The following is a 72,089-nucleotide window of genomic DNA, read 5'->3' as shown; positions in this document are numbered from 1 at the left end:
GTCTTCTCTTTGCTTGATATGCCCCCTTTGGATCACTTTGTCCTTGTAGAAATCATCCTCTTGAATCTACTTGAGAAATACACCTTCTAATGCCCATGCCTTGGAACTTGATCTTCATTGACTTCTTACTTTGAATTTTGTAGCTTTAGTCTTCTCTTTTGAATAAACTTGATGATTGCATTTGAAGATGATAATAACATATTGAAGAGGATGGGTTATCAAGGGTAACATTATAGATTGTGGGGATGGTAGCTATGTGGATGGGACTGATTTAGATATATGAGAATTGATTTATTGAGGTGATTAAGGTAAGATGTATGTGCATCAAAGGTTTTATATGTGTTAATGTTGATTGTTATGACCTTGATCATAGAGAAATCAGAGGAGGCAAAAGTTAAAGACAAAAGGCGGTGCATATGATGACATGGAAAATAGCATGACGTCAATGTTCACATGGATGTTGAGGTTGATGTGTCAATGATAACCAGTTACGATGCATTGATGCTGATGATGATGGTGAAGTACTGATGGGCCAATGGACAGAGCTCTAGTGTGGCTAGTTGTCGAGGCAGGCGTGGCTTTATGTCTTGATAACAGGGTGGATGATAGATTGTTGTGGCAGATGGGGCAGGTAGGGATTATCGTCATTAGCTGCTGCTAATGCCAACATGAAGGTTAGCGATTGGCTAGGTAATAGGGCATTGGGATGTAGGTGGTTTGTTGATGTAGATGAGTTGACGAGGTTGTCATTCATGGACGACAAGGATGGTTGTGTTGAATATTGGACTGGAAACTCTCAGCAAATCCAACAGCAGAATTGCCAAGTGGTTGACCAGGCCTTGTGGCTTGGACCTTTCTCCTCTCTTCCTCGACCCTCAAAATTGCATACGAGAGAGAGAGAGAGAGAGAGAGAGAGAGCGAGAGAGAGAGAGAGAGAGAGAATGCAAGAAAGAATGGACATGAAGAGAGAATGTAATTGAATTGCCCCCCTCGATTGAACATTATACGTATGTTAATATAGCGATAATGCACCCTTTCGCACAATAATAAGGTGGGTTTACATTGTGGAATGTGGAATGCCCTTTTAGCTCTTAACAACAACCATTGATGGTAATGGTTGCTTTGATTTATCAGAATACACGGATGTGTTTGAGGTTTCACCATCGTTAGGAGAGATGGCAATGGGTTTGGACTCGATGATTTGTTCCTCAGCTCTTTAGCACTCTTGGTCTCAATCTTCTTGGCATCTACAATCACTTGCAACTACCATTGTTTTTGTTGTTTTCTCCTCTTTTTCTTGGGCAATCGAGCTGTATTCTTTAAAGACTCTGGACCTTGAACTAGGTCAGCCCATTGATGTGCTTGGTTGGGCCTCAACATTCTCTTTTTTTGTGTGTCCTCATGGGACATAATCGTGGCCTGTTGAACAGCCTCGCTAGGTTATGAGGCCACAACTGCCTCTCTTTTTGGAGAGTCTAGCTCTTTAGCTAATTCCCCTCTATTTAGCCCCTCATTCGATTGCATTGGCAGTTGCTCCTGGTCACGGGCATTTTCTCTAGACTTTTGTCCTTACCCATTGGAACATGCCTCCATTGCTTCTTATTAGAGCGGGTGTTGTGTTTAGAGCTGTTTTTCTCTTGCTTTGGAGGTTTAGGTCACTCTAGTGTAGAACCAAGAGATGGTTTAGGGTTCCTGTCATGTAGACTTGAACAAAACTAGCTAAAGAAATCAGGGTTGTATTGATGGGAAGCATAGAGATCTAGGATTGCAAGGTCTGGAGTGAGGCAGCAGAAGGCATGCGCTAATATCAAGTACCATGCTCCCTACTCCTAGCCTGCTAACCATGTGCAGATCTTCTTCTAGAAGCAGTTTATTGTACAAGGGATGTTTTTGGATAGTGGCAAAAAGCTGGACCTTATGGACCGTTTCCAACACTCTTAATGAGGTTGGGGCAATGTATGTGGGATCATGTATTGATATCCAAAGGCTTTCCTTTGCTCAAAGGACCGAGTGACATTAGTCAGTGACCGATTTTGGGTACCAAACTTTGGTTGGGTGGAATACCATTTCTGCTCAAAATTACATTGTCCTTTCTCTTTTTGTTTGATTGCTTCGAGCTTTTCCTTGTTTGTTCCACATTGAGCGGTACAAAGAGAGGGTATCGAGCACAATTCTCTAGCTGTGGCTTTTGAGATGTGCTTTATGACTTCTTCAACGTAACTACATAGCAAGAGCAAACATATTGTTGCTCGAAGGGGTTCAGCTATGAGCTTTGTGTGCTATGGTGTTGGTCTTCTAATGCCCACATGGACGTACGTACATGTAATGGCTATCAGCTTGTGATCAAGCTTCATCATGCACTTCATCTCTGGTTCATTGGTCGAATGCGCTATCTCTGTGGCCAAATCTTTGAGAGATTTCTCCTCAAGCCTAGGCTTTAGGTGCTTCGAAAGTACTAGAGGTGTCAAGGATGATGGTTGTGATATCTCTTCCACAGGTGAATTGCTAAGGACACATTCCGCAAGGGGCATCGTTAGGCCAAAGGCTGTGGCTGTTGTGATTCTTGATTAGAAGTAATTCAATGGACTAGCTATTGTTGATAGACTACGATGTCAAGTCCTTAGGAAAATCAGAAGTGGTTGTGTCTTTTGTTGTCCTTTGTGCATTCACTTGTGCAGATCGAGTATCAATTTAGCTAGTCAAGGTGGATTGCATAGGCATATCCTTAAGCTGAGAATTAGGGGTAGTGTCATACCTGCATCTTGGACATTTGGAAGCTCAGATGGAGATAGAGATTGAGAATGAGTAGCTACACTTAATGACTATTGTTGTGCTTCCTATGTCCATTTAGGGAAAGAGAGTGTAGGAGATTTGGGACTCCTAAGTGGACTTGGCACTAGGGCTAGAAGACTTGCTCATGGCTGTTAGACGATTGTGCCATTTGCTTTGTTGAGCAATCAGCCTTATCATGAGCAATGTTGTGCCTGCGGTGCTAATTATCCTCTTGGGAAGTCAAACGCTCCTTGGGCACTAGTGGTCTTCGTGCACACTCGACGGTTACATCTGATATCTACTTGTTAAGCATGCTAGGCTGAGGATCTACCTTTCAAATAGTCATGTTTGGTTTCTTGATTTCAATCGTGAGGGGCTCAGTCACTCCAATGCTTTTGACTCGAGATTTGGATTTTTGTTTATATTTCCTCATGTGCTTCTTCGCTTTTGATACGATATGGCCTTCAGTTGACAAAGGTGGTTTAGCAAGGGGTTTTGGTACCCAAATCCATTAGTTACTTGCGTAATACCCTTGAGCACGTAGCAACATTCTAGATATCCATCACGGCTATGTGCCTCCATTGTGCTGCCTCTCCATCAATACTTTCATCTATAAGGCTTGGGCTTCTTTTGTGGTCTTCTACGATATTTGTAAGTCCAAAGTCTATCCTTGGCATTGTCTCCTAACCTTCTTGTTTCAAGCATGGCCTCGCTCACTAGTTCTCTCTATTTAACATACGCTTATATAAACTCTTTCAGCAAGTCCTTTCTCTTGTTACTAGGCTTGCTTGGTATGTCAAAATATTCTAGGCTGCATTAATGAAGCCAACAGCATATTTTTCCCTCACCTCGGTAGTGTCACGTGTATCATCTGTGCTACATAATCAGCCTCACACTTCGTCGCCCTTTTGAAGGGTCTTCCTAGGAGGGTTTCCTTCCACAAATTGCACTATTTGGAGGAACATGAAATAGGATAGGCAAGCTTTCCATTTCAATAGTTACAAGGATTCTGCATTTCCCTATAAGTGCTTGTGGGTGTCCCCCATAAGGATTAAGAATTGCATTAGTTGGTGTGAGCTCTGGTTGGCCTAGTCAAGTCCATGCTTCATGGGTCAAGATATTAAAATATGCTCCTTCATCGATGAGAGCATTGACACTATGCTCTCTTTTTGTGGTGAGTTTGACCCTAAGATAAGCAAGCGGTACTATGTCTTCGTCTTCTAGGTCTTGGCTTATAAGTTCAAGCCTTTTGACACATACCTTTGAGTCCCCAACGGCACAATTAGATGTGGATTCTCTACTAATGTCTTGGGTCATCTATGCAGTGCCATTCAAGGTGCATCTATCATCAGGACTGTCATGTTTAGTCATCCTCGTAGTTGTAGCTTGATGTTGTTGCATTCCGCTTTGATCAAATGCAGTCCTAATGCAACATATACATGTTTTTGTGGTGTGGCCTTTTTGCCCTTGTTGGGTAGATTGGCCTATTGAGGTTTTAGGTCTCTGTTTGTCCTTGTTCAGGTATGGGCTTTTGTTGATGTTTGCAAGTGAGAATCTATGCTTGTGCAAAGCCATTACTACACTAAGATCTAATTTAAAGGGCCTATCATGGTGTACGTTTTCTCTCTAGCTACTTGGGGGAGGTGCGGAGGGGGCAACCCCCTGCCCTTAACCCATAGGGCCATTATGCTAAATACCATGCATGATTTGAAGGACCTTTGGTAGCCAAGTTTTGAACTACTTGCTTTAGATTTCATCCCAGTGATATATCTATGATGTGCTTTCAGCTCTATATGGTCTCTAGGTCAATTTTAGGGGTTAGATGTGCTAAATTTGTATTTTGTTCACCTCTTCGATTTTGACAGTTTTCTATCTGATTCTAAGGAGTTCGATTATCGAAATCGGGTGTCCAATTTTGAGTTGGTCGGATCAGCCGGTCAGACGGCCGAGTGGTTCAATTTTGGTTGGAGATTTTTGTTGGTTCGATTCTGGTGGTTCAATTTTTGTGCATTCGATTCCAAAGTACTCCGATTTTGAGTGTCCAATTGTCTAAGCATTTGAATCGCATGAGTCCCGTGTGTCTGATTAGACAGGTTTTTAGGATATCCGAGCCCAAAAATTGAACCATCCGATTCGGGGAATCAGATCGTCTGAGCCTGATTCAAGGAATCTGATTCTGAGAGTCCAATTTTGTTCGAGTCTAATTCTGGGAATCAAACTCTGGTAACAATGTTCGATTCTTGTGGAAGGACAAGTTTCCAAGGATGACGAAAATCAACTCAATCTTAATGATTTTGATTATGAGGGGTCACACAAACTTTCAGAATGTAAGAATAGACCCTAATGAAGGATTGTATATACCTGTTGGAATAGCAAATAAACTCCAAAATACAAATTGACAAACAAATCAAACCCTCTTGTCCTATTATGATAGAAAAAACCATAATACTTGTTTTCCTTTTTTTCTTTATTTTTTCCTATCCTAATGCATCCAAATCACAAAGCAAATACCTACACTAATCCAACCTACTTTTCCAAATCCAAAAAACCAAAAACTTACTTGCTAAGAAGATCGAATACCTCTTCAAACTCCCTTGCTTCCTACCTATATACCTCAAGCACCGATTCGGGAAAAACCCTACTTCAATGCTCGATTCAGAGCGCATAAGCACTCAAGGCTTGAATCTCTTAGTCCTGACAACAAAACCAAAATGTAATGGAAGCTCACACTTGAACGCCAAGACCCATGGACCACTTATTGTTTCAAGCATTTCAAGCCGAATGCAATGGCTATCTCTTACCTAGTCGTATGCGCTCTCAATCTACGAGTGTAGTGAGCTTACCTCCATGACCGATTGAGTTGCCTCCTCTCCCAAGCACTCCGGTAGCTCCACGATCCAAGTGCAAGCTTCAAGAAAGCTCGAGATCCTCGGGCTCCACACTCCACGCTCCATTGCCACGAGCAAGACAATAGAAGAGAAAAGAAGAGAAGAAGAGAGAAGAAGATGGAGAGCTTCTCCACCACGGTCCCTCACCCTCACACACTCACTTCCTCATGCTTTCACACTCCCTCTCTCAAGCACAAGCTCAAGAAAGTAAGAAGAAGAGGAGGAGGAGGAGGAGAGCTACTTTTGGCCACACACAAGAATGAGCTTCTTCATTCACTTTTTACCTTTTATACAAAACCCTAACCCTAATCCCCTTTGGGCAATCGTCCCCTTTTTGGTCTAGGCTTGGCCCATTCCTCCAACCCTTCTCCTCCTCTTTCCCTATTGGCATGGTCTCAACCCGTGCCTCTAACCATTTACAATTTATAGCTTGACCCTCTTTTACAAAATAAATCATGGTGCGCCTTGCGTTCTTTTACAAAACTATTGACTTGCACTTTTTCTTATGCGCCTCTCTCCTTGATTTAGGACTTTTTTACACTTCTTGTATTTCCAAATTTTCCTTGGTGTGCCTTCCTTTTCCATTTCACTTTTTCCTTGGCTTTGTCTTCTACTTTAGATTTTTCGGATTTTCCACCTTGTTCTTATGAGGGTTAACACACACTCTCTCAAACAAACCAATCAAACTATTGTCAAGATTGTGGGAGAGAAGGAGTCTCACTTGAAGCTTTCTTGCTTGCACAATGGGAGAATACACACAAGGGTGGAGGCTGAAAACAGTTTTCCTCTTCTTAGTTGTGTAAGCCAAAAGAACTCAAGTACAAAGAAATAGAAGAACCCTATATATGGGTCTCAAACCAAACTCAACTAACTAAGGTGGCATACTAACTGAGCCACGAACTAGAGTAGATAAGGATAGCTATCATGTAGCTATTATTCATGGGCAGTGTACCAACCGCGTCTGCAAAACTTACAAGTTGGTGACATAAATACACAACGGTCACCCTGGCGTATCACGAGTGGAGCTCGATATCTCAACACTTCCCCTCGAGCTCAATCCCAATTCCTACACATCAAGTAGGTCTCTAAACTTGCGCAGCTTCTCTGTGCCCAATGCCTTCGTGAATATGTCAGCTACCTGATCCTCTGTGCTGACATAAACTAGTTCAGTAAGACCTAGTAAAACCCTCTCTCGCACATAGCGATAATGCACCTCAATGTGCTTTGTTCTAGCATGATAGACTGGGTTATTTGCCAAGTGTATACTACTCATGTTGTCACAATAAATGACAACTGGCCCATCTGTAGACTGATGCATATCATAAAGTAGCTTATGCAACCAAGCTACCTCACATGCAGCCATTGCTGCACCCCTGTACTCAGCCTCTCTGCTCGACAAGGCAACTGTAGGATGTTTCTTGCTACTCCAACTGACTGCAGCACTCCCAAAAGAGAACACATATCCACTGGTAGATCGTCTATCATAGATACTACCAGCCCAATCAGCATCAATGTATCCATGCAACTGTATCTGAACCCCAGTCTCATAAAATATTCCATACTGCAATGTGGACTTCACATACCTGAGTATGCGTCTAGCCGCATCCAAATGTGGTTTCCTTGGAGCCTGCATAAACTGACTTACCAATCCAACAGCATAGCTCAAATCTGGCCTGGTAATAGTCATATAAATCAAACTTCCTACTATGTGTCTGTACATAGTAGGGTCTTCTAGAAGCTCACCTGCATCTATGCTCAGCTTCACATTCTGCTCCAAAGGAACTGAAATAGGCTTACAGCCTGTCATCCCATATTTGGACAGCATGTCCAATCCATACTGCCTCTGCAAGAGCTGTATCCCACTTGGTGATCTAATCACCTGAATGCCCAAGAAATAACGCAGCTCTCCCAAATCCTTCATCTCAAACTTCTGCTTCAATAGCATTTTCACATGAAGGATATCTTCATCACTGTCACCTGTCATAATCAAATCATCAACATAAATGACAAGTAGCATAATACATTTCTCTGTTTTTCTCACATAAAGTGAGAAATCTACCTTGGAAATCTGAAAGCCAATAGTGACAAGATACTGTCCTATCTTGTCAGACCATGCTCTAGGTGCTTGCTTCAAGCCATACAAAGCTTTCTTCAACCTGCAAACAAACTCAGGATGAACAGCATGCACATAACCTGGTGGCTGCTCCATATAGATCTCTTCTTGCAAATCACCATGCAAGAAGGCATTCTTTACATCCATCTGATGTAAAGACCATCCCTTTGATGCAGCCATAGCAATGACTGCTCTTACGATTGCCATCCTTGCAACCGGACTGAATGTTTCTTCATAGTCAATGCCATATGTTTGTGCATACCCCTTGACTACTAATCTTGTCTTGTATCTGTTCACAGAACCATCTGCATTGTGCTTCACCTTATAAACCCACTTACAACCAATTGCATTTTTACCTTTAGGCAAAGGTACCAATTCCCATGTAGCATTTGCTTCCAAGGCATTCATTTCTTCATCCATGGCTTTCTCCCATTTTTCTTTTCCCGTGGCTTGCTCAAAAGAAGTGGGTTCTGGTTCCTGTATCACTTTGACCATATATGCATAGTGAATGGCTGTAAATCCATCATATTTCAGCCTATCCACAGGATACCTAGCTCTCGTAGACCTGCGCAAAGTAGATTCACTCCCAGGTGCTCTCAAAACATCCCTGGTCTTCCTTACTCCAGGTGTAACAATAGAAGGAATACCCAACTCATCATCAATGCTCTGTTCTGAGCCACTGGATTCACCATCCACATAAGAGTGACCTGCATTCACATCAAACATGGGCTGATCAACCTTCTCTTTTCCTTTTCGTGATACCTGCATACCACTATCTGCATTACTTTGAGAAGATTCTCCTAATCTCAATCTGCCTGTCCGTGGCGAAGAATGTGAACCACTGCTAGAGGACGCTCCAGGTCCACTAATATTTTGTGACTACTGCTGTGAATTCTGTGCAGCATTACCATTTTGTGCATCTACATCATCAATCACATTTACTGGTTTATACCAGCTACTCATCTCATCAAAAACAACATCTCTGCTCACTGTAAACTTATGAGTAGAAGGGTTATAGCATCTATACCCTTTTTGCTGCAGAGAGTAACCAATAAAGATGCACTTCTCAGCTTTTGGATCCAACTTGGATCTCAACTCATCTAGCACATGTACATAGGCAATCCAACCAAAAATTTTCAAATGAGAAATATCTGGTTTCCTACCAGTATACCTCTCCTCTGGAGTCATTCCATGTATTGCTGCAGTGGAAGTCCTGTTCATTATGTAGACTGCTGTAGCAACTGCTTCAGCCCAATAAAAATCTGGCAAGTCTTTTTCATTGAGCATGGCACGAGATACCTCTCCAATATGCATGTTTTTCCTTTCTGTAATTCCATTTTGTTGTGGGGTATGACTGCATGAATATTGCTGCTTTATGCCATGCTCCTGCAGGAACCTTGCAAACTCATTTGAGAGGTACTCTCCTCCTCCATCTGACCTTAGGCATTTTATCTGCAGGCCTGTTTCTTTTTCAACCATCGCTTTAAGAGTTTTGAAATACCCAAAAACTTCACTTTTCTTTTTCATAAAATACACCCAAACTTTTCTGCTATAGTCATCAATAAAACTGACAAAATAATGACAGCCTCCAAGAGATGCAGCTTTAGTTGTCCACACATCAGAGTGGATTAATTCCAATGGCTTCTTACTCTCTTGAACATGTCTAGGAAATGGTTTCCTTGCATGTTTTCCAAACTGACAGGCTTCACATACCTTATGCATTTCTGCAACCTTGAATTTCGGCAAACCTGCAACAATATTTTGGGCATGCATTGATTTAAGTCGCTGTACATTAACATGACCAATGCGTTTATGCCAGATATCAATATCTGCAACTACATCGGTCCCATGTGCAAACATTGCTGCACTCAATTCAGACATGTCTGCATCCAATGTAAACATTCTGTCCTTCTTCTTTCCTTTTGCTATCAAGTGACCTTTATTTTTCATATCCTCAACAAAGCATCCATGAGGATTAAATCTGACCTGCAAGCCCTGCTCAACCATTTGACCAACAGAAACCAGATTCTTGGTGATATTCGGGACATGAAATACATCGGAGAGGTATTTCTTTTTCCCATCCTGCATAGACAAAGGAATTTTTCCAATCTGCACAATAGGATGTGCAGTATCATCACCAGTCTCCACAAATCCTGGTTTTTCCATTTTTCTTGCATCCTCCATCCATTCTGTATGACCTGTCATGTGGTTTGATGCACCTGAGTCAACATACCATACATCATTGCTTTCTTCTGTACTTGTCACAGAATTGTTCATGTGCTGCACCATAAACAAGTGCTCATTTCTGTCATCACCCTGTCTACTAAAAGATGCATAATTTCCTTGTTGCAGTTTTCCATTCATGATGTCATTCTGCTTTTTATAGCAGTCTTTAGCCATATGACCCATTTTACCACAGTAGTAGCATTCAACATTACTGTTTGCATTTTGGCCTCTTTGCCATCCACCACGACCTCTTTGGCTCCCCATGCCTCTAGAGTTACCACATCCTCCTCCATAGGACTGGTTTTCTTGAGTTTGCTGCATATTCTGATTTCTATCACGGCCTCCATATCGGCCTCCTCTACCTCTGCCTCTACCTCTTCCAGCATTTGAGTAGAAGACAGCTTCTTTTGAAGTTTCTCCTGAAGAAGATGCACCACCATTTCTCTGTTCCTCAGAAATTAGAATAGCAATCAACTCCTCAAAATCAGGAAATCTTTCATGAACTGAAATGGATGTCCGAAACTATGCATAATCCTTTCCTAGACCATTCAAGGTCACAGAAACTAAATCATCATCTTCCACTGGTGACCCAATGGAAGCAAGTGCATTTGCAATCTTCTTCACCTTCATGTGGTAGTCGTTGATGCTCATATTTTCTCTTTGCACATTATGCAACTCTTGCTTGAGTTGCATTTTCCTGGCTTGCGTATTTGTGCTATACATTTTTGACAAAGTATCCCATGCCTCCTTTGGCGTACTTGCATCCTGAATATGCACAATCATAGAGTCTGAAATGCTGATAGATAGCCAATACATAACTTTCCTGGCTCTCTCATGCCATGCTTTAAATGCCTGCATTTGCTGTTGATTGGGAACATCAGGAAGAACTGGTTCTTCTTCATTTCCTGCAACAAATTCCCAATATCCTTTTCCCATAAGGAAATTCGTCATTCTAAACTTCCATGCTTGGAAGTTGTTCTTGTCAAGCTTTTCAGTGATAATCTGTGAAAGAGAATCAGATGCCATTACAGAAGACTGCAAAAAATTCTGTCACTGCAAAAACCACAGCTTCACCCTCACAAGGGAAAATCTGCAAAACTGGCGAAAGTGGTATTTGACCACACAGTCACTTCCTAGTGACGATTTTGCATCAACAGGCAACAGGGATGATTCTGTAACTCCCAATGTCTCTGCGCACAAGCATACAATGCAATTTTTACAGTAACTACTCACCGACCTGCAGAACAGTGGCTGCACAGCATAAAACTGGGCCTTTTCCTGAGTGCGTGCAGAAAACTTCCGCCTCCAAAACAGGCCCTGAAATGGCCTCAAATCAAAAAAACAAGGTCGCCGAGGGCTAAAGCCCTCGCCCGCAGCATATACTGCCCTCTTGCTTCATCGCGAAGGGCGTCTCAACCTGAGACAATGCACTCCTGCGCTTTCCGACTGTGCTACCTGCAGAGATCTGCTCCCAAAACAGAAAATGAAAGCAACACTGCTCCTCTTACCAGAACACTGCGAGCTTGGCTTGCTTTCTTGAGCTCCTTACCACGAACAAGGCTCTGATACCATGTCAAGATTGTGGGAGAGAAGGAAGGAGTCTCACTTGAAGCTTTCTTGCTTGCACAATGGGGGAATACACACAAGGGTGGAGGCTGAAAACAGTTTTTCTCTTCTTAGTTGTGTAAGCCAAAAGAACTCAAGTACAAAGAAATAGAAGAACCCTATATATGGGTCTCAAACCAAACTCAACTAACTAAGGTGGCATACTAACTGAGCCACGAACTAGAGTAGATAAGGATAGCTATCATGTAGCTATTATTCATGGCCAGTGTACCAACCGCGTCTGCAAATGACAAGTCGGTGACATAAATACACAACGGTTACCCTGGCGTATCACGAGTGGAGCTCGATGTCTCAACAACTATAGTCTTTCATCTCTTTTTCTTCTTCCTTAAAGCAACCAAACCATAATTCTCCTTTCTTTCCCTCTCAATCTCTCTTTTGCAATTACAAAGCATAATTCCATTTTTCTATTTCTCTTGAACTCCCCACACATACATATAGATCTCTCATTTAAATATGTCACAAAAAAGCTTAAAATTTAGGTTTTTTATGTGTATATGCAAGAAAAGCATACCCTACCTTGAAGCCATGGCTTCTCTCACATTGATAGTGTGGAGGAGTGGGAATATTTAGAAGAGAATCAAGGAAAGAAACCAAAAGGCATGAAAAGTATGGAGGGAATGAATACTTACTGTATTGTTTTTGCTACCTTTGCTCACATTTGCTTTCGGTATGCTCCTTGTATAGTTCACAGAGAAAGCAAAAGTTTCATTCGTAGGTAAATTTAAATGCTTCCAATCAAAATATTTACTAAAATATATGCCCGCTACATGCAAAAGAAAGTGTTAAGATGGAAGTCAATATGAGCATCAATATATTTAGTAAAACTATATTGATGAATATATTGACAATTATTTTGACAAAATTAGTAAAGAATACACCGAAAACTATACCAAATATAATTTTTTTCATGTTTTCACGAAAAAATCTCGTCAAATTTTCCACAATCTGTTTGTCACATCACCATCAAATAAGGCATCCTAAAAGGTGATGCCACTCACCTCATTTCATAAGGATTATTGAACCTTCCTTCAATTGGGCTAACTTTACAATGATCCACCAAAAAGGTGAAAAGGGGCTTGGAAAACCTATTCTCACGATGCAATTCTAACCAAAGGACTTGTCCTTGATAATGATATTTTTTCAAGTCCCTTTTCTTTCTTTCAACTCCTTGATGTGACATGATGAAAGTGGGGTACTTTAAAGTCACCTCAAAACAATAAAACCAAATTACTTTTAATTTTATCTCAATGTAAGAGATTATTTAAAAGTTTTTATAATTCCTATTCATTTTACATGCATTCATTTGATAACTCTCATTATTTAATTTTCTCAGCTTCTCCAAACTCATTTTTGTAATATTTCTATTCTATTTTAACCTCATTTCTCATCAATACCTCTGCCTTTATCTTCCATGACTTCTTCTTTGAAATATACCCAAACTAATTTAACTTAGGGAGGGTAGTATCTAGAGACTAATCCTAGCCACCACCGTTCAAGCTAACTTTGAGCATGCGAACTTAGATGAATAGGTGTTCCCTATGTATACCTCACATGCAAAGCATCTAGTCTCATCCCATGAGGATCAACTTGCAAGTTCCTAAGGACACAACTACAATCTCTAATAGCATTCTAATATCGAGCTTAAAATGAACACATTTCATGAATCATCCAAGATCAAGGTATGAAAGGTGAGAAGGATCGAAGCTTGCACACGAGAGCTATGGCGGGAGAGCAAGAGCAAGAAAGAGAGAGACAAGAAATGGAAACTCCAACAGTCACAATGTGTGGCCAGGCCTTCCTTTGTTCAAACTGTCACTAAAAGAATAAAGAATAAAGTGATGGTGACGGGCGTCCACCACCTGCAATGTGCAGTGGTGGTGACTGTTAGTGTAGTAATACACGAGCGGCTAGGCGGAGGCACCTTTACCCCCAACAACCTCCCACTTAAAGGCGAATCTGCCCTAGTGAGGAGTGAAAAGAAAAAGAAAAAGATAGTACAACATATACACCTGTACAACAAGATGAGGAAAGACATCATCTCATCCCACGCCCATCAACCTCCTGAGGAAGGCAAAGCGCTCTATAGAGAGGCTTTTCGTGAGCAAATCTGCATGATTCTGGTCAGTCGAAATCTTGACAAGATCAACAGACTTGTCCTCAATGACACCACGTATGAAGTGATACCTCACCTCAATGTATTTCGTCTTCGCATGGAAGACCAGATTCTTGGCTAACTGAATAGCACTCATAGAATCCGAATGCAATGTAGAGATAGCATCAATACCAAGGTCAGCAACCAAACGACCCAACCAAATGGCCTCCTTGCAAGCCTCAGTGGCTACAACATACTCGACCTCTGTAGTAGAAAGGGCCGTGCATTTCTGCACCCTGGACATCCAAGAAATAGCACCTCCAGCATATGTGAATACATAGCTGGAAGTGGACTTCCTACTATCTGCATGTCCTACATAATTAGAGTCAATGTACCCCATGACTCCTATATCCTAGCTGCCATAGCATATGCACATATCTGTAGTGCCCTTCAGGTACCTCATGATACCCTGGCCATCTCGGTCCTCTGCTCATCTGTCTGCAAACAATCAACCTGTGATACCTTCACATAAGAAGGCAATGGACAACCAATAGGCTTTACGTCATGCATGCGGAAGCGCTCAAGGACTTTATGAATGTACTCCCTCTGTGACAAGTAGAGGAGTCCTTGATGCGTGTCGCATCTAATGCGCATACCAAGTATGTGAGCGGCCTGTCCCAGATCTTTCATCTCAAAGCTCTTCTTGAGCTGAGCCTTAAGAGTATCTAGCTCATCATGAGCTTTCCCTGCTATCGGCATATCATCCACATAGAGGACCAAAATCAATAAAGAACCATCACGGGCTTTCTTCGTATAAAGATACGGATCCATAGCACTCCTATTGTAGCCCTATGACTGCATAAAGGTATCAAACTTATGATACCACTCCCTAGGTGCCTGTTTCAAGCCATAAAGACTTTTCTTCAATTTGCACACTAGGTACTTCCTACCAGGTTCTGCAAAGCCCTTAGGCTGCTCCATATAAATCTCATTATGCAAGTCCCCATGTAAGAAAGTTGTCTTGACATCCATCTAGTATAAATCCAAGTCAAGCTGAGCAACCAAAGCCAAGACTAAATGTAGGGTGGGCATCTTAACCACAGGAGAAAAGACCCCATCAAAGTCCACACCATGCTCCTGCTTTAAATCCTTTGCTACCAATCTAGCCTTGTATGCCGGCTTGGGGTGTCCAGGGGTATTTTTCAGCTTGCACACCCACTTGCATGGCAAAGCCTTCTTGCCCATAGGCAAGGAAACCAAATCCCAAGTGTCATTCTTATGCAAGGAGTTTATCTCAGACTGCATAGCCCTCTCCTAGGAGTGATTATCACCCATGCGCATAGCCTCATCATAAGTGAAAGGCTCTCCTACATCTGTAACCAAGACATAATGCATCGAGGGCTGAAATCTATTAGGTGGACGTCTACCTCTAGTAGACCGTCTCACAGCAGGCTCTGCTACCTGCCCAGCTGCCTGTCCAACACCCTGACCAGCATCTGCTACAACTGTAGGATGTTCAACTGGTTGTGCAAGAGCTCTCGGCTCCTCCTGAAATATGACCCTGCGGATCTCAACAACTCTCTTAGACTGCCTATGCATCTTGTCTTCATGGAAGACTACATCATGACTGCTTATGACTTTTTGTGCCTACGGATCCTAGAGACGGTAACCTAGCTCGCCTACATCCCCATAACCAAGGAAAATGCATCTGACACTCTTAGGATCCAACTTACTTCTCTTATCCCTAGGCACATGGCAAAATGCCTCACATCCAAAGACACGGAGATGCACATAAGAGGGAGGTTTTCCAGTCCATACCTCCTTAGTAACCTGAAAATCCAAACCACTAGAAGGTGATCTGTTTATGATATGCACAGCTGTACTAACTACCTCAGCCCAAAAGCTCTGTGGTAGGCCTACGTGGCTAAGCATACTACGTAAATGCTCCTGGATGGTTCTATTCACCTGCTCAGCCAAACCATTCTGGGGAGGTGTAGGGGGCGGTCAACTGACGCTTAATATCCCTCTCATCACATAACTGCTCAAAAGCATGTGAGACATACTCACCCCCATTATCTGTCCTTAGGCATTTTAGCCTATACCCAGACTGGTTCTCAATCAATGCAAGCCATCTCTGAAACACAGTCAAGACATCGGATTTCAACTTAATGGGATAAGCCCAAACTTTCCATGAAAAATCATCTATGAAAGTAACAAAATACTTGGCACCACCCATAGACTGACAAGGCATGGGCCCACAGACATCCGAATGTACCAATGCCAAGGGCTCACTCGTGCGTAGCCTACTAGACTTCTTATGCATAAACCTAGTCTGCCTTCCATAAAGACAATGCTCACATGAATCAAAATATGCATAATCAAGGGGCGGTAAGTATTGCAAACTAGAAGGCATTTTCATTCCCTTCAAAGACATATGGCCCAAACGGGCATTCCAAAGAGATAAATGTGGGATAGAACCCACAAACAAAACATGATCAAGGGAAAAAGTTGATACAATCAAGGGATAGAGGATGCTAGCCTTAGCACCTCTCGCAATCACAAGTCTGCCACAAGTGATCTTCCATGTAGAGTCTCCAAAAGATACATGATAACCTACATCATCAAGCTGTCCAGCTGACATGAGAATGCGTGTCAAAGTAGGTACATGATGTACATCCTGGCGCAATCATGCAGCCCTCCCATATGTGTCTTCAGCATTGACACTCACAACAACGGCTCTCCCCCTCCATTGGTCGGTCACATTAAGTAGTGTACAAATACTTCAGGTGAAGAGTAACCTAGACGGGGCCTTGGGGATGGCATCATGCCTCATTACTAAAGCCATAGACCTAATTAGTATAATTATTTTCATATCTTAAAGCGACCACAATCAATTTGTAATTTTTCTACCAATCAACGTTTCAAAACAAATCTCCAGTAAATCAAAATCAATGAAATAGAGTTTTTTGATTTCTCAATCAAACGAAGTTTATCTTCATGTATTTACATGTACTTCGATACATGTAAATACATCTTATGTAAATGCATCTTATTTCCTATTTTTCTATTCATAGAAGTATACCAAGTATTTTAATACATGTGAATGCACTCTAACGATATAATAAGAAACTTAAGCAATTTTCTTTTTGCAAAAGAATAACAATTTACAACAATTTGAGTATTTATCCTAATTTATACAAAGTAACTATATAATATAAAGACAAAAATGACCCTAACTAAGGAAATACTATTTTTACAAAGTTTAATTTCTAATTTAAGAATAAAAATTAAGTTTACAATCTTATAATTCAATAGACCAAGTATCTTAAATGCTAAATACGATTTTTAAACCAATTTACATCAAATTTACAATTTTAATTTTTTGAATTAAAAACTTTTCAAAAATAATATCTTAAATAATATTTAATAAATATTATTTTTAATTTATTTATTTCATTCTTTTAATTATATCATATTTTAAAAAAACTTTTGATATTATTTTATCTATATTTTCAATTTTAAAATATGGAGATACTAAAGAAAGTAAGATAAGTTTTATGTTACTATTTTTTAAATGAGTTATTATTATTAAAAATAATAAGAACCTAATGCTTTTTCTATTCACGAAAAGTAAATCAAGTTCAGCTTAATGTGAGATCTACTTGAAGTGCTCTTTCTTTATCGCCATTTGCTCCTAGTCTGGTTCTTCTTCTTGCAAATGCCAATATGTGCTAGGCCTAGTTTAGTTTTGTCTCTCTCATTTGCCTGTCAAGACTTTGTGCTTGTGATAACCTAGTGACTTGCTATAGTAGGTCCTTTCCTAGCCTTCTCTCCTCTTCTAGTTTAGTCAATATTTCATTTGCTAACCTCCCCTTGTGTACTACCCTCATCTTCTGATCATATTGCTCTAAAAGCAACCAGCTTTCTTCTAAGAATCTACTAGGATCAAAAGCAATGTTATCCATGTTGGATTTTGAGGTGGACATGGCCTTTAAATCTTCTTGTACGATTAGAGTTTCAATGAGGCTAATCAGGCTAGATAATGAGGCCATGGTTCCTTTAAGAAGACACTTTCTGCTCTTAGAGTTGATTGAATAGTCCATGTGTTGGTCACTCGGAATCAAATTGACTTTCTCCTTTGTGACCTTTGTCACCTACTAAGGCATGTTGATGGCTAGTCGACTTCTTAAGGTATTTTCCAAGAGTGGGTCTATTGTTTCGATTGTGTTTCCTCCCTAATCTATTTGCTACAGTTGATTGCTCATGGTAGATTTAGTGTTTTAAAATCTAGTGCTAATCAGAGAGGTTTTAATGGTGGCCGACACTTCTAAGATGGGCTCTTATACCCAAGGAAGATGCCTACCAAGTTTAGTTGTCATCTAAATTAGTATGTGAGAGTTATAGGCTTTGGAAAGTTGATGTCTGACTAGGATTGCAGCAAGAAAAGAGAGTGCTAGGCTATGCATTATTTTCTTGGGGTAGAATGTCCTGGTGTCTTCACAGAAGTTGTAAATTGAAAACATAGTTTTGCATAGGTGATCTAAGTTACAGTTTGGAAGATACTAGCAATTTTTTGTAGGGTGGTCCTATAGGACAATTTTTTGGTTAGGAAGAGACTGTTGAGTCTAATGAATGTATTCTATTGTCTGCGATATGCTTCGATAGAGTTACATAGGGCAATGAAGAGGATCAAGATATGCAAAAAGCGAAATACAAAAGAGCTCTATCCACTAGCAAGCTTGGTATGATTTCACGGACTCCATAGGTGACTCATAGGATGTGTTGGAAACCTGAATATGTATCTATGAGTAGAAGGCATAGGCTCTACTCAGACAACACTTGATGCAAGTGCTTTACCCTTGATGGTGTATTTGTGAACAATGGGGGATCTATCTAATGGTTGAGGTTCATACACATCATCCAAATCGACCAACCAAACCTTGGAAATGATGGAAGGGCAGTCAAGTCATGCAGCCAATCAAGAAGGTAGATTTGATGGGAAATTGGGTGGGATTGTATAGACTTGAATCAAGGATGAATTAGTTGAAATGTGTCGAGCAATCAAAACATGTGTGGGATTTGATCAAATATCTAAAATTAAAAGCAAGATGCAATCATAAAACAAGAGTACTCGACTAGGATGTCCAACTCCTAACTTACTTTAAGCTCAAGCCCCGTCCCCTATGTGGTCTTTGGCTCAGCTATGCTCTTTGGGTGTGGTGGCCCTGTGTTGAATCCTCAATATGGCTCCTCTTTTCTCAATTGTCATGGGCTCCATACAACTCTAAGACTAGTCACCCATATGGACCCACTCGAATGGCACAATATAACTTAAACACTTCCTCGATACTCTATTTGAGTGGGTGTGGAGTCTCAACTGGGTCACTCGGGTGGTGACTCAAATAGATCACTTGAGGGGGAATAGGCTCAGACAATCAATGGTTCTTCAACGCTCAGATGGAGATGATGCTCCCACTCAAACTCAAATGTGCAGGTCTCAGATGTGTTGCTCAATTGGATATGTAGGACTTGGATGTGTAGAGCTCGGGTGTTAGCTACTTGCCATCTCCTCATGCCTCCAATCAAGTCAAGCCAATGAACAATCTACTTCTCAGGGGCTCGTGTGGCTTGAACCCTATTCAAGTCCAATGTCTCACGGTCGAGTGCTCTTTTCCCTTCATGCTCGAATTGCTTTAACTCACACTCATATTGCTCTCTCTTGCACTCAGATTGCTTTTTCTTGCACTCGAATAGCTCACCAACACTCATATCACTCGAGTGGAATTGTTGGATTCTTTCCCTCACACTTGGATAGCTTTTCCTTGCACTTGAATAGCTCACCAACACTCAAATCACTCAAGTGGAATTGTTCGCCCACATTTGAATCACTTGAGTGGAATTGTTCACCCACACTTGGATCACTCGAGTAGAATTGTTCACCCACTCTTCTTCATTGCTTGGAATGCTTGCTTGCACTTGGATGACTCAAGAGAGGTCACTCATATAGCTCACTTGCACTCGAATAGCTTTCCCTTGCACTTGGATAGCTCACCCACACTTGAATTACTTGAGAGGAATTATTCACCCACACTCGAATCACTTGACTCTTCTTTGTTACTTAGCTTGCTAGCTTGCACTTGGATGACTGAAGAGAAGTCACTTTAATAGCTTGCTCGCACTCGAATGACTTGAGAGAAGTTGCTTGAACAACTTGCTCACACTCAAATCACTCAAGAAGGATTCTTCATCTGCTCTCAGATGACTCATAGATCACTTAGTCACTTGCACTCAGATGACTTGCTCACACTCAAATCACTTGAGTGGGATTGTTCACCCACACTCAAATCACCCAATTAGATGGCTCAACGCACTTGAATCACTTGAGTGGACTCTTCTTCATTACTCAGATTTCTTGCTTGCACCCGAATGACTCGCTCACACACGTATCACTTGAGTGGGATCATTCACCCATACTTGAATCACTCGAAAGGACTCTTTTTCATTACTTCGATTGCTCATTTGCACTCGGATGACTCAAAAGAGGTCACTCAGATAACTCGCTCACACTCGGATGACTTGAGAGAGCTTACTCAAATTGCTCAACCACTACTCAATTCGTGTTCCCACTCGAACATTGCACTGAATGCAACTCCCTTTTCTCCTTCGAAACACTCTCTCTTATCTTCTCTTCTCAAAATACCTCACCCTTGGAGACTAGCCTTTTTGTTGTGTGCTAGCATAGAATCTCACACTTGGATGTGCACTCGGATACACCTCTCATGCTCTTCTTCCTCTCATATAATTCAAAGTTATTGATGGACACTTGAGCCCCCTTATTTTAGCTATCACTAGGTCTTCTTCCTTAACTCTTGTCATCACTCTTTGACATGTATTCTCTCTCTCTCTCTCTCTCTCTCTCCAAGTAGTTATCACAACATTCCCTCCTACTCAATTTAAACCCTAACATCTGGCCCTCTTAGAGAGAGATTTCCCTTATCCTTTACTTGCTTTCTCATATGCTTTTTTTTTCTTCTTTTTTTAATCTCTTTTCCCTTTAGTTCTCTCATGTTCAAGTGCTTCCTGCCCTCAAGTGGTTACACTAGAATCACACTCTAATGATATCTCTCAGTTCTATCCAAAAGGGACTCCCTTATCACATTCATTTCTCACTAGAGCTCTACTATATTCCTACCTGAGATTGCTTCCAGATTCCACAATAACCTACTACAACTTACTGTAACAATGGAAAATATCAACATCACTCTCTCTTGTTTCTAACCATGCATGTTTCAAAAACAACTATCATGCAAGCAACCGAGCCTCCCTTGATCTCTCGTTCACCCTTCATAGCCCGTTTCCTATTCTTATGCACACTAGAGAGGAAAATGCTCCAAATAATTGCTTCTATAGTCCCAACAACAAAATCAAAATGTCAAGCTTCAACAACACTCAGCAGCTGGGACATGTGCGACCATCTGAGGTGGACTAGCTCTCACCTAGTCTCTTACCTCTCTCATCCAATGGCTACTTTCACAAGTAGAGTAAGAGACCAATGGGACTAAGTTTGTAATAGACACTCTTGGGGATCACCCATCGTTGTAGTCTTAGAAAACCAAGGTGATCTCATGATCAAAATGGCACCGCCTCCTTCAACAAGCTCTCAAATCAAAAGCTCACTCTAGCACTCACCTCTTGTGACCATCAAGTGAAGCATGTTGAGATAAAAGAAGGTGGAGGAACATTGAGTGCTTCATGACTTGATCCTCACACTCCCCTTGTAGCCCTCTCTCCCTCACTCTCTTCTTCTCTCACTCCCTTTCTCAATGGCACACACAAAAGCTTTAGCCAATAGAACATAGGTAGAGGAGAACTCACTTAGAAGTTGGCACGCACTCGAATGATCTCTTTCATTACTTTTGGCTTTTATATATAGGTTTAGAGGGCTCCAACCCCTCATGCTCATTGGGTGCCTAGACCATTCTATTATCAATCAAACTTGACCTTGCATTCACAAGTGGATGTTAAAGCTAAGTGGGATTCGACTCTGCAAAGATTATTACAACTTGTATGGGAGTCAACATAGTAGTTGAATTACATTGGTTACTTCTTGGCATTACCAAAACTCGCACTAATATAAAAAGTTTTAGTGCCTTGCTATCTTTCCCATCACCTATCGCCTGATGGAGTTATTACTTACTCTCTCTCTCAATGTAAATTTAATGTAAAGGGTACAAAAAGTGTTGTTATTGGAGAATGGAAGAACTTATGTGACTTGTATAGATAGGAATCACAAGTACACTAGCTAAACAAACTCATTAATATCCACACGGAGGATGGGATTTCTATGTCCAATTATCTCAATGAGTTTAATACCATTTTTTGTTTGATGACAACATAAAAGATTACTTTTCATGACTCAATGAAGGTTGTGTTCTCAACATTGCCATTAATAGCTTGATACCAACTAATATATTGACTAGTGTGAAATCGGAAAGTAGCCTACTTGCAAAAGAGGTGAATAGAAAGAACTATGCAGGTTCTAAGAACTCTAATGCACTTATAGTTAGAGGGAGGTCCAATGCAAGGGGGAAGTCTTATGGTAGGGGGAGCTCAAGGAGTAAGTCTTGCATTAGAAAAGATATGAAATACTACTATTGCAACAAAAACGGTCACATGAAGAAGGACTATTTCAATTGGAAAAACAAGAACAAAGGAAAGCAGGAAAACTTGTCATTGGCTAATGGTTCTTTCAGAATGTACATCACATACCAAACTTGAAGAAAAGTTTGATAAGTACTAGAAAAGTAGATGATTATGGTTACCATGTGATCTTTGGTGATCATTCTTGCAAGATATGCAAAGGGTCTCTTGTAATTGCTTAAGGGCCAAAATCTGGCACCTTATAGTCTTTACATATATGTAGTGTGAAAGAGCATATTGTAGCTGTCATGAAATAGTCACCTATATTAGTTTGGCATCTCCATTTAGGGCATATGTCGATCATTATTACTAGAATGAAAGTTGCTTCATGTTTTTAATATCTCCCATTTTTTAACTTTTCTTATCTTAAAATATGTGAGCATTGTATGTATGACAAATAAACTAATGTGACACATGAAAAGGGTATTGGTACTAATGATTGTTTAAACTAGTACATAGCGATGTGTGTGGGCCTATGCCTACGATTTCCTTGGGTGGAGCATCTGACTTTGTTATTTTCATTGATAATCCTACTAGGAAAGTATGGGCATTTCCTATTCATAATAAGGGTGATGTCTTCGATGCGTTTCAAATGTCCTTGGCCCATGTAGAAGATCAATCTCAAAAGAGACTCAAATAATTAAGGATTGATAATTGTGAAGTGCATACTTCTCATACATTTCAAAATGTTTGCAATATACATGGCATCATAAGAGAGTTAATAGCTCCAAAAAACCTAGCTCAAAATGGGTAGCTAAGAGAATGAATAGGACAATCCAAAAAGGGTTTGTAGTATGCTATCTAATGCAGGTCTTGCTCATGGTTTTTGGATTGAAGATATTAAGACATCTATTTATTTGATTAATAAGTCACCTCCTAAGCCATTGGATGGAAAAATTACAAAAGATGTGTGATGTGGAAAGAGACCCTCTTATGATCACTAACAAGTGTTTGGTTGTGAAGGTTAAATGCATATTTCTGATGAGGACAAGTGAAACAAGCTTGATCCTATATCCAATAAGTGCATTTTCTTGGATATGGTGATTCAAGTGAGATGAGTTATCATCTTTGGTATCATGAAGCTAAGAAGCTAGTGTGTAGACATGATGTCATCTTCAATGAGGATAAGATGTATAAACAATAGACAAAGAGAGTTGAGATATATAGGGTAGTATAACAACAAACAAAGATAGTTGTATAAATAATAGATGAAGATAGGTAGGAAATATTAAGGTTGATGTACCATAAGTAGGTGGGGAGCCTCACATTGTGCAAGAAAAATAGTTGAGATAGCTAGCAACTCAAGTTGAGCCAGTGTTAAGATGTTCTGCCTAAGTTTTTAGACCATTAGATGGGCACACAATGTCTCTTAACTATGTCTTGGTTATAGATTATGGTAAGCCTACATGCTATGTTGATACTATGATTAGGGATAACAATCATAAGTGGATGAAGTCTATGTAGTTAGAGATGGATGTTAGGGTAGGAATGGGCACAATAAGAATCCATTGTTAATGTGATACCATTAGGTGCAATTACAATTTTTTATTTACCCTACATTCTCACATGCACACATACACTCGCACACACTCACATGCATGCACGCATGTGTACTTGTCATTTAAATGTATGGTGGAAAGCTCTAAAAAAATGAATAAATCATGGTTTCTTCTTTACCATACATTCTCGCATGCGTGCGTGCGTGCGTGCGTGCGTGTGTGTGTGTGTGTGTGTGTGTGTGTGTGTACTTATCATTTAGAGTAGGTTGCACATGACACGTCTACTTATGACCTCTACCAAGGACAAAGTGATCCAAAGGGGATGTACTAGGCAAAGAATGAATGTACCACCTAGAGACATGGATCTTGCAAAAACCACACACCTAAAAGAGCTCAAGAAGATGACATTCTTGGTCAATTAATGCCAAAATTTCATTAATTTGTCCTTTAAATGTATACATCCATTTACAAAGTCTTGTAAGATGGTTGTAAAAGCCATCACATGATAAGGCATTTGACATCTTATACAACACTTGGTCACATGCATTGGCTCTCAATTGTTTCACAATTGGTCCTCCACACATGCTGGGCATTTAGGGCTAAATGGGCACACATACTACTCTCTGTGAATTCTCGTTTGCTACCAATTGGTGCAAAGGCCCTTATATAAATATGTGTATGCTCTTGGAAGAAGGAAATTGGTGGTTACCTTTTCATGAACAAATTTAGTTTTTCCTTAATACAAATGACAACCCTACACATCTTATCATCGCCGAAGAGTATGCCTTTCGAGAGCTTTGCACACTACAAAGTGTCGATGGGCATTGGACAGTATCTTCACTACTTTATTCTCTCTTAAAGGCACAATGGCCTTTAAGTGGGAGGTTGTTGGGGTAAATGCCAATGGCCAAAGGATGGGCAGGCACCCCTTATACTAGTTACATTGTACAACTATATATATGTGAAGATAATAAAGAGGAAAGTTAACAAAGTACCTACCAGAAATTACCTCTCTCTCTCTCTCTCTCTCTCTCTCTCTCTCTCTCTCTCTCTCTCTCTCTCTCTCTCTCTCTCTCTCTCTCTCTCTCTCTCTCTCTCTCTCTCTCTCTCTCTCTCTCTCTCTCTCTCTCTCTCTCTCTCTCTCTCTCATAGCACTGACTCTACATCCCACAATCACTTCCCCTAAAGCAAAAACTTTGAGCAAAGGTTAAATTAGTGATGGGTGCCAGCTTACTACTTCTTGCATTTAGATAGTGCGGGAGTGCACCAAATTCTAAATATTCCCTCCAAACTAGTCGAAAAGTGTATAGTAGACTTTCATTAAATTCTTGGCATAATTCATTGGAGAGGCTATTTAACCATGGAGTCTTGTTCTTTGTCAACTCATCTAGTGTGTTAGAATGTTCAAAAGGGGACATATCTTAGTCCAAGATTCCAACAAGAGTTGGAGGAATGAACTTAGATCAACATATAGCTGCCTTATCTCAAGCTCTTGTTTTTTCTTCATTGTAGGATGGAGGGGGTTGAACATGTTAGCAAAGTTTTCATGAATTAGATCTAGGTTCTAATCTTGGCTTTTTGCTTCGATATCATTGTCATCTTCAAGCAAGGGAAGGAGTTCTTTCTCTTTCTTTTGTTCAATAAGGCAAAAACATTTCCTTGGTGGGCTTGCCAATTTTCCAACAACCTACCAAGCTTTGGTGCAAATTAGGACTTTTTCAACCTCTGGTTCTTCTCCCTTTTAAAGTTCTAGTTTTACTTTAAGTAACTCATCATTGGTTAACATCCTTTTCAAGTTGCACACAATGCCCTAAGTGATTTCATATGGGAGAGAGTGGTTTTTGACTTCCTTTACAAAGTATTGTGTCAAAAATCCAAGCTAGCATGAAACCACCCTAACTTGATTATGTGGTCATTGTTGGAGAGAGAAAGTTGAAAGGGGAAGTGGTCTAACAAAGCTAATTCTTCAAACACCTTAAAGCTTGCACTAACATATGAAGATAGAAGCCTACATGAAATGTAGAGCCTTTTTAGTATTGTCTTCGTCGATCTAATCTTGCCTAGATGAAATGTAGACCCTATCCAACCTTACCTTCATCAATCTAATCTTACCTAGATGAAATGTTGACCCTATCTAATCTTGCCTTCATCTATGCCTTCCCTCTCTGTTTTTTAGGCCAAGCATATAAATTTTCATAATCTAGAGTAATGAAGCTACGTTCAACCTTAATCTTGAACCAAGCATATTTATCTTTACCTAATATGATTTTTCATTTCTTAATATACTTGTCTTGACTACATTGAACCATGTTAAATTTGCCAAGGATAATGGCACATTTAAAACATTGAAGGGATTCCCAAATACTAAATCTTAGAATAACTGCAATTAAACTACATCGACACGACTACAAATTCCTCATTTGTCTAAAAAAAATACACTGACTCGTCTACTATTTTGGTCCGTACATACGTAATTGCTCGTGCTTATAATTCTAACATGTACACCAATGATTGCCCCTTTGCTTCTCTCTTTGTGCTTATAGTGAAGTGCCATGTGAAATAAGAAGAGACTTTCTTCAAATTATTGCTCGAAGCATTTATAGCAACTTTAATTTCTCTCAAACAAAGACAATCAAGAGATGCTCTTCAAATTATTGCTTGAAGCATTTCTAGCAACTTTAATCTCTTGCAAACAAATACAATTAGGAGATGTATATTTTTGAAATAGCTAGTTTATAATAGTTTTGGCTCTTGGTGGGTTTGACAAACTCTTAGTGTCATTAGAAATAATTTTGCGAAACTTATTCATCATTCCTTTTTTCTATTAATTTTTCTATTGGGAGGGGAAGCTTTGCTTCGAGAGGAGAGGCTCCAACTTTAGAGTATAAGCAAAGTTGTTCTCACTTGAGTTTGGAAACCTATGCTTACTAGGCTATTTACGTGGGAGAGATTCCTCATCAACTTGAGATATTTCTACTTCTTTGGGGGGAGTGTTTAAATTTGACTTAGTACTCGTTAAAATCTTTATTGGAATTTGATTTAAGTTTTTTAATAAACTGGGAGCTATCAACAAATTCCTCACCATTATCCTTAGAGGAGATGTCCACATGATTATGTGCTTGGATGGGATCTTCTAGGAGTGATTTCCCTTTCTCCTTCTTGGATGGGTCATTAGGGTTGAAGTCTATTTGCAATGCTTATTCAAACTAAAAATCATGTAATTTATGACATGAGGATGTAAGTACATGGGGAGATTCAATAGCTCAACCCAAAACATGAACTTTTGTAGGTTTTGGGCCATTAGGATTGAAGTCAAAAGATTGTTTGGAGAGAGAAATTGGTGAATTTCTCACAATCCATTGACTATGTGTAATGACTTTTAGAGCAAGCTCATTAGAATCAAAGATAATGCAAATGTAATTGTTGGGAAGACATTGAGTAGAGGACTTTGCCTCCCAATGCCTCCTAATTAACCTTCATCCAATTCTTAAGGAATTCAATAGGGATGGAGATGTCGAGTTTTACCCTTTTGGCCTACTACTTGGTTATTATGAGGTGCATTTGTTGGGGGCTTGGTGGTTAGGGTGCAGGCCATTGGCTAGCAATTTGGTGGGGACTTCTCCTTCCTTCTATTCACAAGCCACCAATTCCTTGACCATTGTGGAGGCAATCCCCCAACAACACCTAGGATAGCAACACCTTGAAGATCTCCTCTTCATAGGAGCATTTATACATTATGTGTTTAAGTTGTAGGTACTGGTCAAGATCCGAAGGAAGCATGCATCCTCCCTCTTCATGAGTTCCAACATGCCCACAACACATAGCTTTTTAGGTAGAAAATGTTGGAAAGTAGGACTAGAGAGAATTGCATAGTAGGTTGCACAAGGAATGTCTCCATCAGTGCATGCAATAGCGTGAAGTTGAGAAAGGGGGCTCCACCACCCCACCATGATGGAGTGGGCAATGGTCCAAAACGAAGGGGTGCTACTAGCATGCCCTCTTGGTGTGACTCAACAACAAGCTTGTGATTGAGAAGTGAATGTGAGAGTAGAGAAGATCTCACATCCTTCCCTTGAGGTTAGACATGCAAGACACCTTGGGATGTGGGGTGGTATTATTGCACCATTTCATGAGGGACATACGTCCCACTTTAGAGGTTCCATAGGGTGGAACAACTAGTACCTCTAATGGAATGGAAGGAAAGTTCCATGGGGGATTGAATGGGAGCACTCATTCCTCAACTAGGATGATGACATGGATCAATATCAATGGCCTCCCTCTTGCATCTATTGTGTGTCCATTAAAATTTCTATTTTTGCTTTTCATAATTTAAAAACTTAATAATGTTCAAGGTTCTAAAACCTTCTTATTTAGATTTCAAAGTTTTGTAGAAATTTTTGCAATTTAATTTACATTAAGCATCAATTTTTAGTCAACACTAGTAGTAATGCTCATTCCCATCTTTTATACATTTTAACAATAAAGAACCAAACCAAAATACTAAAGTGCCACAAAACAACCAAGCTTACATGGCATGCATTTAGAGCTCCCGAACCCCTAAAATTTATTAAATTTTTATTTTCATTGATTAACAAAGAGTTATCCATTAGGTTTATTAAAGAAATATGGGCCCACTCAAGCTTGAGAGTTTCCAACTTGCCAAATTGGCCACAAAAAGAGATCAACATGCCATTTAATATGGATTTCAAGAGGCATATTTAGAATAAGGATAAACTCTTCAAGGAGAACATTGAAAGTTGTGAAGGTGGGCGATGAAGAGAGATTGAAGGGGTCGGTGGTGAAGACAGGTTAACATGCTACTTATTAATTGAGCTATGTTGCAACTTGCATGAGTTGGGGAGAAAGGATACCATAGTCACCTTGCTCAATAGGAGTGCTCCTTTCTTGTCTGCCTTATGATGGATGGTTGGAAGAGCATGATGGAACCCTTGCAATCTAACCAATAATGCATTCTCTCTTTGTTTCTCAATTGTCAGGTTTGTGGGGCAATGGACTAGGTTGCACAGGACGAAAGAGACAAGACTATTCATTTGGAAGCTTGTCATCATCTTTTTCCATCACCAAGTCCTTCATCCTCTCTCACACCATCCAAGACATTCTCAAAGGTTTCATGGTACAATTCTCTACAATGCCCTCCCCAATTTTAATCAATCATGTAGGGATTGAGTTGTTACTCTAAATAGATTTAGTTGTCAATCTAAATCTACTATCACCTAACCACATTTCCAGAAATAAGCATGGGATAGAACAAAGCTACTCATCTTTACTAAGGTCGAAAACTACACTCGATGTGGTAGTGGTCATGGATTCAGATGATGGCTATGGTACTAATGGAGATTTTAAAAATCCTGATGGTCTCGAGAAAGGAGGTACTGAATACAATGCTTCTTGCATTCTCTCATGGTTGAAGAGAGGCCACCATAACTTGACACAATGTAATTTGCTATCTCTCTCTTTCTCTCTCATCCATGTCTATGCTACTTTAACAAAGCTCCAAGATAACTTCCCATGGCTCTGGACATGTTTTTGTTGCAATAGCTAATGTGGGGATAGTCTGTCATACTATGGGGGAAAGTGGGTGATTAGAATGGCCACTTGTTCCATGCCTCCTTCCCACACTCTACCCGTGCCTTTTGCTGCCCCCTCCTTCAACTACTTCATGCATTCTTTTTGTGTGCAAGGGATTCCAATCCATTGTCTAACTACCACCAAATGGCTAGTACCAACACGTCCAATTCCCCCTTCCTTGTCTCGTAAACCATGCAAGGTGGAAAGTGTGGATGCATCAAAGTTTGGAGAGAGGAGGAGAGGCCATGATTTGAGTAGATATGGCTACCATAGTTAGACCATGATTTGAGCAATATTTCTAAAGTATTAAAATATTATGCTCTTGCTTCTGCCCATGCCAACTGGTAGGTCCTCTCTGTCCTCACCTTTGACCCCTCGTATATTGCCTCACCATCCTCCCCTTTCTAGTTGAGTTCCCCTATTGGAACCTCATTCATGCCCATGCTGGTGTCTCCTTAGTGTCCTCAATTCCAGCACTTCCTACAACAACCCCCAAGAAGAAGACTAGAAACAAACCCTAGTGAACTGGATGGCTTACATGATATGTAGGATGGGCACCAAGGTTAAGTCCTCCTAGGGATATGAAAGTGGGGTTGTTGAAAGCAGATTGACATAGTTGTGGTAGCCACAATTTCTATTTGTATATGGTGTTGGTAGTTATACTTGGCCCTCTACTAAACACATGTGCTATGTCTCCTAGCCACATTAACACAATTTCTATTTGTATACGGTGTTGGTAGCTATACTTGGCCCTCTACTAAACACATGTGCTATGTCTCCTAGATTTGAATGCACATTGCCATGTATAGTGAATTCGTGGGAATAATTTGACTCGTAAATAAATGGTGGCTCAACTACCAAAATAAGGGTTGATCTTTGCAAACTCATAAAACCAAATAAGTATGTCACACAAGATTGATAATTGAACTCCATTGTATGATTATCATAACCCTTCATTCTTTCAATTACCTCTAATATAGGTGGATAATATTCTCATGTTCTTATATACCAAGTGATACAATTGGATTCAAGTTCTTGCCTTTATGCAAAATGGTCATGAATGATACAACTAAGGCATGTCTTACATTGTCTCTAAAGTTCTACACATTTGAATTGTTTTCATTCTTAGTTTTGACTTTATGAGCTAGATAGGAAAAGTGAAACACATGTTTAGAACAATGTGGATTTAAGTGTGCAATAAATGTGAAGAGTTAGAGAGAGTGTGTGCACATGTGCAACTAAGGCTTATTTACTCTTAATAACAAGTGAGTTTACAAGTATATCTTAGCACCAAGTGCTTCTATTTACAAGGCAAGGAATCATGTAGAGATAAAGTATCGCAGAAAACAACATATTTTGATAAAGAACTTAACACTCACGAGATTTTGTTAACATATTGATGATCATGTTAACAAAAGTTCTTAGTAGCTTTTAATTTTTTAAAATGGGTCTACATGTTCAAATAATGAATAAGAAAGAGCCAAGAATTATTGTGTATTGTGCACAACAACTGAAAATCTCTATGCATGATAGAGAATGAATGTCTATACTCCCCCCCCCCCCCCCCCCCCCCCCCCAACCCTTTCCCCACTTGTCATACACACACATCACATTCCATTTTTAAGTTAGAAATCATTAAAATATTTATTTGAGTTATCAGCTTCAGTGAGTGCACAAGCAAAAATACAAACTTTACCTTCAGTGGCAAAAAGATGAGGTGTGTGAGAGTTTTCAATAGACTTATTATACAAGATTTTAGAGATGGGATCCAATGTGTCATCAGAGTGAGAAAGAGCAGGAGAAAGAGCAACTTCACGGCTGACGGAAGAGTATTTCCTGTCTGCAAATGCTAATCCTCTTGATTTGTGCAAGCATGGTTTCCTGAGAAAGAACATATGTACATGTTTGCACTCCGAAATGCCCATTTCCCTTTGGACCCAGCAACGCGGATCATGGAACTCTAGTTTTGTTATTCTTTGTCTCTGTATGTGTATCTATAAATACAAAGACCATAGCCAATCCTCGTCTTTTAGCTTTTTAAAAAAAGGGTGTGTGGTGGTACTACTACACACATCGTTTATCTACTGTTAAAAGGCAGAAAAAATGCTACCGCGAGAATAATGTAAAGTACTAAGACAATCAGTGTCCAGACTAAGCCTTTTTGGCCTGTTTTGTCCTGTCCCATGGAAAGGCTGGCTGAGGGGCTTTTGTGTCAGTTGAGGAAGAAGGATTGGCTATGGCTGTGGAACGAAGAGGAGCAGACTCCAGAGAGAGGTAGGCCCCCCCCCGCCCCAAATCCCTCGTTTCTTTTTTCTTTTGTCTTGATGCAGGTGGGTGGTGTTGTGCTAGCTGCTATTGTCCGTTAGCCTCATTTATTGTTCTTGTTATTTGTTTACTTCTTTGTTCTGGCCCTTCCCCCCCTTTCTGGGTCTCTATCCTGTACCCACCCTCTCTCTCTCTCTCTCTCTCTGTCTGTTTCGCCCTTCTCCTTCCTCATGCATGCACTCCTTTCTTCTCTTGCAGCACGAGAGCTTCTACCTTGGCTCCTGTTTCTGCAATACAGTACTTCACAGTGGGTTGAAGGGAGATTTTTGAAATATTCTACCTTAGCCCCTGTTTCTGCAGTATAGTACTTCACAGCGGGTTGAAGGAGGAATTTCTTCTTAATTCTACTTTGGCCCCTGTTTCTGCCGTATAATTCTTCACAGGGGATTGAAAGGAAGAATTTATTTTTTAATTAAACCCTCTACTACTAAGCGCCAAACCCTTGTTTCTGGAATATAGTACTTCACAGTGGTTGAAGGAAGAAGTTCATTTTAATTAAACCCTCTACTAGTAAGAGCCAAACCCCTGTTTACCCTGCTCCATGGAACCCTTACAGCTCGCTTGCTTTGAATGGTACGTTTGAGACACATTTCTCAGTAGTTAGCTTGTTCTTCTTTCACCTGGTTGTTCTGTAAAAATTGTTCTGTTTGTTATCTACAATAATTGCGACATGTAGGAGGACATGTTATCATTTCGCAGTCTGGCGGATCTGACACTTGCAATGCAGAGATTTTGCTTTACTGTCTAACTTGTTTTGATATTATTGTTGTCTGATACCATTTCTGCCATTGTAGGTAGACCGTGATCCCTGCAAAGTGCATTTTTCATCTTGATGCATTCAGATTAACCTGTTCCAGTGGAAACTGCAACATGGGAGCGGAGACAGACATGTGCTCCTCACATGCCGTGTTTCCAGGATCAGCCCCAAAGACCAGAGTGACGTCCAGCTTAACACAGGGGGAGGCCGTTAACAACAGCGAATTTCCTGCCGGTTTGCGAGTTCTAGTGGTTGATGATGATCCAATTGTTCTCCTTATTCTTGATAGAATGCTGCGCCAATGCCTGTATAAAGGTATGTGCTTGATTTGTGATTCTATGAGGCTGTTTTTCTCATGCCATTCAGTTTAATATTGAATTGCTAATAGCTCGCCATTGACATTCTGTGCTGCTAAATACACTACCACATTTGCAACATTCTTATAGTGCCTGTTTGGCTTTAGAATGCTCCTGATACATTTGGAAAATGATTCTGCCATCTGTCCTGTGGAAGAGAACTAAATATGAGCTGATTTGGACTGCAAATATGATGTGCTAGTTTACAGCATGTTGCAACTGTTTCTGTTTCTAGACCACACAAAACATTTAATGTGCTTATACCTAATAAATTGTGATTCTGTCTTGTACATAATAAATTGCAACTCTATGTCTTATTACTTCTTGAAACTTTGAAGGAGAAAGTATTGTAGATTGAGGTTATTGTAATGGCATTCAAGGGATAATTTGATAATTTGATAAGAGTTACTCTTGTTCTGAGTACAATATACAAATGGCATTCTAGCAGTTTTCCATAAACCCCCCCTTAATTGTTCCCAGACATTTTTTCACTTACATTGACTGTTAATGCTTTCCCTTGGGGAATTCCATGGACTCTCTTTTTTTCTGGTGTGGGATAGTGCAAAAACTGCTGTTTTTCAGGTGGGCACCCATTTGAGGCCACAATAAGGTAGAGTATTGTAAGGTGTCATGCACTGATCACACAATGTGAAAGGCAGGAATGAGAGCAAAGGCAGAATGATACCCAATCTCTGTATTTAAAACAGTGCTTTTCACCACAGCACACCTGCCAAAATCTGAGCCCCATTAGTGGCTTCCACCTTGCTACCGAAAGTTCATTTGTTACATGATTTGCCCATGTGACCCATGCTTTGACTCTTGACCACTTTGTTGGTCCAGTTCAAGTCCATTCTCCATTTGCCACATTATCAGTCCCAAAAAAAGGTTTATTCATGGAAAATATATTATTTATTTCAGTAGGACAAATGCCCAAACATATATAAGGACATGTGGGCATCCATTCCTCTCTCTCTCTCTAAGCACTTTCACTCATCACCCCCCCTCTTTTGAGCATTTTCTTTCCCTCTCTGACTCTCTTGCTGCCTGTGCCCCCTTTGAGGAGCTGCTGTCCACATCTGGAGGTGCCACGTTGCTGTTTGGTGGTGCCACCCTGCTGCTTAGCTGCTGCCTTGTCCTGCTGAGGATGCTGCCAACCTGCTGGACTGTTGCCCCATTGCCAGCTGTTCTTGATTGTCACCTTGCTGCTTTGTGTCACCTGGAGCAGTGCAGTCTGCTTTTTTCCTACTGCGGTCTGCAGTTTGCTGCTGTTGAGGCCAGTCAGCTGAGTCATCAGCTTGTCCCTCATCTGCTGCTCATGAGGCTGTGTTGAGCTAGCATACCTTTTGTTTTGCTGCCCGGAGTCATCATCAACATCCTATTGCTAGGAAGATTGCATTTCACTCCATGCCCACTTCTTGGAGGATCCTATGGAGGTGCTGCTACCCTTCATCAGCTGGGGTGCGGGACATTGTAGCCATTGTCTTCTCTCCTCCAAGTGTTGCCACCCATTGCCACACCTAGGTAATTGTAGACAATGCAGCCATCTTGAGTTTCTTTGGTGCCGCTGATTCCTTGGCTCTCCTCAGCCCTTGTCCTAGAGGCATGGAAGCCCAAGGTCATTTGTCAGAACTGTATTTCATTCATCAATACCTTATTCATACTTTGAGTTTTTGAGTTCATTCATCACTAGTGTTGTGACGCACACTTAGTTGTCTCCATCGCAAACCTTGCTATCTCTTTATAGGGCCATGGCTGAGCTTGAATTCTCAAGTATCTCCAATGTGAAGTTAGAGTAACTTGATTGTTTTGTGAATCATTGCCATTGCAATGCACATGGTCCTTGATGGGGAAATTCATTTTGTTGTTTGAACTATGGAACTAAATGTAGGCTGATTTTAAACACTTGTGTGAGACTTTTTGAGCTTCATACATTGAAATGTAAGCTAATTTTAAACACTTGTTTGAGATGCTATATTAAAGCTAGCTTAGCAACCTTTAAGATTTTTGTTAGTTGGTGTGGTTGATCAGTGGATGTTATGTTTATTTACCCCTAGCTTGTATGTCATTTTCATTAGATTAATCTTCTTGTTAGGACAAGGGTCCTGAGTGAATACGGTCCATAGGATAGCTCGACCATAGCGCTAACAGTAGGAAATGGAACACTATGCTAAGGCATTGATGGGGTTAGGGGATCAAGAGATAGCCTACATTAGGGCACAAAGGCATATGGACCAAAGGCTCAAAGGATAGGTAGTTAGTGTGAATAGACTCACTAAAAGTCAAGGTCTTAAAATAGTCCATGGATTTGCCTAAAGATACCAATGCGATGCTAAAAGAGGCTATTGTCTTGAGTGGTTGGAGGTTAACTGAGCTTTTATCTGCCTAAAGATACCAATGCGGTGCTAAAAGAGGCTATTGTCTTGAGTGGTTGGGAGTTTAATCGAGCTTTTCCTAACTTTTGTGTTTGTTGAAGGCAAGGCACCCACGAGTGCTTTACAGTTTGCTTACATATATAGGGTTTAGTCCATTCATGCTTATGTATGGATTTCAACCCCACTCACCAGTTATGGTGGGATTAGCTAATGAAAAAATTCAACTTGTCAAAGACTTTCTTCTAGATCATTTTGATAGGCTAAAAGTAGCATGCTTGAATGTTAAAGTAAGCTAAAAAATGTTGCAAGAAATATGCAGATGAATATAGATGTATGGTTGCCTTTGAAAAGGGTGAAAAGGTCTACTTACGTGTTCCCGAACATTCAAGAAGTTTGAAGTTTGGAATAGTTCCTAAGTTATCTCCACTATATTGTGGTCCATTTACAATCCTTAAATGTGTTTACCGAAGTTGCATAAAAGTTGATCTATCCCCTAGTAGAGTCCATCTAGTCTTTCATGTTAGCGAATTGCGAAGGCAACTTGGTAATGATGATAGTTTGATGGACCAAGGAAGGAGTATTGGTAGAAATTCTTGAACCATTGGTTCAACCTTATGAACCAGAACGGATCTTGGATTTTCATGGGCATCCTACATGTCATCATGTTCAGAAACAAGTTTTGGTTAAGTGGAAAGATAGACCTGAAGAAGATTCTATTTGGGAAAACATTACGGTACACAAGAAGTGATTTCCCACTTTTGTTTTCGAGGATGTAAACCCTTCCAAAAGGGGGGAGTAATGCCAGGACAAGGGTCCTGAGGGTGGGCACGGTACATAGGATAGCTCGACTGTAGCGCTAATAGTAGGAAATGAACCACTATGCTAAGGCATCGATGGGGTTAAGGGATCAAGAGATAGCGTATATTAGGGCACAAGGTTATATGGACCAAAGGGTCAAAGGATAGGTACTTAGTGTGAATAGACTCACTAATTAGTAAGTTGGTCAAAAAATAGTTCATGGATCTACCTAAAGATACCAATGTGGTGCTAAAAGAGGCTATTGTCTTGAGTGGTTGGGAGTTTAACTAAGCTTTTCCTAACTTTTGTCTTTGTTGAAGGCAAGGCACCCATGAGTGCTTTACACTTCTCTTTCCGAGTCATTATTCTTAGTAGGCTTTAACTTCTTTTCTATCCACTCCTTCTACAGTGCTAGAGTAATCAATGAGTTTTTGTTTAGGATAATTTTGAAACATGTGCCCCTCCTTTGTTTACAAAAATCACATTTTTCGTAGTTGTGGGTTATTGCCTCTCTTGAGTAGTCCTTTTGGAAAACAAAAGCAATTGATGTCTCTTCCCACTATTGCATCCCATCCAAGGTGTTTCCTTAGGCATATGCCCCTCCTTTGTTTACAAAAATCACATTTTTTGTAGTTGTGGATTATTGCCTCTCTTGAGTAGTCCTTCTGGGAAACAAAAGCAATTGATGTCTCTTCCCACTATTGCATCCCATCCAAGGTGTCTCCTTAGGCTTTGTTCTATTGGCTCTGTCCATTATGCAATAGTTCGTTGGTTCTCTAAATGCTTTGATAACACGATAAGAGGAAGCAATGCAACTCAAAACTTCTAGATGTATACTCCGAATGCTAATGGTTATTTTGTTGTATATCTCAAGAGTTGGGCATCTCCATTTGTGGGCTTCTTGAGTGGTACATTTACTAGGCTAGGTGGTTGCATCTCTATTGGCTGATGTGATTATTGGCTGGGTGACATATTGCCTTAAGAGACTCCATTGTAGGCTATATATAGCTGCCACCTCTCCCCATACTTGTCTTGCATTGTGCTAGAGAGAGGAACTAAGCGTGTTGGAGTGGGTCATTGTGAGCTGTGCCCTTTGAGGTTGTATGCTTTTCTCATGTCATCTATGAATTCCATTGCATATTCTTGATTATCATTAAGTTCTTTGCTCTTCAGTTTAGTGTTCTTTCTTTTGCTTTCTATTGAGTGTTATGTTTCTATGCTTCCACTTCCATTGTGCCCTCCAACATGGTGATAGGCATCTAGGATCCTATTCTGGTGCTGGTTGGTTTGCATTTTGTGATGTAGCAGCTTTTGTGTGGCTGTTGTAGCAGATTTCAGAGAGGGATACCTTGCATTTTTGTCTTTCATAACCTGTTCTCCACTAGAGTGGTCCATTGGCCTGAGAAAAACATTACATCATTTTTCCCTCTCTGTCTCAGCTATGTTCTTATTGCTTGGAGCTGCTGTTCCTGCATTTTCTCTTCCTCCTCATTTGCTGTTGGGCAGCCTTTTTCTTAGCTGGGTTTTTTGTTCTTCCTCAACTTGTTATCAACATTTGTGTTTTGGCTGCAGAATTGGAATCTGGTGTTTTTGGCTGAACTACCATTAGCTATTACTCCTATCTTTCCTACACTTTGCTTTTTGCTTTTTTTCCACATCTCTAGCCTTGTGCTTTTGTATCAGTTCAAAGAGTGTACCCTTGTGTTAGTTTTTGTACTTGTACTAAAATCACTTCATTGTTGTTATTCTTTGTGATACTTGTCTACTCGTCATGTTATGTGAACTTTGAATTGTTGATTGTCTCTTGGGCACTTGACCACTTCGTTAACTTACAAAATTGTTTCTTTCTCAAATCTCTCTTCAATTCTTTATGGCTCAGCGTTCTAACTTAATGACAAGCTCCATGGTCTTGATGATCACACTTGAAGGCCTGGTTTGTTCAGATAAGGCTTTGATAGATCATCGCTAGATCAACTGCCCAACCTCAATGACCTTCGTGCTACCTTTTTGTTGAAATGAACACAACTTGAAGAATCGATCCTTGATTATGGTCATGATGCTACGATATATGCGGGACTTCTTCGTTGCATCTCACAAAGAGGTCCTACTTACCTCGTGTTTTGGATGGCTTCGAAGGTGTGCCAAGATCTAGGCTCATGTATGAGCCACCATACACCATGAGGGTTGTTACACTTTATGGCTAACTTTAGACTCTTAAGTTTGAGGATTGAAAATCCATGTAGGCATTTCTTCTATGACTCTCCACTATCCAAGACTTGCTTGGCAACATGTCTATAGCTTTACCAGAGACAATTGGAGGGACCCTTTTGAGTATGATGGTGTGGCCAATGCATTGCATACTTTGGCTTCTAGCACATTGATAACCTTTTAGCACTTAATCTCCATGTTGATTGAGCATGTTTGCTTTGAGGATATAGGGGTGTTTCCCTTCATCTACTAGGAGTGGCTATTTGACCATACTCTTGAGTGGAGAGGTAGACAAGAAGAAGGGGAAGTGCTACTTCTATGGAAAGAAGGGGCATTTCCACAAAGATTGCAAGAATCTTGGAGTAGTAGACAAAGGCCAAGGGCAAAGGTGGTTTCTCTTTCTTGTCAGACTTTGATTGTAGTTTCGATGAAGCATTGATGGCTCTTATGCTATGGAATTTTTGTTCTATCCCTAGCAATGTTATCACTACTGGAGAGTTTTTGCGTTAAGAGGGCAATGGTGAGAGGATGGTGATAGTGGAGTGTTGTGATGTTACTCATATTCTTCGTGTGGTGGATCCTTGATTTGTGGTTTTCTACATGCATTAGTTTATTTGGTAATTTTGAAATCTTGACTTTGGTATGATATTTGAAGGCAGGAAATCTTTAGTCATGTTGTGCTTTTGCAAGGCTATCTGTCATTGACATAGAGATTATGCTATTTTCAATTTCTATAAATAGGGTTTGAATATGATCTAATCGACATCAGTGTCTTATTTGAGACACCTTGGTATTGGTTTGATTGCCAAAGGCTTGGGTATCCACGGTTCTGTTTTGTTGTCATTGTTGTATTTACTATGGTGTTATAGGTTTTTTGGTAGACTTATTGTCGTGGTATGGGACATGGAGGTGGTTCCTAGGGACTTATAGGACTTGTAACATTCAATATTTTATCATATTGATAATTGATGATTTAAGAGAGGGTTCTAGTGCTTATTTTGTTGTACATCTGATGGTTTGGGCATTTGTATTGTGGGTTTCCTTGGCGGCACATTTACGGGGTTCATATTTGTCAGGTATGAAAGGTATGATACCATATGATATGATAAAATATTGTACTAAATGTTACCTTAAGCTTTTACAAGGTATGATACAATATTAGTACACAAAAGTTTAACTTGATTTTTGTGGGCTAAAGATGTTAGAATACATGTTTAAAGTCAAAATAGTAGGGCCATTAGAGAATGTAATATGAATACATGAGGGTATCAAGCCAAAACCTCTATGGTGTATGCTACATGTGCAAGTAGAGAGTGGATACATCATACATCAATGATGATGCAAAAAAGAGAAGTGTAGCGTGGATGGAGAGGCATAGGATGAGCTATCATCATCATCATCATCATCATCGTCGTCGTCGTCGTCGTCGTCGTCGTCGTCAATGTCATTCACATGAGAGTGCTCACCAAGAGAGTTGGAAGTTGATTCCTTGGAGATGGATGGTGAGAGACTTTTGGAGCTCCGTCCTCATAGATGAGATTACCACCACCATCGTTAATGTCATATGCATCGGAGCACTGATCAAGAGAGTTTGAATTTTGAAAATGACTTGCCACGATGAAAAAGTGTAGGCTGGATGGAGAGAGAGAGGCCTATGATGAGCTATCACTAGCATTGATATCATCAATGTCAATTGCATTAGAGTGCTTATCAAGAGAGTCTGAAATTTTCTCCTCGAAGATGGATGGTGAGAAACTCTTGAGCTCATCCTCATTGATGAGATTACCATTATCATCATCAATGTCATTTGCATCAAAGCACTCATCAAGAGAGTTTGAAGACGACTCGTTGGAGGTGGATACTCTCGAGCTCATCTTCATTAATGAGGTTATCATTCTCATCAAATAGAGAGCCAACATGTAAAAGTTAAAACTATCAAGAAAACAGCGATAAAACTGTCAATAAAGGGACAAAAAATGGTTAAATGTGCACCAATTGTTACCACAAGGCAGGGGAAATCAAGCTTGTTTTTTAAAGTATGAATTCATATGGTATGGTATAGCATGAACCCTATGGTATGAATTTGTGAGTATGACTTATGAGTGCAACTCTGGCTAGGTTGGGTTGTTATAGTTCTACTAGTCGACTTGATTATTGGTTGAAAGATGCTAATCATGTCATCTTTGGATTTCATTGATTGTTCTTGATCATCTCTTAATTCTCCGTTCTTGTATTTTAGTGTTCTTTGTTTCACTTTTTGTGGAGTGCTTATGTTTCTATACTTCCAAAATTCCATTGCACACTCTAACATCCAAGTTTGCACATTCTTTTGCATTCAAACTTTGCCAAGCTATCATAACATTCACTTAAAAGGTGGTTGTGGGCAATGTAGAAGAAATTTTTACCCAAATTGCACCCAAGGAGTAGGGGCTATGGCATATGCCTTGACAAAATTAGTCAAATGACCACCATTTCAAAGCATTGCCTTGCAAGAAAGATGCACCCTTTCATACTTTGGGAGCCTCATGAAATTTCCAGCAGAGTGTGCTATGCAAAACTATTGCAAGAAAGTAAGTGCCTTAGCTTATCTTTGGTATTTAAGATGATCTGATATAACAATGTAGAAGCCCTAAATAGCTACCTAAACAAGTGCCCAATTGAAAGCTAAACTAAATGCCTAAAACCCATGATACATACCAAACTAACATCCTCTCACTATGATGCTCGAAGAACATGCTTGAAATATTCGTATGTATCAACAGAAATAGTCACAACTCCCATGCCAAAAACATTGAGAGAAGAAGCACGGAGTCAATGCCAGTCATTAGCATTAAGTTGATGCCTATCATGCTCGATCCTTGATCATGGAAAGTTTAAGTAGTCCAATCTCATTGCATGTCACAAATAGCTCTGCAAAAAGCATGGTATAACCATGGATCTGCCTCCTTTAGCCACATTGTTGCTTTGCTTGTCCATGTGAGAACAAGACTAGGAACAATCACTATGCACTATTGAAACCTCCCATCATGGATGTGAACCACACCAACTTCAGGATGTGAACCACTAGACTAATCTGATGCATGTAGATAGCCTCCCTTGTGGTCCACTGCATCAAGAAATCGTTTAGGATGCAAGCCCCACCACAACCCCCTCTCAATCCCTCTCTGGTTTGGAACTTGCGAGGGATCATGACATCACTAGGGCTAGAAACTAATTCATTGGGCATGTAGCCTTATGTGTACAACTAGAATTGGTGTCAGAGTTTGAGGATGATAGAGAGTCGGAGTCAGCTTTGCCCTTCTTTCCCTTGTGCTTTCGAAAGTCTGCTAGCTTATCGCAATTCTTCAAGAGATCCCTCTTCTTGCCATGGAAGAAGCACTTCACCTTCTTCTCCTTGTTACCTTTCTTTGTAGCTGCAAAAGCTCGAACATGCGGATTGTGGGCTTGAGATGGCATCCCGGCTTGTAACTACACAAACCGAGCCTCTAGAACAACATTCTAAGGTGAGTAGTCAATGCCTTTAGGCGTCAAGCCTGTTGAAAAACTTGTCATCATTAGAAGAACAGAGATGCCACGAGAGTGGATTAAGATAGAGGTGAGTAATCATTGCCTTCAAGCTTGTTATCATTAGAAGAACATAGAGATGCCATTCTCAAAGAGAGACACTTGGGGCACGTGTGGTCAAAATAGCACAATCAAGAGGCTTCAAGCTTGTCGAAAAACTTGTCATCATTAGAAGAACATGGAGATGCCGTGAGAGTGGATCCAGGTAGAGGTGAGTAATCATTGCCTTCAAGCTTGTTATTATTAGAAGAACATAGAAATGCCATTCTCAAAGATAGAAAGAGTTAGAGAGAGATACTTGGGGCATATGTGGTCAAAATAGCACAATCAAGAGTTCAATAGTTTACTCACAAGCAATCAAGAGAAGACAGAGTTGAGCAATGGTAAAGTGAATGTAGTGAAGAATCAGAATGGAAACACGAGATCCTCTCCAAAACTGAAAACACAAATATGCAAGTTTGCTGGGATCAGATCAGCAAGAACAGTTTATCTGCCATGGGAGCAGTCAGCCCACAAGTGCAAGGTGTACGAGGTTGCAGCACAGCAGATGACAGGTATGTCAGCCTTTGTGATAGCAGATCCAGCCTTCATGACCCTATAGCAGCCCAAAACGCAAGGTCTACTATTTTGTGTCCAGGGAAAAGGCTCTTGCAGCAGAGAACACAGCACTTTCAGGCCTGAAACTGTCAGTAACAACACACAAATCTAGAAAACCAGCAATCTAGTTGTTTGATGCCATGTGAGAATGTGTAGATGATCGGAAGGTAAGAAAGACAAAGAACGAACACTGGCCCAAAAAAAGAAGAAATAGAAGAACACAAGAACTCAAGTGAATGGGTAATGGAATCCAGAAGATGAAGCATGAGATGTACATGATGCCACTAGGGTATCAACACACTGATGACCAGTAGCAATGCCTCTGGTCTCCCTCTCTCCAAGGGTCCAAGGTGATGCGATACAGCAATGAGAGTGGAGTGGAGCATACGTGGAAGCCTCAGGATGAGACTCTAGAAAACTGGGTGGCCAACTGAAGAGTAACCTGAAACCAGCCTTCCTTCTAGGATAGGGTGGTAATTAACCTGATTAATTAGCAATTATAGCAAGCATCAAATTCACAAGTTTGTAGTAAACACTTTACTTCTAAGATTGGAGACGACTGATGCTTGATTGGCCCAAAACTATCTCCCTTTGCAATATTTCATTACTTCAAATTTGTGATACATGGAGATGCAGCCTAATCTCTCTACAAATTTGAATACATTGGGCGGTTGTCACAAATGACCAGTAGTATCATGACTCAATTTGCCCCCTGATTTTGGATATAATTGAGCACAAATTGGGCCAAAAACACTTGTATGTGCTTCCCTTCAGAGATGTTGTAATTCCTTGAATTTTGTAATGAGCAGGATACATGGTGTCATGCATGGAAAACTTGACAGGAGACTCTGGAGAAGACGATCAAGCACAGAGAAAAAGTCATTCGATTCTAATGAGCACGAGGGATCGTTTCACCTCCCAGCCTTGCCTAGTTCATTGCTGGCCAGACCCATCGTGATCCGATTGCCAGCCGTCGAACCTTGGTGAGTCCTACTATTCTTGGACTCTCTTTGGTTCTAGGCTCCCCTAAACCCCGTTCGGACGCCCAAGACCCCGGACGGTCATCCTCCTGCATGTTTGCCTTGATTTACCTTAATGTCACATTAATGTCACATTTCCTTCCCCTTAAGAATCGGTTTCGTCCTCGAAAACGATACTTGGAAGGTCTAACTGTAAATTGGGAAACCTTTTCTTTAAAGTACTTACTCGCTCCCATGTTGAGCTTTCTTCTGAACAATCTTTCCACTTAACCAAACATTCTTGATAAATAGTATTCCTTGTTCGTCTATTACGAACATTTAATATTCTTTCTGGTTCATGTGGATTAGATTGGTCATTTAATAGCTCCTCAATGTCATCATTTAAGATTAGATTATCCAAATCACCCAGTTTCTTTCTTAATTTACTTACATGAAAAACTGGATGTATTTTACTATCAGCAGGTAGTTGGAGCTTGTAAGCCAATTCTCCCACCTTTTTAAGTATTATGAAAGGACCACAATACCTCAGTGAAAGCTTTGGACATTGTCCCTTTTTCATAGTTTTAGTTTGTTCAGGCACTTTAAGATAGACCAATTCTCCTTCTTCAAAGGAGATGTCTCTTCGGTGAAGATCTGCATATGCTCTAGCTCGATTTTGAGCTTTTTTAATATTTTCTTGAGCAAATTTTAACATACTATTCATATCCTCCAAAAAATCCTTAACTGCGTGAACCTTTTCCTTATGCAGTCCTACTGCAAAAGGAGCTCTAGGCTGAAACCCATACATTAATATAAATGGACTATATCCAGTGGAAGAGTGCTTGGCACTATTATATGCAAACTCTGCTATCGGTAAATACTCTTCCCAATTAGTTTGCCTTTTACTTACATATGCCCTAAGCATATCTTCAAGGATTTGGTTAACCCTTTCAGTTTGCCCATCTGTTTGCGGGTGATCCGCGGTACTCATGCTAAGTTTAGTATCCAATTTCCTAAATACCGCACGCCAAAATTGACTATCAAATTTTCTATCCCGATCAGAAACTATATTTGCCAGAAGGCCATACAATCGGTATATGTTCTCTACGAACAATCTAGCCAATTCTGGTGTTTTAACATCAGTTGAAGTTGGAATGAACCTAGCCATTTTGATTAACCTATCCACAATCACCCACACAGAGTCGTGCCCCCTTTGTGTTCTGGGTAAAGCAACAAAAAAGTCCATGGAGATACTCTCCCATTTTCCCGAAGGAATCTCTAGTGGATGGAGAAGTCCTCCCATTTTCAATCTTTCAGCTTTATTAACCTGACATTTATTACATTTGACCACATAGTCAAGGACGTCCTTTTAATAAGACTATAAGTCTTATTAACTCCTGGATGTCCTGCGCTAGGGGTATCATGACACTCAAAGAGTATCTGGCGTCTTATTTCTGTATCTTTCGGGACACATACTCTACCCTTGTAGAGTAAATAACCATTATCAATGGTAAAATTCTTCCACTTGAATCCGGTTTGAGCAACCCCTGATACTCTATTTCCTTGTTGAACATCCTCAGATATTCCTTCCTCAGTAGAAGCACTTTCATTTGGATCCCCATATGTTGGAATATACCGGATCAACCTGGCATTTCCCTTTTAAAGATTCAAGCAAGTTGGAAGTGAACTGAGTAAAACTCAATTCATTAATGATGGGCATTTTGCTGAGTGCATCAGCTACTATATTATACTTTCCTTTTCTATATCTTATCTCATAGTCGAACTCTTGGAGGAGTTCGGCCCATCTGGCTTTACGCCCGTGTAAATCCGGTTGATCATTAAGCCACTTAATGCTTTCATGATCCGATAAAATCAAAAGTTTGGCACCGTACAAATAGTGCCTCCATTTCTTCATTGCATGTACTATTGCATATAGCTCCGTCTCATAAACATAATAATTCTGTTTTGCACGGTCTAATTTCTTGCTTTCAAAAGCAATTTGTTGACCTTTTTGTAATAAGACCGTGCCTATCGCCTTATCGCTAGCATCAGCTTCAACCACAAATGTTTTATTGGGATCCACAATTAATAATACTGGAGCTGTAGCAATAGCTACCTTAAGTTTTTGAAAACTTTCATTTTGGTCTGTTCCCCAATTAAAGCTCTTTCCTTTCCCTTTAAGTTGGTTTGTCATTGGAACAGCTATTTTGGCATAATCTCGAATGAATCTACGATAAAATCCAGATAAACCTAGGAAGATTTGCAGCTCTTCTAGGTTCCTTGGAGATGGCCATTCAATAATTGCCCTTACTTTTTCTGGATCCATATTGATTCCCTCTTTCGAGATAATATGCCCCAAATATTTGACCTCTTGTGCAAAGAATTCACATTTAGTTTTCTTCACATAAAGGGAATGTGTTCTTAACAGTTGGAATACTAATTGTAAGTGTTCCAAATGTTCTTCTTTTGGTTTACTAAAGATCAAGATATCATCCAAGAAGACTACCACAAAATGTCCTAGATTCATAAAGGTTGCTGGTGCATTAGTGAGGCCAAAAGGTATCACCAAAAAATCATAATGGCCATATCTAGTACGAAATGCTGTCTTAGGAACATCTTGTGCCTTAATTCTTACTTGGTGATAACCTGATCTTAAATCTATCTTTGTGAAGAATTTTGCCCCTTGTAATTGATAAAAAAGATCTTCCATTCTGGGCATAGGAAATTTATTCTTCACCGTTATTTTATTAAGTGCTCTATAGTCAATACAAAGTCGCATAGAACCATCTTTTTTCTTTACTAATAAAATTGGTGAAGCCCAAGGTGAATTACTGGGTTGTATAAACCCTTTATCAAGGTAATCCTTAATTTGTCTTTCAACTTCTTGATGTTGTGTTTCACTTAACCTATATGGTGGTTTAGAAATAGGGTGTGTATCCTTATTTGTGTCAATTGGGTGATTTATATGACCCCTATCTGGTGGAAGGCCACTTGGTAAATCAGAAGAAAACACATCTTTAAAATCATCTAACAAACTACTTAATTCATTATTTACATTCAACTCACAAACATAAGAAAATTGTTGCTTTATATTACAAAAAGTAAAAGTGTTTTGTATAGGAAGAGACCATAACATGTATACCTCACAAACTTCCTTCTTTATCAGCTTCTGAACTTCAGTAGAACACAGCAAAGGATTATCAGATGCTTCATGTTCACCTTGAATGACAAAAGTCTTACCATCCCTTTCAAATTCCAGTGTATTATGATGGTAACTGTGTTTTAAGGATGGTTCCAATCCCCATAGCCACTCCCTTCCTAGAGCAATATCAGCTCTTTCCATGTTCATAATTTGGAAATCAAGTTTATCTTTATATCCTTGAATCTCAATTTTCAAATTGGATACCATTGTATCCCCATAGCCATTATATCCTTGAATCTCAATCCCCATAGCCACTCCCTCCCTAGAGCAATATCAGCTCTTTCCATGTTCATAATTTGGAAATCAAGTTTATCTTTATATCCTTGAATCTCAATTTTCAAATTGGATACCATTGTATCCCATATTTTATTATCTTGACTTTGCATCATACGAACAACATATTGATGCCCACTCTTTTGTTGGGGAAGTTTCAATTTTTTGGCAAGTGCATAATTTATAAAATTATGTGTAGCAGAGTCATCAATCATGACTCTAACCCTTTTTCCAGCTATCAATCCATGTACTCTAACTAAATCATGTGGCCCAAAAGTAGGCTACCACATAGAAGTTGACATACAACACTTGTGTTGTACATCCATGTGCAAGACCTCTAAAGATTTATACCTTTCATGCCCCTTTAATTCTAAGGTTTGCACTACATGGATTTGTTTTTCTTTTCCCTTGCCCTTGTCCTTATTCTTTCCTTTGTCTTTCCCCTTTTTCTTTTGAGGGCAATTCCAAGCAGCATGGTTAGGAGATAGGCAATTGAAACATAAATTTTCTTTTTTAGCCTTATCAAAGTCATCAGGACTTAACTTTGGCCTCACATATTGTTTCTTTTCAAAAGGTTGTTTTTTACCCTTAAAAAATGGCATTTTTCTTTTAAATTTGCCCACAAATTTTGAGGTTTTCAATTCCTTAGACTTGGGCTCCGTATTAGTGAGACTAGTGAGAGTACCTGGACGCATACTATCTTCATTAATTAATGCAAATTTAATTGCCTCTTCCAGCATCTTAGGTGAACTCCTTTTTACTTCCTTTTTACAGGCTTTATCTAGTCCCCTAATGAATCCTCTTGTCTTTTGAAATTCATCTATTCCTTCCAATTTGAGGATTATCTCACGATATTCTTCCAGATATGTCAGCAGGTGTCTTCCCTTTTGTCTGACATAATCCCAATCTTCCCAATTTCTTTCCATTTCATTTTCAGGAAGGAATTCTTTCAAAAAGAGGGATTCAAATTGAGCCTAAGTTTTAGGTATTTTATTTGCCTCCTTTAAAGTTCGCCACCATTTATATGCTTTGGGCCCCAAAGTTAAACTAGCCTCCAGTGCTTGAAGATGTGGTGGGGTATTTTTAAGTTTATGTAAATCTTTCCATTTTTGGAGGAAATTAAAGATTGTATCTTTATTTCTATCTTTTTCCTCCCCGTGAAACTGAGGGGGTTTCATATCTTTTAGAACTGGATTATCCCTCAACTTGTGGTGGGGTTCCTTAGGATCTCGCATAGTCACATCTATCTTTCGATGAAGATGGGACATCCGAGGTTTCTATCTTATTTTTATCTCTTTCTAACAATAAAGTTAATTGAGATTTTATTTCAATGAGTGTTTGAGTTAAAAATTCCATTTGAACCCCTTGGGCCTGTACACGAGCAGTAAGATCATCAAATTGTTCTCGTGTAGCAAAAAATTCTTCCCACTGTTCTTCTTGCATCTCTGATTCATGGGGATCTACCATAGGGTGGTCCCCAGAACTAGAATCTTCCATTACTCCCTTTTTCCCTTTTTCTGCCATTAATACACTGGAATTGGAAAGCAAAGATAAGAAATTTGCATACAAAGTAAAGTACTTCCCTGGTTTTAATGGCATGCAATTGTTGCTGGTTTCGTAAATAAACCCGAAGAGTAAGGAACAAATTTTGCCTTCCCAGACTAGACCACTCACACTGGAAATGAAGTTCTTCGGCAGAAAACGGGACTATCACGTGAACCACCAATATGTCTTTTATTTGTAGGAAGAGTGTGACTAATTTCAGTCAGCTGGTGGCGAACTGTTGAATGATTGCTCTTCCCAGACGATTGGTGTAACGTGAGTTACATGAAACTGCTCTCTCCCAAAACGATTTGTATGACGTGAGGCACGCGTGAGGCACGTGAACTCTGTCTTCACGCATTAATCTCCGTGCGACGTCTCACGTAAAGAGACGTCCTGTTACGGCGTCTCACGTCCCTTGCGACATCTCATGGTCCGTGGCACGTCTCACCAATGTCACGCTTTTACGGCGTCTCCTCCCTACGACGTCTCGCTTTTCAGCCAGTAATGACATATGACGGGTAACGTATCCGTCAATTCGCTTGGCCTCGCTTGAAAGGAACTTCACGAATGGCTCTGATACCAATGTCACGCATGGAAAACTTGACATGAGACTCGGGAGAAGACGATCAAGCACAGAGAAAAAGTCATTCGATTCTAATGAGCATGAGCGATCGTTTCACCTCCCAGCCTTGCCTAGTTCATTGCTGGCCAGACCCATCGTGATCCGATTGCTAGCCGTCGAACCTTGGTGAGTCCTACTATTCTTGGATTCTCTTTGGTTCTAGGCTCCCCTAAACCCCGTTCGGGCGCCCGAGACCCCGGACGGTCATCCTCGTGTATGTTTCCCTTGATTTACCTTAATGTCACATTAATGTCACACATGGGAACTAGGGGTCAGATACCTAGTCACACTGATTGGGGTATATAAGGTGTAAGAGACCTAGTTTAGGGCATCCAGACATTATCAAGAATTAACTCTTCACATTTTCCTTCAGCTTTCATGGCTTTCTTCCTCCTCCCCTCTTTCTTGTCTTTCTCTCTCTTCTAGTCTTACTTTCTCTTCTTCCTCCTCTCTCTCTCTCTCTCTCCTGCTTATTCTTGAAGGGGAGAGTGCACAATTGAAATGCTAGATAGAAGCGCGAGCAACATCGTTGAGAGTGAACGCAAAGATAGGTGTACCAAATTGTGATGGTACATAGATTAAAGAGTCTATTTATATGTTAGGGTACAATAAGGGTTTGTTCACACTTGTATAACTTTATACATGCAAATGAAAGGACTTTATACCCAACAACCTCCCACTTAAAGGCTCGAAGTGGTACTTTAAGTTAACCAACTCCCACTAATCAGATGCAATGCTCATGCTGAGCCTTTGCAAGGCTCTTAGTGGGAACATCTGTAGGGTTATCTTGGGTTTTGATCTTGGTTAGTGTGACAAGACCATCATCCAAGACCTGTTGAATAAAGTGATATTGAACATCTATGTGTTTGGTATGTGCAGGAAACATGGTATTTTTAGCCAGACATATTGCACTCTGGCTATTACAACCAAGCATTGGAGTATGTGAAGAAGACCAAAATCCTTGACCAAATGGCCAAGCCAAATAGCTTCCTTAGAAGCCTCTGAGGGTGAAATATATTTAGCCTGTGTAGTAGCACTTAGTGCCACAGTTTTCTATAACCTTGAATACCAAGAGATAGCTCCACCAACCAAAGTAAAGACCTATCCACTAGTAGATTTCCTAGTGATAAGATCTCCTGCCATGTTCGAATTAGAGAATCCTTGCAACTCTAGTGTACCCTTTCTATAGCATATACATTTCTCTCGTGCACCTTTTAAGTATCTGAAGATACATTTCACTGCTTCACAATGTGGCTTGCTAGGGTTAGACATGAATCTACTAACAGCTCCCACTACATGAGCAATGTCAGGGCAAGTTACAATCATAGCATAGATCAAAGATCCCCAAGTTGATGCATAATATGCCCTTCATAGCACTAGCAGTTGCATCATTCTTTTGGCAACAAGCTTTGCTAGGCTTTGTTTGTGGCGGTAAAGGCACACCAAGAGGCTTAGTATTAGCCATATTAAACTTGTCAAGTACTTTGCTAATGTACTTGTCCTGTGAGAGAAACAAGAAGTGCTGTCCTCTATCTCTTTTATGCGCATGCCCAAAATGTGTTCAGCTGCCCCTAGATCTTTAATTGAGAAGGCTGAACTCAGCTGCCTTTTAAGAGCATTCAAAGTACTCATGCTTTCTTGCAATCAACATGTCATCCGCATAGAAGATTGGCACAATAAGACTTCCATCATTAGCCTTTTTAGTGTATAAGTAGTGATTTGCATGACAATGTTTAAATCCATGGCTAAGCATGAAGGTATCAAACTTTTTGTACCATTGTCTAGGGGCTTGTTTCAGCCCATATAAGCTGCGTTTCAGCTTACAAACCATATGCTCTTTCCTTGGAATAGCAAAACCTTTTGGTTGTTTCATGTATAGCTCTTCATCTAGGTCACCATGAAGAAAAATAGTCTTCCCATCCATCTGATCCAACTCTAAATCCAAGGATGCAGTGAGAGTAAACAAAACATGAAGCGTAGTCATCTTCACCATTGGTGAAAAGACATCCTAGAAGTCTATGCCTTCCTTTTGTGTATAGCCTTTAGCAACCAACCGTGCCTTGTTCTTGGGTTTCCCATCAATAGATTTCACCTTGTAAACCCATTCATTAGGAACAGCTTTCCTATCCTTGGGCAAAGGTACAAGATCCCATGTGTTATTTGCATACAGAGACTTCATTTCTTCTTGCATAGCAAGCTCCCATTTTCTCTTGTTTTCACATGACTGTGCTTCTCTAAATGTCAGAGGCTCACCCTCATCAGTTAAACAAATGCAATCCAAAGATGGCTGAAACCTCTATGGTTTCCTTTTGACACGTGTAGACCTTATCCAATGATTTGTATTGTCAGGCAATGCACCTACATCCTCAGGTATGTGCACACCATCACCAAGTGGCTGATTTTTAGCATTTCCTTGTTGCTGTAACCTGTTTTCAGCATGTTCTTCTTGTTGTCCTATTCCATCCTGTGCATCTATTTGCTCTCCATTATCTTCCGGCTGTAGCACAATAGGTTGCTACTTATTTTCAGTATCAAGAGGAATAGAATCTTTAGGTAATGGCTGCATTTGACCTTCTTTTTGTCAATGTCACCCTATGTAGCACGTTTTAATAATTTTGCCTCATTAAATACTACGCCTTGGCTGTGTATTGTCTTCTTGCCGTGAGGAAGCCAAACTCTATAACCCATCTCTCCCTCATCTCCATATCCCATGAAGATGCTCTTGATGGATTTCATGCCTAGTTTGGTCCTCTGATCTATAGGTACATGCATAAAGGCATCACAACCAAAGACATGCAAATGGTCATATAAAGTAGTTTTGCTTGGCCAAACCACTTTAGGAATGCCATTTTTCAATGCACGTTTTGGAAAGCGATGGCATATATGAATTGTAGTTTTAAGAGCCTCTCCCTAGAACTATTGTGGAAGATTAGCTATGGACAATATGCATTTGACTCTCTCACAAAGTGTGCCATTATATCTTTCAACCACGCCATTTGATGCAGGATTATAGGGGTTGTCAATTTCCTCTTAATGTTGCACATTACACAAAACTTTTTGAACTCATTAGAAACATACTCTCACCCATTATCCGTTCTTATAGCTTTTAACTTAAGCTCTTTTTGTGTGGTAACAAAAGGATGAAACCTTTTAAAAACATTCAACACTTTCTTTTTGCTCTTTAATACGTACACCCATGACTTTCTACTAAAATCATCAATAAAAGTGACAAAGTACCGTGCATCCCCATATGAATTAATAAGCTTAGTGTACACATCAGAGTGTACTAAATCAAGAGGATTGGACTTCTTAATGACACCAAAGTAATAAGGAGACTTCACATGTTTTCCATATATGCAATCATTGCAAAATTCAAGACCAGAGTTTTTTACATCAAATCTCCCTAAAGAGGAGAGAACCTGAAGGCCTTTTTGGCTCATATGGCCAAGTTTTTTGTGCCAAAGCTCCATCTGTGAATAAACTTCAGCCATAGTTAAGAACTTGCCAAGTAATGCTTTACAATGTAAATAATACAAAGTCCCCCTTTTGCTGCCTTTAACAATCAGCATAGAGTCCTTGTGGACCTTCTAAGATCCACCACCAAAGGTAGTAAAATACCCTCTTGCATCAAGCTGCCCAATCGACAATAGACTTTTTTTAATGCCATAGGTACATGTCTGACATCTTGTAAAATCAGCTCTTGGCCGTCTTCAAGCACCTAGTGAATGGTACCTACACCCTCTACCTCACATGCATAGTTGTTGCCCAAGTAAACCTTGCCTAGGCAATGTGCAGTGTATGTAGAAAATGACTCCAAAGAGGGAGTAACATGAAAAGAGGCACCGCTGTCCATTATCCATGATTGGGACAGTCCATCATGGGCTGAAAGTAAGGCATCAATCACCTCCTTTTTGGTGATGTGCATATCACTTGCCGTTGCCATAACATCTAGATCATTGCATAAGGCTGCAACAAGTATCTCTTCAGTGTCACAAAGTTCTTCAATGACCACACTAGATGCAACATTTGCAACTTCTTTTGAGGAAGAGCTTTCACAATCTTTCTTGTCATCCTTCTTTTTCTTTCCCTGATGTTTCTTTCTTTCTTGCTCTTTCTTGTAGTACCGACAATCGGGCTTTGTATGGCCTTTACACCCACACTGATAGCAAGTAACATCTTGCTGTTTGCCCCTACTTTTACTCCTACTTTTGCCTTCATTTGCTGCATTACCCCTCTTCTTTGACCTACCTCTCAAATGATAGATTGAACCATTGCTTTCTCCATTGCTTTTACTCCTACTTTTGCCTTTATTTGCTGCATTACCCCTCTTCTTTAATCTACCTCTCAAATGATAGACTGAACCATTGCTTTCTCCACTGGACTTTCTTTTGATCTCCCCATTGAGGAAAGAGCTTCTAACACCATCAAAATCCTTGTGAAAGCACTCAAATGCTTAGATGCTAGCTTAGACTCATCCAACTCCATGTTCACAAGCTTGTGTATGAGATGCACTTGATTCACTGGAGTTGGATTTTCATAAGTATCTATTAACTTTTTCCATATAACATAAGCTGTATCAAGACACTTAATGTCTATAAGTACATCATTAGTACATCATCAGATACAGCCATTTTAATGTATGCAATGACCTTGTTGAGTCTAGCCCAATCCTTATTTGCCATGGCTCTGCGCAGGCTTAGTTTCCAAGAGAGCATTATCACAGTCCTTGAGAAACAAAATGCCTTGCATCTTGTCCTTCCACAGATCAAAGCTAGTGGCATCAAACCTCTTGATTTCAAGGGGGATTTAGTGTCACTGTTTCTAGAAGCATTAGTGGCCATTTGCTAGCAATGTATAGACGAACAAATTTAGCAAAATTTCACAAAATTCTGCAAAACCCCCAAATTTCTTGGGTTCAAATGTGCACCAATGTTAGTAAATTCGGCTTAGCTGAGCAAATTTTTCTCTCTCCTCTTTTAGTATTTCTCTCTCCTCTTTTCGTCTTTCTCTCTTCTTTTTCCTCTCTTCTCTCTCTCTTCTGCTCATTCTCCTCTCTCCTCTCTCCTCTCTCCTCTCAGCCTCATTCATTACAAATTCTAGCAGCTGCTCTGATCATTGGGCTCCCAATTTGTGGGCATACTTTCCAATATGGCTGATAAACTCCAAATTAAGCGGTAATTAGGGTTTATGACAGCGCGCTCAATGCTGTCATCTTCAATTCTGCTGAGGGTAACTGAGAATTTGTCTGAGGGGAGAGAAGATTTATTGAGAGAGAAAAATTGATCAGCCTGAGGCTTTAAAATGCCCCCAATTGCTGCTACCTGTCAATAGGACACGTGCCATGAAATGGCTATTGCCTGCAGCTTTTCAGCCCTAGATCAGTTTGCCTATTGTTATAGGGCCTGTGGGAGTTGTCGTCTAATGTTTGGGGACTTCTTGGGGCTATTGCCTGTTGTAGCAGAACTGGTCCCACCTGGATGGAAACCTCCTGAATAGCAGTCACCTGCAGCAAAACTGCTCCCGTAGAGTCTTAACGAGTTTTTGGGACATTTTGGTTTTTCATTTCCAAGTAGTGTGACGGCTGATATTGGTAGATGAAGGTGACTTCAATGAATGGAAATACCCCGTACCTGAAGTAGAAAGGTTTGCAAGTATGTCTTATTGGAAGGTTCATGAGGAGAGCTCAAACATGCTTGCAAGGTGAAGACTCTAAAGTAGTGGCTATATTTTTGTACTTGAACCACGTAAATTATGTGGAAGTTTTTGAAATATCAAATATTTCAAGCCCAAGCAGTGTGATAGCAAATTTTGGCAGGCTAGCCAGGCAGATGCCAAAGAGTTTACTGCAAACATCTACAAATTCCAGCCAGCATATTGCAAAAATTCCTCCATGCATGTCTCAAACATAGGCTCTTGTACAGATCCCACTTTTATCCTTTAATGTTCTATCTATGTGGTCACATTGCAAATGTCACTTTGCAGTTAGCAGTTCAATTATTTATGGGACATATACATTTCTCTGTGATTATCTCCCAGTTTTTGCATTTGTGATATTAAAGAATTCAATATCTGCAGTGACAACGTGCGAAAGGGCTGCTGACGCCCTGAAGAAACTGCGGGAAAACAAGGATGGTTATGATCTTGTTATCAGTGATGTCCAGATGCCTGATATGGACGGTTTCAAGCTTCTTGAGCTTGTTGGTCTGGAAATGGATCTTCCCGTCATTAGTAAGCACTCGCTTGGCCAAATGCTTTATAGTACTAGATATTATTTATTGGTTGAAGTTTGTAAATGTTTATAAATGGATTTTGAGCATGTAAAATGCAATGTGTGCAGTGATGTCAGCCAATGGAGAGACTAGTGCAGTCATGAAGGGGATTAAGCATGGGGCATGCGATTACCTTTTGAAGCCTGTAAGAATTGAGGAATTGAGGAATATTTGGCAGCATGTTGTCAGAAAGAAGAGGAGGGGCCCAGAATTTTCAGATAATAATGATCTGCATCAGCATGATGATGGTAGTGAGAATCATGCTAGTGACGGTCCTGATGGAGCCTTGAAGCACTCGAAAAAAAGAAAGGACCCTAAGGAAGAAGAGGAGGATACAGAGCTAGAGAACGAAGATCCTGCAACTGCAAAGAAGCCCCGTGTTGTTTGGTCAGTGGAACTGCATCAGAAGTTTGTTAGTGCTGTGAACCAGCTAGGACTTGATAGTAAGTTGTTGTTTTTTCCCCCCAACTTCACATGGCGTTTAGCAACAAGAACATTGATTAGATGGTTCCTTCAAATGAAATTAAGAAGGTAGTGGTTTTATCATTTCGTTTTGTTTGTAGAAGCTGTTCCAAAACGGATCCTTGAGCTTATGGATGTTCGGGGGCTCACAAGAGAAAATGTTGCAAGCCATTTGCAGGTATGCTTTTAGTGTTCTAATGTAAACATTGGTTGTTGAGCTTGGTATTGTTTGGGAATGGTAGTGCCAGACTGTTTGCTTATTGTTGTGTATATGCCTTGGATTTCTGCCTCATAGTACTCAGGGTTCATACTTAACCTGTATATGTGCATTGCATCCTGCTTCATAGCACTCAGGTTTCTGTAAGTGCAGTGCTGTTAATGTAAGGGTTCTTTTGCTTCAGAAATACCGATTGTACTTGAAGAGGATCAGTGGTGCGGCTCATCAAGCTGGAGGTCTAAACTCTGCATTTTTGGGGATCACTGATCCAAATTTTGGTGGCTCTAGAGGTGGCTTAGTTGACATGCAGGGACAGCTGTCTCCACAGGCGTTAGTATCAGCATTGCAGATGGGGCTGCATGATAGAATGGGCCCTAATCACCCACTTGGAGTCGATTCTTTTTCACTAAGGCAGATACCATACCATAATGCTAATAACGATGCTAATGTAAGATCATCTATTGGACCTCGACTAGTGAACAGACCAATAGGTGGATCTCCTTTGTCAACAGGACTGGATTTCAAGCATCTAAGCCAGGGACTTGGGCAAATGACTCCATTAAACCAACCTGACAAGGGCTCTGTGGGGTTATCTGCATTGCAAGAATATTGTGGGGTGTCCAGCATGGAAGGAGTACGACAGATCTGTGGTCTAGATAATACGTTAGCAGCTGATGACAGTAACAATCCTTTGATCATGCAGATTTTGCATCAACAGACAAGCTCTCAGTCATTGAATGCTGGCCAGCTGCAGCCATCAGGGGACTTTGGAGTTACAATTCCAAAAGTAACTTGCCTCAACTCTGGAATGGGCATAGGAGCGTCTCCCTATATCAGGATGGCTCAAGAATCACCAATATCTAGCTCAGGTTTTGAGTCTCCAATAGGACTCTCACCTTATAGAAGAGCTGTTCCTGTGGATTCAAAAGGGTATAACATTTGTCAACCTGATGGTTACAACAACTTATCCAGTTGTCGTGGAGCAGATGATAGAATGACAGCTATTTGTGATAAAGAACGCCTCTCTGAGCAAGGGGACCTCATTTCACAGGGTACACCCCAGGGTACACAAGGATTGTCATGTGAGTCTGGAGGACGTCAAGTAGGAAATTTGACAGCAGGCTTGAATACTGTGCCCAACAGCTGGCAAGGATGGCATAGCCTTGCACTAAATCAGAGCTTGTCAAGACAAAGTGGTGGGTCTACTTCGAGTCTGGATTACATGCAAAGCCTTGCAAGCAATCATGCAATGAAACCAGGTTGTGTGCAGGAACAAGGGTTGAGTTGGGCTTCTGGTTTTCAGGATAGGGTTGTTGCTGATAGTACCGTCAAACCGTTGTATAGTGCTAATGCCTCTCTTGATGAGACTTGTGCGGGAGAAAGTGACTCCAAGTTTAGAGACCCCCATCCCCCTTTTGAGTTTTTCTTGGACGCCAAAGTAGACAGTGGCATGACTTCAGAGTCTGTACCATCAGATGATCTGTTAACATCTTTCCTCAAACAGGTGAACAACTGATGTAAGTCAACTCTCCACCCATGCCGATTTGGCAGTTGTATGATTTGTATGCACAGTAGAATCTATGCACTTTTCCTAATTATTAAAGCACTTGCATATTTCCAATAAATCTGGTCCAGGATTGTGTTGTTGGATCTCAAAGTGCACATCAGAACATTTTTCTTTGCTATTCAGATATGTGAATATGGGGTGACACTTCTTTCCATTAGCTACAACTGACAAGGCTCATATTGTGACAAACTCGAGCCGGTATAGACACTTTTGTGCATTGTAGTATACATTTTTCTTTACTATTCAGTTTTGTTAATTGACCTTCTACGTAGCTTGACACTTCATTCCATTAACTACAACTGACAAGCCTCATAACTTGACATACTTGAGCCGGTATCAACCCTTTTGCATGTCAGTGTTTTTGAAGACCCTAGTCATGAGAGAGAGAGAGAGAGAGAGAGAGAGAGAGAGAGAGAGAGAGAGAAGCGTTGGACTGACATGCTGCAACTGCAATATTCTCAAAGGTTCCATTTCTTATGTTGAATTTGGGCTTTGGCACATCTGACATGCTAGAAATGCCTTTTCAACAGGCTTCTAAGTCGTATTAGAGGCTTGTTATTGTGTGAGATGGGCCTTGTGATATACACAGGTGTTAATTGTGACGTGGTTCCTTTGTCACAGTTTGTGCGTGACATTGTACAGGCTTGTAAGTTGTATTAGAGGCTTGTTATTGTGTGAGATGGGCCTTGTGATATACACAGGTGTTAATTGTGACGTGGGTCCCTTTGTCACAGTTTGTGCGTGACATTGTATAATGCTTTCAATGTAAAGGATGGAGCTTGAGAGAGAGAGAGAGAGAGAGAGAGAGAGAGAGAGAGAGAGGGGTCCTTGAGGCATATTCATTGAGCAATCTAATTTGGGGTGCCATTGCCACAAAATGGAAACCCAATTGCAGAAGTATAACAATTATTACCATATACATCATGATCCTAAAGCAACTGAATGGCTTCTTGAATTCCTCTAGGATGGCTTTGGTGCCTAGGCACCCAGATAAACTACCCATTTGTCCTCTTTTCTGGCCACTTCCACCTTTTTGCTGGGCATGAATGAAGTTCCAATAGGGGAACTCAACTAGAAAGGAGAGGATGGTGAGGCAATATATGAGGGGTCGAAGGTGAGGACAGAGAGGACCTGCCAGTTGGCATGGGCAGAAACAAGAACATATTATTTTTATACTTTAGAAATATTGCTCAAATCATGGTCTAACTATATCATGGCCTCTCCTCTCTCCAAACTTTGATGCATTCATACTCTCCACCTTGCATTTTTTACGAGACAAGAAAGGGGGCATTGGATGTGCTGGTATTAGCCATTTGATGGTAGTTAGACAATGGATTAGAATCCCTTGCACACCAAAAAAAAGCTTGAAGTAGTTGAAGGAGGGGGTAGCAAAAGGCACAGGCAGAGAGTGGGAAGGAGGCTCGGAACAAGTAGCCATGCTGATCACCCACTTTCCCTCATAGTATGATAGAGGATCCCCACATTAGCTAATGCAACAACAACATGTCTGGAGCCATGGGAAGCTATCTTGGAGCTTTGTTAAAGTAGCATAGACATGGATCACACACACACACACACCCCAATTCACATTGTGTCAAGTTATGGTAGCCTCTCTTCAACCATGAGAGAGAATGCAAGAAGCATTGGATTCAATACCTCCTTTCTCAAGACCATCAAGATTGTTAAAATCTCCATTAGTACCATAGCCATCATTTGAATCCACGACCACTACCACATTGAGTGTAGTTGTCGACCTTAGTGAAGATGAGTAGCTTCATTCTATCCCATGCTTATTTTTGGAAATGTGGTTAGGTGATAGTAGTTTTAGATTGACAACTAGAGGAACAACTCAATCCCTACATGATTCATTGAATTAGGGGAGGGCATTGTAGAGAATTGTAGCATGAAACCCTGGAGAATTTCTCAGATGGTGGGAAAGAGGATGGACTTGGTGATGGAAAAAGAAGATGACAAGCTTCCAAATGAATAGTCTTGTTTCTTTTGTTTGTGCAACTTGGTCCATTGCCCCACAAACTTGACAATTGAGAAACAAAGAGAATGCATTATTGGTTAGATTGCAAGGGTTCCATCATACTCTTCCAACCATCCATCATAGGGCCGATGAGAAAGGGGCACTCCTATTGAGCAAGGTGACTATGGTATCCTTTCTCCCCAACCCATGCAAGTTGCAACATAGCTCCATTGATAACTAGCATGTTAACCTATCTTCACCATCAACCCCTTCAATCTCTCTTCATCACCCACCTTCACAACTTTCAATGTTCTCCTTGAAGAGTTTATCCTTGTTCAATGGATAACTCTTTGTTAATCAAAGAAAATAAAAATTTGATAAAATTTAGGGGTTTGGGAGCTCTAAATGCATGCCATGTAAGCTTGGTTGTTTTGTGGCGCTTTAGTATTTTGGTTTGGTTCTTTATTGTTAAAATGTATAAAAGATGGGAACGAGCGTTACTACTAGTGTTGACTAAAAATTGATGCTTAATGTAAATTAGATTGCAAAAATTTCAGCGAAACTTTGAAATCTAAATAATAAGGTTTTAGAACGTTGAACATTACTAAGTTTTTAAATTGTGAAAAGCAAAAATAGACACACAATAGATGCAAGAGGGAGGCCATTAATATTGATCCATGTCATCATCCTAGTTGAGGAACAAGTGCTCCCATCCAAGCCCCAATGGAACTTTCCTTCCATTCCATTAGAGGTACTAGTTGTTCCACCCAATGAAACCTCTAAAGTGGGATGCGTGTCCCTCATGAAATGGTGCAATAATACCACCCCACATCCCAAGGTGTCTTGCATGTCTAACATCGAGGGGAGGATGTGAGATCTTCTCTACTCTCACATCACAAGCTTGTTGTCGAGTCACACCAAGAGGGCATGCTAGTAGCACCCCTTCGTTTTGGACCATCGCCCACTCCATCATGGTGGGGTGGGGACCCCTTTCTCAACTTCATGCTATTGCATGCATTGATGGAGACATTCCTTGTGCAAGCTATTATGTAATTCTCTCTAGTCCTACTTTCCAACATTTGCTACCTAAAAATCTATGGGTCGTGGGCATGTGAACTCATGAAGAGGGAGGAGGCATGCTTCCTCCGGATCTTGACCAGTACCTACAACTTAGTATAACACGTATAAATGCTCTTGTGGAGAGGAGATCTTCAAGGTATTGCTATCCTAGATGTTGTTGGGGATTGCCTCCACAATGGTCAAGGAATTGGTGGCTTGTGAATAGAAGAAGGAAGGAGAAGTCCCCACCAAATTGCTAGCTAATGGTCTACACCCTAACCACCAAGTCACCAACAAAGGCACCTCATAATAACCAAGTAGTAGGCCAAAAGGGTAAACTCAACATCTTCGTCCCTATTGAATTCCTTAAGAATTGGATGAAGGTTAATTAGGAGGCATTGGGAGGCAAAGTCCTCTACTCAATGTCTTCCCAACAATTGCATTTGCATTCTCTTTGATTCTAATGAGCTTGCTCTAAAAGTCATTACACATGGTCAATTGGGATGAAGGTTAATTAGGAGGCATTGGGAGGCAAAGTCCTCTACTCAATGTCTTCCCAACAATTGCATTTACATTCTCTTTGATTCTAATGAGCTTGCTCTAAAAGTCATTACGCACGGTCAATGGATTGTGAGAAATTCACCAATTTCTCTCTTCAAACACCCCTAATGGCCCAAACAACAAAAATTCATGTTTGGGTTGAGCTATTGAATCTCCCCATGTACTTACATCCTTACGTAAAAAATTACATGATTTTTATTTTGAACAAACATTGCAAAGAGACTTCAACCCTAATGACCCATCTAAGAAGGAGAAAGGGAAATCACTCCTAAAAGATCCCATCCAAGCACATGATCATGTGGACATCTCCTCTAAGGATAATGGTGAGGAATTTGTTGATAGCTCCCAGTCTATTAAAAAACTTAAATCAAATTCCAATAAAGATTTTAATGAGAAGTCAAATTTAAACACTCCCACATAAATAGCCTAGTAAGCGTAGGTTTCCAAACTCAAGTGAGAATTTACTTCTAAAAGGAGATACTCTAAAGTTGGAGCCTCATTCCCATCCTCTCGAAGCAAAGCTTTGCTTCCCAATAGAAAAATTAACAGAAAAAAAGAATGATGAATAAGTCTTGCAAAATTATTTCTTGTGACACTAAGAGTTTGCCAAACCACTAAGAGCCAAGACCATTAAAAACTAGCTATTTCAAAACTATGTCTCTTGATTGTATTTGTTTGTGAGAAATTGAAGTTGCTAGAAATGCTTCAAGCAATAATTTGAAGAGCATCTCTTGACTATATTTGTTTGCGAGAAATTAAAGTTGCTAGAAATGCTTCAAGCAATAATTTGAAGAGTATATCTTCTTATTTCACATGGCACTTCACTATAAGCATAAAGGGAGAACCAAAGGGTTAATCATTGGTGTACATGTTAGAATCGTAAGCATGAGCAATTAGGTATGTATGAACCAAAACAAAAGATGAGTCTTTGTATTTTACGAGGCAAATGAGGAATTCGTAGTCATGTCAATGTAGTTTAATTGTCATTACTCTAAGATTTAGTATTTAGGAATCCCTTCAATGTTTTAAACGTGCCATTATCCTTATTGGAAATTTTAACATGGTTGAATGTAGTCAAGACAAGTTTCTTAAGAAATGAAAAATCATATTAGGTAAAGATGAAGATGCTTGGTTCAAGATTAAGGTTGAACATAGCTTCGTTAGTATAGATTATGAAAATTTATATGCTTGGCCTAATAAACAGAGAGGGAAGGCATAGATGAAGGCAAGATTAGATAGGGTCAACATTTCATCTAGGTAAGATAGTGTGTGTACATGTGAGAATGTAGGGTAAAGAATAAACAATAATTTTTTCATTTGTTCAGAGCTTTCCGCCATACATTTAAATGACAAGTACACATGCGTGCATGCATGTGAGTGTGCGTGCGTGTGTGCGTGCGTGTGAGAATGTAGGGTAAATAAGAAACTGTAATTGCACCCAGTGGTATCACATTAATGATGGATTCATATTGTGCCCATTCCTACCCCTAACATCCACCTCTAACTGCATAGCCTTCATCCACTTATGGTTGTTATCCCTAATCATAGTATCAACCTAGCATGTAGGCTTACCATAATCTATAACCAAGATACAGTTAAGAGACATTGTGTGTCCATCTAGTGGTCTAAAAACTTAGGCAAGGCATCTTAACACTGGCTCAACTTGAGCCACTGGCTGGCTCAACTACTTATCTTGTGCAGCGAGGCTCCCCACCTACTTGTGGTACTTCAACCTTAATATTTCCTACCTATCTTCATCTATTGTTTTTTTATACAACTATCTTTGTTTGTTGGTATACTGCCCTATATATCTCAACTCTCTGTCTATTGTTTATACATTTTATCCTCATTGAAGATGACATCATGGCTACATGCTATCTTCTTAGCTTCATGATATCAAAGATGATAACCCATCTCACTTGAATCACCATATCCAAGAAAATGCACTTCTTGGATATAGGAACAAGCTTGTTTCACTTGTCCTCATCAGAAATATGCATTTAACCTTCACAACCAAACACTTGTTTGTGATCATAAGAGGGTCTCTTGCCACATCACACCTCTTTTGTAATTTTGCCATCCAATGGCTTACTAGATGACTTATTAATCAAATAAATAGTTGTCTTAATAGCTTCAATCCAAAAACCATGAGCAAGACCCGCATTAGATAGCATACTACAAACCCTTTTTGGATTGTCCTATTCATTCTCTTAGCTACCCATTTTGAGCTGGGTTTTTTGGAGCTATTAACTCTCTTTTGATGCCATGTATAATGCAAAACTTTTGAAATGTATGAGAAGTATGCACTCCAAAATTATCAATCCTTAAGTATTTGAGTTGCTTTTGATATTGATCTTCTACATGGGCCAAGGACTTTTGAAATGCATTGAAGACATCGCCCTTATTATGAATAGGAAATGCCCATACTTTCCTAGTGGCATTATCAATGAACATAACAAAGTAAGATGCTCCACCCAAGTAAATCGTAGACATAGGCTCACATACATCATTGTGTACTAGTGTAAACAATCATTTAGTACCAATACAATTCTCACATATTTTAAGATCAGAAAAGTCAAAAAAGGGGAGATACCAAAAACATGAAGCAACTTTCATTCTAGTGATAGTGATAGACATATGCACTAAATGGTGATGCCAAACTGATATAGGTGACTATTTCGTGATAGCTACAATATGTTGTTTCACACTACATATATGTAAAGACTACAAGGTGCCAGATTTTGACCCTTTAGCAACTACAAGAGACCCTTTGCATATCTTGCAAGAATGATCACCAAAGATCACATGGTAACCATAATCATCTAGTTTTCTAGTACTTATCAAGCTTTTCTTCAAGTTTGGTATGTGATGTGCATTCTGAAAGAATGACAAGTTTTCCTACTTTCCTTTGTTCTTGTATTTCCAATTGAAATAGTTTTTTGATGTGACAATTTTTGTTGCAATAGTAGTATTTCATTCTTTTCTAATACGGGACTTACTCCTTGAGCTCCCCCTACTATAAGACTTCCCCCTTGCATTGGACCTCCCTCTAACTATAAGTGCAGTGGAGTACGAAAGAATGTACAACAATGGCGTGTAGCTTCGATGGAGGTTTGACATAAACACATATTCAATTTCTTGTATACATGTTTATGTTGCGGTGATCTAAGCTGATATCATTACCTTGACCTGGCATAATAGTAGCAACCTCATTGCCAGTTGGCATAGAATACTATCTTGGCATTGCATGTGCTTCTATACAATTCTTCAATATCTCTACCATAGGATTCTCTAAAAATATCTATCCAATAATTTGAAATGTTCAAGCATAAATGTTGTTAGTATTCATCATTGCATGCAATGAAGAGAGTATGCCCAAATCAAGGCTAGGCATTATGGATATCTTGATTTGAAGCTCATGATCAATATTGTAAACATTCCATTGTGCAAACACCTCTTTTGCAAGTATGCTATTTTCCAATTCACACTAGTCAATCCATTAGCATGTATCAAGTTATTAATGGCAATGTTGAGAACACAACCTTCATTGAGTCATGAAAAGTAACCTTTTATGTTGTGACCTAACTAAAAATGGTATTAAACTCATTGAGATAATTGGACATAGAAATCGCATCCTCCATGTGCAAAGTAATGAGTTTGTTTAGCCAGTGTACTTGTGATCTAGAAGTTTCCTATCCATACAAGTCACAAGACTTCTTCCATTATCCAATAACAACACTTTTTGTACCCTTTACATTAAATATACATTGAGAGAGAGTAAGTAATAACTCCATCAGGCGACAAGTGATGGGAAATATAACAAGGCACTAAAACTTTTTATAATAGTGCGAGTTTTGGTAACGCCAAGAAGTAACCAATGTAATTTGAGTGCTAGGCTCACTCCCATGCAAGTTGTAATAATCTTTATAGAGTCGAATCCCACTTAGCTTTAACATTCACTTGTAAATGCAAGGTCAAGTTTGATTGACAATAATATGGTCTAGGCAGCCAAGGAGCACAAGGGGTTGGGGCCCTCTAAACCTATATAAAAGCCAATAAGTAATGAAAGAGATCATTTGAGTGTGTGCCAACTTCTAAGTGAGTTCTCCTCTACCTATGTTCTATTAGTTAAAGCTTCTGTGTGTGCTATTGAGAGAGGGAGTGAAAGAAGAAGAGAGTGAGGGCTACAAGGGGAGTGTGAGGAACAAGTCGTGAAGCACTCAATGATCCTCCACCTCCTTTTATCTCAACATGCTTCATTTGATGGCTGCAAGAGGTGAGTGTTGGGTTGCGCTTTTGATTCGAGAGCTTGTTGAAGGACGTGGTGCCATTTTGATTATGAGACCACCTTGGTTTGCTGAGACTACAATGATGGGTGATCCCCAAGAGTGTTTATTACAAACCTAGTCCCATTGGTTTCTTATTCTACTTGTGAGAGTAGCTATCAGATGAGAGAGGCAAGAGACTAGGTGAGAGCTAATCCACCTCAGATGGTCGCACATGTCCCAATTGTTGAGTGCTATTGAAGCTTGACATTTTGATTCTGTTGTTGGGACTATAGAATCAATCATTTGGAGCATTCGCCTCTCTATTCTGCATAAGAATAGGAAAGGGGCTATGAAGGGTGAACGAGAGATCAAAGGAGGCTCGATTTTTTCTTGCACAATAGTTGTTTTTGAAACGTGCATGGTTAGATTATGAAAGGAAAGAGTGTGATGTTGATATGTACCTTGTTTCAGTAAGTCATAGTAGGTTATTGTGGAATCTGGAAGCAATTCTCAAGTAGGAATATAATAGACCTTTAGGGGAAAGACTCAGAGTGGTTGAGAAATGAATGTGATGAGGGAGTCCCTTCCGGATAGAACAGAGAGATAGCATGCGAGTGTGATCCGAGTGTAACCATTTGAGGGCAGGAAGCACTTGAACATAAGAGAGCTACAGGGAAAAGAGATAAAAATAAAAATAAGTATATGAGAAAGCAAGTAAATGATATGCGATATCTCTCTGCATAAGAGGGTCAGATGTTACGGGTTAACTTGAGTAGGAGGGAATGTTTTGATAACTACTTGGAGAGAGAGGTAGAGAGAATACATATCAAAGAGTGATGATGGGAGTTAAGGTAGAAGACCCAGTGTGTCCGAGTGCACATCCGAGTGTGAGATTCTAAGCTAGCACACAACAAAAAGGGTAGTCTCCAAGGGCGAGGTATTTTGAGAAGAGAAGATAAGAGAGAGAGAGTGTCGAAGGAGAAAGGGGGAGTTGCATTAGGTGCCTTGTTGGAGAGGGAGCACGAATTGAGTAGTGTTTGAGCAGTTTGAGTAAGTTCTCTCAAGTCATCCGAGTGCGAGCGAGCTATCCGATTGACCTCTCTTGAGTCATCTGAGGGCAAGTGAGCAATCCAAGTAATGAAAAAGCGTCCTCCAGAGTGATTTGAGTATGGGTGAATGATCCCACTCAAGTGATTCGAGTGTGAGCGAGTCATTCAGGTGCAAGCAAGCAATCTTAGTAATGAAGAAGAGCGCACTCAAGTGATCCGAGTGTGGGTCGAGCCATCTACTTGGGTGATGTGAGTGTGGGTGAACAATCCCACTCAAGTGATTTGAGTGTGAGCAAGTTATCTGAGTGCAAGCGATTGAGTGTTCCGGGAGTCATCCAAGTGTAGGTGAAGAATCCTACTTGAGTGATCAGAGTGCGAGCGAGCTATTCAAGTGACTTCTCTCGAGTCATCCGAGTGTGAGCAAGCTATCTGAGTGACTTCTCTTTAGTCACCCAAGTGCAAGCGAGCAATCTGAGCAATGAAGAAGAGTCAAGTGATCCAAGTGTGGCTGAATAATTCCACTCAAGTGATTCAAGTGTGGGTGAGATATCCAAGTGCAAGGGAAAGCTATTCAAGTGCAAGTGAGCTATATGAGGTACCTTTCTTGAGTCATCTGAGTGCAAGCAGGAAATTCGAGCAATGAAGAAGAGTGGGCGAACAATTCCACTCGAGTGATCCAAGTGTGGGTGAACAATTCCACTCAAGTGATTCAAGTGTGGGTGAACAATTCCACTCGAGTAATTTGAGTGTTGGTGAGCTATTCAAGTGCAAGGAAAAGCTATCCGAGTGCGAGGGAAACAATCCAACTATTCCACATGAGTGATATGAGTGTAAGTGAGCTATCTGAGTGCAAGAAAAAGCAATCTGAGTGCAAGGAAGAGCAAGCTAAGTGTGAGTTAAAGCAATTTGAGCACAAAGGGAAAAGAGCACTCGATCGCGAGACATTGGACTTGAATAGGGTTCAAGCCACACAAGCCCCTAAGAAGTAGATTTTTCATTGGTTTGACTCGATTAGAGGCATGAGGAGATGGCGAGTAGCTAACACCCAAGCCCTACACATCCAAGTCTTGCATATCTGAGTGAGCAATACGTCTAAGACATGCACATTTAAGTTTAACTGGGAGCATCATCTCCATCTGGGTGTTGAAGAACCAGTAATTGTTTGAGCCTATTCCCCCTCACGTGATCTGTTTGAGTCACCACCTGAGCGACGCAATTGAGCCTCCACACCCACTCAGATAGAGTATCAAGGAACTATTTGAGTTATGTCGTGCCATTCAAGTGGGTCCATATGGGTGACTACTCTTAGAGTTGTATGGAGCCCATGACAATTGAGAAAAGAGGATCCATATTGAGGATTTAGCATAGGGCCACCACACCCAAAGAGCATAGCCGAGCCAAAGACCACATAGGGGAGTAGGCTTGAGGTTCAAGTAAGGTAGGAGTTGGACATCCTAGTCGAGTACTCTTGTTTTATGATTCCATCTTGCTTTTAATTCTAGAATTTCCATCAGATCCCATGCATGTTTTGATTGCTTGACACATTTTGACTAATTGACCCTTGATCCAAGTTTATACAATCCCACCCAATTTCTCATCAAATCTACCTTCTTGATTGGCTACATGAGTTGACTGCCCTTCCATCATTTGCAAGGCTTGGTTGGTCGATTTGGATGATGTGTATGAACCTCAGTAATTAGCTAGAACCCCCATTGCTCACAAACACATCATCAAGGGTAAAGCACTTGCATCAAGAGTTTCCTTAGTAGAGCCTATGCCTCCTACTCATAGATACATATTGGGTTTCCAACACATCCTATGAGTCACCCATGTAGTCTCTAAAATCATACCAAGCTCACTAGTGGATAGAGATCTTTTGTATTTCTCTTTTTGCATATCTTGATCCTCTTCGTTTCCTTATATGTAACTCTATCGAAGCATTTTTCACATACAATAGCATACATTCATTAGACTCAACAATCTCCTCCTAACCAAAAAATTGTCCTATAGGACCACCCTACAAAAAATTGCTTGTGTCTTCTAGATCGTAACTCAGATCACCTATGCAAAGCTGCATTTTCAATCTACAACTTCTGTGAAGACACCATGACCAAATTATGAAGGATTCTACCCCAAAAAAATAATGCATAGCCTAAACTCTCTTTTCTTGCTGCAATCTTGGTTAGACATCAACTTTCCAAAGCCTATAACTCTCACATACTAACTTAGATGACAACCAAACTTGGTAGGCATCTTCCTTAAGTATAAGAGCCCATCTTAGAAGTGTCAGCCACCACCATTAAAACCTCTCTGAATAGCACTAGATTTTAAAACACTAAATCTACCCTAAGCAATCAATTGCAACAAACATATTAGGTAGGAAACACACTCAAAACAACAGACCCACCATCGAAAAATACCTTAAGAAGTAGACTAGCCATCAACACACCTCATTAGTTGACAAAGGTCACAAAGGAGAAAGTCAGTTTGATCCCAAGTGACCAATGCATGGATCATTTAATCAACTCTAAGAGAAGAAAGTGTCTTCCTAAAGGAACCACTACCTCATTATTTGACCTAATTAGCCTCATTGAAACTCTAATCGTACAAGAAGATTTAAGGTAATGCCCACCTCAGAATCCAAAATGGATAACTTTGGTTTTGACCCTAGGAGATTCTTAGAAGAAATCCAATTGCTTTTAGAGCAATATGATCAGAAGAGGAGGGTAGTACACACGGGGAGGTTAGCAAATGAAATATTGACTAAACTAGAAGAGGAGAGAAGGCTAGGAAAAGACCTACTATAGCAAGTCACTAGGTTCTTGAAAGCACAAAGACTTGACAGGCAAATGAGAGAGACATAACTAAACCAGGTCTAGCAGATATTGGCATTTGTAGGAAGAACCAGACTAGGAGCAAGAATGGCGATAAAGAAAGAGCATTTGAGGTAGATCTCACACTAAGCTGAACTTGGTCGTGAATAGAAAAAGCATTAGGTGCTCATTGATTTTAATAATAATAACTCATTTAAAATATAATAACATAAAACTTATCTTATTTTCACTAGTATCTCCATGTTTTAAAATTGAAAATATAGCTAAAATAATATCATTTTTAAAAATATGATATAATTTAACAAAATAAAAATAAAATATTTTTAAAATAAAATTAATCAAATATTATTAAAGATATTAGTTTTGAAAATTTTTTAGTTTAAAAAACAAATTTAATAAAATTTTAAAATTGATATAAATTGTGTAGAAAAATCTTATTTAGCATTTAAGACACTTGGTCTATTGAATTATTAGATTGTAAATTTAAGTTTCCTCTTAAATTATAAATTAAACTTTGTAAAAATAGTATTTACTTAGTTAGGGTCATTTTTGTTTTTATATTATTTAGTTGATTTGTATAAATTAGGATAAATACTCAAATTGTTGTAAATTGTTATTCTTTTGCAAAAAGAAAATTACTTAAGTTTCCTATTATATCGTTAGAGTGCATTCACATGTATTGAAATACTTTGTATACTTCTATGAATAGAAAATAAGAAATAAGATACATTTATATAAAGTGAAATACATGCAAATACATGAAGATGAACTTCATTCGATTGAGGAATTAGAAAACTTAGTTTCATTGATTTTGATTTACTAGAGATTTGTTTTGAAATGTTGATTGGTAGAAAAATTAGAATTTGATTGTGGTTGCTTTAAGATACCTTACTTTGAGATAAAAGTAAAATTAATTTCGTTTTATTGTTTTGAGGTGACTTTAAAGTACCCCACTTTCATTAAGTCACATCAAGGAGTTGAAAGAAAGAAAAGGGACTCGAAAAAATATTGTATAAAAAACAAGTCCTTTGGTTAGAATTGCCTTGTGAGAATACGTTTCCAAGTCGCTTTTCACATTTTTGGTGGGGATTCCATATTATTGGTGTAGGACCAATAATATGGATAATAACTTTAAGAAGGATCTATTCTACATCCTATAACATAGTACAATTTAAAAATCTACTAAACTTAGCATTAGGTCCTACATTGCAATCATTAAACAAGCAATTTGAAACCTCTGAAATTCTCTCTTTAAGTGGTGACCTCTCCAGTTATAAATTAAAGAGAGAGATGAAGATAATGCCAGCTACTAGCATTTCAATCTTTCAAAATTAAAAAGTTTACAAGGAAAAATAGGTGACCTTCCCATTTTTTGAGTGACAAATACAAGGGAGAAAGGTGGAGATAGTGCCAACTGCACAAGCATACATTAGAGATAATGTTGACTAGAGACACTACAAGCAAGTGCAGGAAGCTTTGTGTTAAGGAGGTTGAGTGCCTCACTAAGGTACTTTTGCACTTTGCTCTCACCTCACCAATGATATGATAGAAGGATCATTGTGAAGCTAGCCCAATTGAAGGAAGGTTCAATAATCCTTATGATGAGGTGAGTGGCATCACCTTTTAGGATGCCTTGTCTAATGGTGATGCAACAAATAGATCGTGGGAAAATCGATGAGATTTTTTAATGAAAACATGCAAAAAATTATATTTGGTATAGTTGTCGGTGTATTCTTTACTAATTTTGTCAAAATCATTGTCAATATATTCATCAATATAGTTTCACTAAATATATTGATGCTCCTATTGACTTCCATCTTAACACTTTCTTTTGCAAGTAATGGGCATATATTTTGGTAAATATTTTGATTGGAAACATTTACATTTACCCTACTAATGAAAATGTTGCTTTCTCTGTGAATATACAAGGAGCATACCAAAAGCAAATATGAGCAAAGGCAGCAAAAACAAAACAATAAGTACTCATTCCCTCCATACCTTTTATGCATTTTGGTTTCTTTCCTTGCTTCTCTTCTAAACATTCTCACTCCTCCACACTATTGGTGAGAGAAGCCATGGCTTCAAGGTAGGATATGCTTTTCTTGCATATACACATAAGAAACCTAAATTTTAAGCTTTTTTGTGACATATTTAAATGAGAGAGTCTATATGTATGTGTGGGGAGGTCAAGAGAAATAGAAAAATAGAATTATGCTTTGTTGTTACTAGAGAGAGAAAGAGAGGGAAAGAAATGAGAATTATGGTTTGGTTGCTTTAAGGAAGGAGAAAAATAGATGAAATACTACAGTTTGATTGGTTTCTTTGCTATGAGAGAGAGAGAGAGAGAGAGAGAGAGAGAGAGAGAGAGAGAGAGAGAGAGAGAGAGAGAGAGAGAGAGAGAGAGAGAGAGAGAGAGAGAGAGAGAGAGAGAGAGAGAGAGAGAGAGAGAGAGAGGTTAGCTAAGGAGGTCGAAAATCATAAACAAGAAGCATGATGACTAATAATCTTACTCAAGTGAATTAGGTTCCAATATTAATTACTTTGGACTTATAAACACAATCTTGAGTAGACAAAGACATAGACTAAAAGTACAAAGTACAATAATATTGCATTCAAATGATTGCACACTCTTTTATAGTTGCAGAATGGTATCACTTTTACCTCATTGTGCCTATGGAATACAAGGTAGCTCTTCTAGAATGTTGCATGTTCCTTGCCTTATTGCTTCATACAAAAGAGGCTATC

The 72,089-nt window shown here is 39.8% G+C and overlaps 1 protein-coding gene across 4 annotated transcripts; it reads left to right on the top strand.

Moving 5' to 3' along the window:
• The first annotated feature begins 31,320 nt into the window (after positions 1–31,320).
• Positions 31,321–57,753, top strand: LOC148010671 (two-component response regulator ORR23-like). Of its 4 annotated transcripts, XM_087671412.1 has the most exons (7): positions 31,321–31,782; positions 32,032–32,406; positions 32,628–32,905; positions 55,162–55,314; positions 55,424–55,798; positions 55,919–55,995; positions 56,219–57,753. In XM_087671412.1, the coding sequence occupies exons 3-7, from the start codon at positions 32,704–32,706 to the stop codon at positions 57,548–57,550; spliced, it is 2,139 nt and encodes a 712-aa protein (XP_087527538.1). In that variant the 5' UTR covers positions 31,321–31,782; positions 32,032–32,406; positions 32,628–32,703; the 3' UTR covers positions 57,551–57,753. The 4 variants fall into 4 exon arrangements, with proteins under 4 accessions (XP_087527538.1, XP_087527540.1, XP_087527541.1 ...); XM_087671414.1 differs by lacking the exon at positions 32,032–32,406; XM_087671415.1 differs by lacking the exon at positions 31,321–31,782 and having other exon boundaries at positions 31,910–32,406; positions 55,922–55,995.
• Positions 57,754–72,089: the final 14,336 nt, after the last annotated feature.

The sequence above is a fragment of the Lygodium microphyllum genome, chromosome 29 (assembly GCF_053477565.2).
Source record: "Lygodium microphyllum isolate KBCC chromosome 29, Lygodium_microphyllum_v1.1.10, whole genome shotgun sequence".
In the NCBI taxonomy this organism is placed as follows: Eukaryota; Viridiplantae; Streptophyta; class Polypodiopsida; order Schizaeales; family Lygodiaceae; genus Lygodium; species Lygodium microphyllum.
Note: the sequence above shows the minus strand (reverse complement) of the source record. Positions and strands in the feature narration are given on the sequence as shown.

Coding starts and splice junctions, on each gene's coding strand:
- LOC148010671 (XM_087671414.1), top strand. CDS start 32,704: ATGGGAGCGGAGACAGACATGTGCTCCTCACATGCCGTGTTTCCAGGA. Junction 55,315..55,423: donor AATGGATCTTCCCGTCATTA/GTAAGCACTCGC, acceptor CAATGTGTGCAG/TGATGTCAGCCAATGGAGAG. Junction 55,996..56,218: donor ATGTTGCAAGCCATTTGCAG/GTATGCTTTTAG, acceptor CTTTTGCTTCAG/AAATACCGATTGTACTTGAA.